Here is a 65952-nt window from a genome sequence, read left to right on the forward strand (position 1 = left end):
TGGAGCTTTTGAGTCATTTTGGACCATGTGTTAATATTAATTGGTTTGCCAGGTTTGCCAATACATGAACCTATGGAATTAGGTGTTGAGTCACAGACCTACTTTTAACCCAAATGCAGTAAAAAAAAAAAAAAAAGCATGATGCAGCGAAGAATTCCTGTCCATATGTGGGTTCCGCGGGTCTTTAATTAGGCAAGCTTGAAGAAACACTGTGACGAGATTCAAAATTCGATTTTAAATAAGATGAAAGCATTACAGTATGCCTTATACGAATTTCCAGTTTATGATGAGCAATGGCAACTATGTTTCAGTAATACCCCTGCTAATCCTTAGGTTTAATCCACTGTGGCTCTTTTAGCTTAACTAAGAAGTAAAACTGATTAAAATACAATATTCTGATATTTGTAAATGCATGTTGTACCATAAAAATAATCTCATACTTAACTTTCATGACCAGATTGCATTTTCCTACAGAATGCATCATAATTCAAAGCAGATGTACTCAGTCTGCACCCACATTTCTCATGTAAATGTCAGGTTTTTTTTTTTTTTTATTAAAGCTATTTTACAATTTTATTTACTTTGTTTATGCTTAGACAGTATATTAAGTGACTGTAAAAAACAAATTATCAGTTCACATTCTATACTCCCCAATTCCTCCTTGCTCAAGCCTGAACACTTTTGCGAAGGGAGGTTGCACTGTGGTGCCTGTGGGTCGCATCTCATGCACTTGGGCTGTACAAATGGTGTGCTGTTTGTCCCAATGAAGGCAGCAGCAGTATGGATTGGTTAAAATGATACCTCCCTTGTCTCTTTGAAGCAACAGGGAAGTAAAGATTCTTTCTAACCATGCTTCAAGCATGCCTATGTACTAACATCCTACTACTTGTTTAATTACCTAATGAGCTTTGAGGAGAACGATGGAGGTTGGAGGACTAGGAAACAGGAATGGGTAAAACATATATTATGGATTTAGAACTAAAGGAAAACATTACAGATCAAAGGACAAACATTCTCATATGTCATATGTCCTGAAAGAAGTGAACCTACCATGAATCTTAAGAGCCCCAAGTAAAATTGTAAAGCCAAACAAGGTCTTTCCCTGATCAATATGAAAGGTCTTGAAGGTACTCCAACTCCGTGAAATTGAGAATTAACAACAAGGGCAGGGTTGTTTCTCTGTTACATGTTATAGCAGTAGTCTATTCTCCGAATAAAGTAAGATGGTTTAGTGTTAGAAATACAAATTATAGCTGTACCTGCTTGGCATCACACCTAACGCTTATTGGTTGCATTTCATTTAATGTGCACATGCCGTAAAAGAATCCTACTCGAGGCAGGGAATGCAATCACATAAGTTTTGTTATGCTTTTGTTTTAGCGTGTGTAACACATTTCTGCTTTTATGCTTACTAATGGGTAATTAGGCTAATTTACATCTTATACCATACTATTGAAAGGTAAATGAAATCTTAGATTCATTCTATGGTGTGAAATCTTGGTAACACTTTCCTATTCGTATCTGCAGTGTAACAAACAAGAGAAAATGCCTTTATAATTATTAATGTTAAGGACAGTAAACGGAAAGGTGACTGAACCAGACTCCACGTAGCCCTTCTTGATTTTGTATAGGTGTGGGGAATGGATAACAACCATATGGCACAACTATTCTGCTTACTTTTTACCTGCTGTAAAAACACTTTATGGATCCTATCCCTTTCGTTCTTGAATTAACTAATTGTATTAATCTCTACTACTATTTTGGTTTGAAAGCAGTTCTACTTATATACCAGCTCTCTGACAAGAAATAATTTGTTTGATTTGGAGTTATGTATAAGAAATTACTCTTGTGCAAAGTTTCAAAGTGAGCGTCATACTATAGTGAATAATGGTATGATTTGTCATTAAAGGGGCATTGCAGAAGGAACTTGCCATATGATAAGTCTCTGGGAGAACCTCAAATATATTGTTTCATTACAGGGGAAAAATATATCCGATTATTCCAGCTCAGTCTAGAAAGGAAAAAAAACAGCTGCGTATATTTGTGTGTTCTTGGTCCTTGTCAGTAAAATGCAGCTGGTATCTCTATAGGCACCGTTGCAGGAGGTTCAACGTCCCTTCAGTTTTCCCATAGCAAGATAGATTTTAAAAAAAAAATGGAGCTTGGATAGCCATATTAGTCAAGTTAGTGTAAATGTAAAATAAATTGGTATTCCAGCCTGAAATAATAACTGGTCTGGCATTTTGTTTTAATGCCAAGCATTCGAAAATATCAACCAAATATCAAGTTAAAAGTAACGTTAACCACAAATCAAACTAACAGAAAACCCCCCACAGAAAGTGGAAAAGTAGTCGTGCAGTAAATAGGCAACATAAAACTAGTTTGGCTATTCCTTATTCAGAGAGTAGTAAACTGTCTCTTATAATGTATCTTTTTACATTTTAATATAGTTTTGGCCATGAAATGAATTTCATAATTCAATGAGAATTTGATGGATACAAGTCTCCATGTGCCCTCCCTCTCGGGACCGTCTTATATAAGTTTCAAAGGATGACACGGAGGTAGGTAAAGCGATGAGATGGGCCACAAAAGACATCATCACAACAGAAACATGGTTTGATAAGTAAGAATTTAAAAGTTAAGATGTTCAATTTACTTCCTACAGAAGTGTTGCTCTCGAGCAGAACAGTGACGTTCAAGAAAATTGGATGTATTTTTATTGAAGATGAAATTAGAAACCTATAAAAAGATTTATGCATGCATATCTCTGGTCCATGAAGAATTCCAAATGCCATCTTATTGCTTGCTGCAGGGGTATTGCCAAGGACCCAGCACCTGCCATAGATATACCTACTTTACAGTGTCTTCTTTTTATAAACCTTAAGTACTATGTAATTGTATGTTTGCAGGGTGACTGCCTAATCATGAGATGCTTGTCAAACATCAGTCGAAAGGCTGCTACCAATCCTTCACCTTCTTGTAGGACTTAACAGTTTTCATCGCAAGCATGACGTTTTAACAAAGACACCTTTTTATAGGTTTTGTAAATACAACTGTCATGTTAAGGGTGTGATTTCTCGCTTTCAAACTAACAATAGATTTTTTTTTTTTTTTTTAAATAGTGATATAACATTATGATATTAAGGCATCCTTCAAATCTCAATACAGTCATATCCCCATTTTGTTAAACCAGGGCTGGTCCTATACCAAATGGCACCTCCCTCCCAGCTTAAAAAAACCCCCACACGATCAGCCATAACATTATGACCACCTGCCTAATATTGTGTAGATCCCCCTTTTGCTGCCAAAACAGCCCTGACCCATCGAGACTCCACTAGACCTCTGAAGGTGTGCTGTGGTATCTGGAACCAAGACCAAGTTAGCAGCAGTCCTGTAAGTTGCGAGGTGGGTTCTCCATGGGTCGGACTTGTTTGTCCAGCACATCCCACAGATGCTTGATTGGATTGAGATCTGGGGAATTTGGAGGCCAAGTCAACACCTTGTTCCTCAAACCATTTCTGAACCATTTTTGCTTTATGGCAGGGCGCATTATTCTGCTGAAAGAGCCCAATGACATCAGGGAATACTGTGTCCATGAAAGGGTGAACATGGTCTACAACAATGCTTAAGTAGGTGGTACATGTCAGAGTAACAAACACATGAATAGCAGGACCCAAGGCTTCCCAGCAGAACATTGCCCAAAGCATCACACTGCCTCTGCCTCCTTCCATTGCTCAGTGGTTCAGTTATTATGCTCACATGTACATTGTAGGTTCTTTCAGCAGTGAACAGGGGTCAGCATTGGCACCCTGACTGGTCTGTGGCTGAGCAGCCCCATATGCAAAAAACTGTGATGCACTGTGTGTTCTGACACCTTTCCATCACAACCAGCATTAACTTTTTCAGCAATTTGAGCTACAGTAGCTCATCTGTGTAGATATATGTACATAAAGATAGATATAGATATATGTACATATAGATAGATATATATATACTGATCAGCCATAAGATTGAGGCAGACAATTAATAATTGAATATGTTCTACAGCAGGGCATATATAACTTTTAGTTGCCACTTTACAAACAGCCACATTTAGCAGCAGTAGTTTATTTTTACTGCCGAGGAATTTGTTGTTTGTAGCAACTAAAAGTTATATATGAGGACATCCTCAGAGCTGGATGGGGCAGTGAAATATGGCCCCTCCACAGATGGTTTCCTTGGTTGCTCTAACACCCATGCATTAGTAGGCAGCCACTGATTCTAATACCATACCTAAGAACCCCACATTCACTCTAATGCCATACCTAACACATACAAACTCTCTTTTCCCTCATACTCACTGATGCTAACGCCACACGCTAACACCCCAATACACAAAAAAACGCCAGTTACTCATGCAAACATCATACACTACATTTACGTACACACACTTACACTGACTTAAAAATATATTGATACTTAAATAGCACCAATGGTTATGTCCAAATGGTTAATTGAATTTTGAAAGCACTTAATCAAGAAAAATGCATCATCATTGTAATCGACTAACTAACTAAAAAACTCAGAAGACACATATCTATATTAGTTTGCTTTAATTCTGCAGCTGAAATTATTTATTGAGAATCATATGTGTCATATCTTTGGTTAAAAGCAAGAACTGAACAATTTTTCATTTAGCTGTTCTACTTGGATTAATCTTTTTAAGTGGTTTTCATTAATTTCAAAACCTTTATGGGTAAATACTCAAATATAATCTGGGACTGGAGCCAGATAACCCATCAAGGCCAAAAAAAACCGTTTGTCGTATATTTAAATTTTATTATTTTTATATATTTGTTGTAATTTTTGCTCTTTAGAGTAATTTATTTTTGTTAAAATGAGTGAAGTGAAAAAAACCAGCTGAATATCGAATATCTTCAAAGTAACATAGATAATAAAACTATTTTACATACATTTTACATATACCTTTTAAGGGCTCATACATGGCCAGTCTATAAATGAAGAAATAAGGTTTTCATGTAGTTTTTGTAAATTCTGTAATAAGGGCCAGGAAATGGTTAGAAATTGTATTTCACTAATTTAGTTTGTTGATTTAGTTTAGTAGTTTAGAGTTTCATTTACTTTTTTTTTTGTTTTAAAAATAGACATGGAAACGGGAATAGGAGAATAAAGAAAATGATAAAATAATAAGGGGCCATCTATAAAGATGTAAGAAGACAAAACACACACACTGTCCGAAACTTCATCAACCAGACGCAGCGTACAATATTTAAATAGCAAGTAGTGGCACTGTTGTAAATAAAGACAACAGTAGAGTGAAAGCTAAGGGCAGGGACCACTTTACTACAGGGCTGTCCATTGGCCTCCCTCAGCTATCTCATAGTCATAAGGTTGAAGTATGTGCACAGTGGTCTCCTAACATGTCTTCCCTTGAGTCTCACACACTACCTACTGTTGGAGAGTGCAAGTAAATCCCTAGAAATGATAAGGCAGAAATCTGTGCTGGTAGCTGCACTGACTTTTACCTCCATTCAGGGCCAATGCGATTGGGGTCTTGCCGTAAGCCCCTTTATATATAAAGATGGCCCTGGCTAAGATTGTAGGGTACGGGTAGAGGACATCACCGGAAGCACCTCCATTTGTGAATTCCACCAAAATGGCAGAGCTCCTGCTGATGTCCTCTTCCCCAATTGGAGTATCATAGGGGAGAGGATTTCACTGGAAGCTTCACCATTTTGGCGAAAGTTCCCCGGGAGGTTACGTCCGTGGAGAAGAATGAAAAAAAGAGAAGATAGAACAGAGGACAAAAAGGGAACAAGAGGATGTAAGAGATACAGAAGAAGAGCCGCGAGACACAGTAGCTGAAGTGGCAGAAAATATAGAAATGAAAATGAATGTGCGAGAAAGTAAATGTGGGCTTCAGACAACAAATTTTGTTTCTGATTTTCATCCAAAATGAATAGGTAGGAAACAGAATATGTTGTCTGAAGACGAATGGACCAAAATCAAACCTTTGTCACAATCGTTTTGCGGCCCATTTGCACATGTCTAATACACATGCATAATAACAAAATGCATATACGCATATATACACAGTACTTAATGCATCCTCTATTTCCCTCCTGTTTGTTTCTTGTGGCCTGCAGCTTCCTCACTGTTTTCAGAAATGAGCCATGGATGATTTTTGGGACTTGTAATAATAAAAAAGGGAGTTAATACTGCTTTACAAAAAACGGACAGCGTTTTTTTTGGAGAAAAATTAGTCTCATTGATCACTTTTTCTAAGCTAGTGCCATGGTAGTTCTAGCCTGCGAACCCAACAAGTGACATTTCACTTAAAAGAGTGGAATTCTACATATTGGTTCTCATATAAACATCTACTGCAGCTTTCACTTTGCTCTCTTGCCCAAATCAGCCAGGATAGACATGGTGTGCAAGCCATCCTCTCTGCTCACAACTGGGAAAGCATCCCTCATATCAGCAGCACAGCAGCAGCCTTGTACGAGAACGGTTTGTAATTCCTGGACAGCTTGCCCAACTTCCTTGTACACATGTGGTACTAGTCACAGGGAAAGATGGATGCTGTACAAAATGTAGTTATTACCTAGAAGTTAAACCATCCAAACATGGCATAAATAGCTGGATGCTACATCGCTTCATCCTTATTGGCTAATACCCCCGCACTACCCTAGAAGAGTTCATAGTGTATTCCTTGTGTCTTCCCACAGCGGCCTTGCTGTATGTATCATCACATTGCAAGTCCTCCGCAGTCTGGCACAGTTACCCTGTTAGTCATGCAGCAGGCAGTCCTTATCTCCAGAACTCAATTAACTTCCAAACAGTCATTTCCCTAAGCAAAATAGGCTTCTGTGGTAGCTTCATATTTTCAAACCACTGGTTTAATATTGTTATGTGTTGTCCCAAACCCGTTAACCCAATCATTGCTGGCATAACTCAATGGTAGTACATGCCTTTAATAGATTGTCAGATGTGCGAAAATGAATCTCTTTTTAACAAAGTTTGTTTTGCTGGTTCTACCTCCTTTACCCACTGGCAGACAACAAATTATGTTCTGCTAAATGAAGGATTAATGTATTCCCTTTCGCATGTCGTTATCTGATTTTCAGTCTTTGTCTCTAGCCTATCGCAACAACCTTAATTCACCATATTTTCATAATATTATGTGTGATACAATCATTTGAGATCTATTACAATATTATATTGTTCACATTGCTATGTGCTTCTATTTCTCCTGATATCAGAGCTTTAATTTCTGTTTAAAAACTGATGAATTACTTATTCCTTGACTGAAAATATAATAACATTGATAGTTTTTCACCCTCAACTTCCTCATAATAACAATTACACCAGAACCATTAATGGGAAAATCCCATGGGAAAAAAATAAAATATTTTTCTTTGAGCATAAAACACAGTGCGTTATATACAGTAACAAATATCTGTTAAAGTCCATTCCTCCATAGATTTTTTTTTTTTTTATACGTCCGGTTAGGTGAACGAGGCTGAGCCGTTGGATTGTTTGCCACAAGCAGCATGATAAGGTGTCGGGGTGTATGTCTAGTAGATTGTATTGTAACAATACAATATTTTTCATTTTAAGATAGTAATAAAAAGGGTAGGAGTTCTCCTTGCCTATTTTCTCTTAGGAACCCCCGATGAATAGCGCTGTGAAATAGTCAATAAACAGTCAAAATTGTCTAGGCTTGAAATTAATAACACCAACCCAAATTAGCTTTTTTTTCTCAAAGAAATTCTGCATGGCTCTCATCTGGTTCAAACATTTGTTCTATTAATAGTGACTATATCATAATATTTTAAACAGTTATTAATTCTACTTAATGTTGCAAATATACACATTTGGATTATTTGGTATTGAAGAAAATAAACTATTGGGACAATCCTTGTTTTTTTTTTGTTTTTTTTTCCCTTTCCTAGCAGTTTTGAGCGCCTATCGTAGTCTTGTGGAGAATACCCAATATAATTACTGTAATTATCAGAATGTTCCTTCTTCATATGCTATTAGAGTGCCTTTTTTGGATATCATTGTACTATATCTAAATTTATTTTCAGGGGATAATTATGTTTCTCTCCCCAGAGCTAGAACAATCCTACTTACAAACAGGAGCCCTGTCGATGTGTCTGCTGCTCACAGTCATTAGCCAAACCATATATTTACTTTGACAAACTACTTAGCATCTTGCTGTGCCTTTATAGAATAGCTCCTAAATGTTTGCTAATCCGTCTTTTAAGTTGGAACAGAAAAGAAAAGCCTTTAGTGCAGCACTCTGAGCATTTCCTTTGAAGGTGCCCTTTTGTTAGGTCATTTGTTAAACTCACTTCTGTAGAAATAAACTTTTCAATGTGCTAATATTTTGGAGAGAAAAAATTAAATTGGGACAGCCAAGTACAGCTTGAATTTGGTCTAAAATTATATTGAACACTATTAGGTGTGTATGTGTGTGTGTGTGTGTGACAGTTGGAGAAAGGCAGGGAAGAGGTGGAGAGTATAAGTGTATGGTGGTAGAGTGTTTTTGTAAGTGTGTGTTAGTGTACGCTTATGGTATTAGAGTGTGTACATTAGTGTAAGTGTGTAGTGTTGGCATGTGTGTGAGCATATAGTGTCACTATGTGTTTGTGGCAGAATATGTTGTTAGCACATGTGTGAGTGTATGCTATCACTATGTGTTAGTGTATAGTGTTAAGTGTGAGTATGTCAAAATATGATGTCAGGGGTAAGCCTAGGGTTAATGGCTCTTGGGAGAGGGAAAGTGTGTGTGAATGTATGTGTAAGTTTATGGTACTATTATGAGTGTGTGTTAAATGTAGTGTAAAGCAAGTTTGCGTGTTAGCATATGTTACTTATGGGGAGGGACACCCTGATTACCACTAACCTTAGGTTGACTCCTACACTTGGTATACTTTTAAACATCTTATGAACTTGATGCAATGATTACATTTCTTAAGTCATAACGGAAATGAAATGTATCTTCTTAATTTGCAGTAGTACATTTGTCCTATTAGACTGTTCTGTACATAGGCAAAATAATAGATTCCCACACAGCCAACTCTTTATTAGTTATTATTAATTATTCACCGTGTATGTGAATTTTTAGACAATTTTTCCTTGAGGATTATGAGGAACTTATTCTGATAGACCTTTAACACTTTTATGACTAATTCCATTATTACAAACATAATTCCTGGTCCTGTTGAGTGCTCAAACTTTTACCAGAAATAATTATTTAATCCTATAACATTTTGCTTTGCTGGAACCCTTGATTGCCATGTGACACAAATGCAGACAAAGGCACGTGCTTTATATGATATAACCTTCAGGAAAGACTAAAATGACAGATATGTCTGGCGGAATAAATAGTGTGATCAATGTTTTAACTACACTTTTACTAAGTTTAAATAATCATACAAATCTTGTGCCCCCATGAAGCCACTCCATAAGAGGGAGATCCAGTTAGCCTGTCCTTGGAAGTTCCCAGGTATGGAGATTACATTGATTTATTTAGTGTATTGAACCGCAAAAAAAGTATTATAAGTGGGAAAGTTTAAGATCCACTTTAACTAATGACTTGGTATCCCCCTGAATATTGACACAGCACCATGTCAATATAAAAAAATTTTTTTTTTACCATTTGGATCTGGAATCAGGCTATGTAAAGATAGACTCCTATCAAAGTCATGAGTGTGTGCTGATGGCCACCTTCATTGACTGTGGCTATGAACAAGGGATTGCCTACTAGAAATATAATAACTTTAAAAAAAAAAAAAGCAGGGTCAACACCAAACCGGCTTGCTTGAAAATCTCATTTTATTTGTACAGATATATGACATAATGAGTCTCCTGGCTGAACTCTGAGTTGCTGAATTTATTCACCCAAGTTCTTGTTTCATTCCACTCACCAGGGGTTTTGTTTCAAATTTGCTCAATTTATTCTGCAAAACATACTCTTCTGAAACCACATCTCTTCCTATCATTACATTTTCGGACGTGCAAAAAAATAAATGAGTTGGCACAATATGCTTTGGATCAATTTCCCAGTCTTGAAACTACTCACAATATAAAGTAGTTTATTATAATGCAAACTCACCAGCCACATATTAAATGCCTGATATCAGTAGTTACATATAAAAGTCAATATTTCATTTTTATAACATGTTGAGAAATATACGTAGTTATCTTGAGTCCTGTGTCCTTAGAAGTCACAAAAGTGAGACAGTGGGCCAAAAAATTTACTGTCCCATAAAAGCTGTGATGGAACTGATGGGATGTATGATTTAGGGGCTGATGGAGCTGCAGCTCCAGGCCCCTACCTTAAAATAGGCCCAGTCAGGACCAAACTGACTGGGCCTATGCGGCCTCTACGGCCGCATTAACGCAGGGCATAGGGGCACCTGCCCCTTAAGCCCGCCGCAACTGTGACTGGGTCCGCCACTCTAAGGGGTCGGGAAGCCCCCACCAGGGCCGGCCTTACGGGTGTGCAGGTGCCCCTTATGCCCTGCGTTAATGCGGCCGTAGAGGCCGCATAGGCCCAGTGAGTCCGGTCCTGCCGCGGCCCCGGCTGCAGTTGCTGCTTGCTCCGGCAACAAGGTAAGTAGGGTGAGGGAGGGGGGTGCAGTGAGAAGGGGCAGAGGGGGGTTAGATAGTGAGAAATGGGGAGAGGGGATAGATAGTGAGAGGGGGTACATAGTGAAAAGGGGGAACATAGTGAGAAGGGGCAGATAAGATGGGGAGAGGGGGTAGTGTGAATGCGTATGAGAATGAATGAATAAATGTGTGGATGAATTGTGTGAATGCGTATGACAATTAATGAATTCATGTGTGGATGAATTGCTTGAATGATTTGTGAGACTGCATTAATGAATTTGTTAATGATTTGTGTGAATGAGTAAATGCAAAGATGGTACATGAAGGGTGGGCTTTAACAATAAAGAAATAAATAAATATGGGCTGCTCGGGCTTAAATGCCCGGGCCTATTTTTTGTCCCAGTCCGGGCCTGGATGTATGAAATCATGACTTCAACTCCCCAGAGTGACAATGGGAGTCATAAAACTTTGTTTCAAAGTTTGATGATGGAAAACAAGAGAATAGTCCATTCAGTAAGAATGTTTCAAGTTCTTTTTTGTAGAATGGGTTAACACGGTAAGCACTACACAGCAGCTTTGGCTCCAGGATTTTAAATGTCTGTACGAGCAACTCTATTGGTCACCGGCAGGGGCCTCCTCTGCCATCAACCAATCAAGTGCATCTGTGCTTCATTGGTTGATGGCAGACGAGCCCCCTGAAGGCGACCAATAGAGTCGGTTGCATGGCCCTTTAACTCCTGACATGGGACTTGTCTGTACGAGCGACTCTATTGGTTGATGGCAGACGAGTCCCCTGCCGGCGACCAATAGAGTCGCTCGTACAGACTTTTAAAATCCTGGTGCCGCAACTTGGCCTGGGGGAGATCCAATTGCTTGTATAGACCTTTAACTCCCAAAGTTCTGCTGTCAGAAGTTAAAGGGCTGTGCGAGTGAGTCTATAGTAACCAATAGAGTCGTTCGCAATGCCCTTTAACTCCTGATGGCGAACCTACGGATTTCCGCTCCCGTTAACCCCTGCGATGCTGCGTATATGAGGTAGGCTAGATGGGGAAGGGACCTGGGAGATTAGTAAACAAACACGAAGATTATTCTTGTTGTGTGTCTTCGTCTTCGTATACGTTTTGCCACCGCCATGTTCGTATGTTTGGTATTCAGGCTGAACAACAAAATGCACCCTTCATGTTCGTTTTCATGTTCGCCCGAATACAAATGCACAAGTCTAGTTTCAAGTACTCTAAGAGCAAGCAAGATTTTTTTTACACGCTGAAATGCATTTTAAATGTATATCGTTCATCACATTAATTCCTCTATAATTTACTGTACAGAACACTCTGGTTTTCTGTTTTTTCCCCCACATAAATCTGGCAGGTGAAATGAAGCTACCCTTCTAAGAATGTATAGCTCAAGTGGATAAAGTGATTAACTACTGTGCAGGACCAAAATAATTATCCACAGCAATAAGCGCTTTTCTTTGCCATAATAATGTGTTGTTTTTTTTCTCTCTCTCCCGGCAAAACGCACTTAGGCAAAGCCGTAAAGACAGAGTAAAAGAACACAACAGCGGGTGTTGCATTACACAATGGTAGAATCTAAACTTGAAGGATACGGGCCTTAGTACTGTACATTGCATTGGATTGCCACAGGGACTGTGTGGGTTGCAACAAAATAACTATTTTTGAAAAAGATGGAAACATTGATCAATATAATAAACTTTATACTTAATTATATTTTTTACCACAACTTCAGTAACTCTAGAGTGGTTATGTTACTGGCACTATTCAAAGTTCAAATAGGGATTTCGTTGGTATTTATTTTTGCGTCTTCAGTTCAGGTATACTTTATTAAAGTATGAGCTATGCTGGAAAAGTTTTTCCTGCCAGGCTAACTGGTGAGATTTCTTCAATGCAGAGGAACGCATTATTATTAATATTACTATTACTACATTTTATTTATAAATCACAAGTAAATTACAGGGAATTTCACTGGGGTTGTTAGTTGATAACCTCAATATACATAATCATGAAAAAAAGAAGAGCATTGTTTGTGCCAGAAATCCTAAAAAAATACATAAAATAGTATGGATATATGTGCACATATAGAGCCACAGGATTGGAGGGAAATTTGGTATTTCAGCCATAATTCAATATTATATGTACTGAAAAGGACCAGCCAGTGAACAATGAGTTTGGCAGAGTGGATTTTGGATTACTATATTACGGGTGTGTGGACAAAGCCAGACCACAGACTCAAAAGACTGATTCAGTTTAAAGCTGTGTACTTGAATGTTCTGTTAGGGATATGAATGAGATAAAATAGGCAAAACCAGTATTCTATCACATACACAAAATGCTGATGCTATTAATTATTGTAGGACCACATCCACAATATTAATATAAAGAGAGACCCTATATTTTATCGCTGATCCTAAATCCTTTCAGATCGCGCCAAAAAATATAATTCAAAATTAGATATTATACAATCACGATAGTTAATCAAAATATTATTTATTGTAAAAACACAAAAATTATCTTAGCATGTCAAAATGAGTCAAGTCAAAAATACAGTGTATTGATTAGTTATCAGATATGAATCATTGTCTTATGAGTCTAACACATACAAAATGCAACAGGTGAACAAGCACATTGCATAAACATTTCAGCTTGATCAACTTATATCACTTTATATGAACGGCATTTGTTAACATCAAACCAATTCATTTCCAATCCACTCAGCAACCAAAAATAAAACCCCCCCAAAATAATAACAGAAAAAAAAGATCACTATATCCCTATTAGTGAAATTTCTAATAGATGCAAATATTGTCAAACTTCAGTTATAGGTAAAAATACCTTTTACATCATTGTCATTATTACGGGTTATGAACTGCAGTCTCATAATTGTGGATTTTACTCATTATAGTTTGGACTTCTTAGCATATTTGCACCATTGTATTTCCATCATTTACCTCTGAGGCGCTCTGGTCTAAGAAATAACTTTAAGACAATTACATATACATCTGGAATTTGTCTTTGATCACACATATCTCTAGGTAGTAAATCAGTTATGGTGGTCTTGCAATGTATCCACCATTACAATTCTCCTGAAATATCCCATAGAAAATACACTAATTAGTAAATATTTGCAGAAGCTATATTCATAAAAGCTTCTTTGTTCTCAATTATAGAGAGAACAAGCAAAGAAAAAAAATCATTCATATGGTTGTAAAAAAACAAAATGGCTCTGACTCAATTTTATGTTGATGTAAAATACTGAAATATAAAATATCTGATGGTTCATTTCCCTACAAAAAGGGAAAAGAGGCCTTACCTGACCTCCTGCAAAAAGCTGCCCTACTAACTCCAGCTGTTCGTGGCACTGATTGGCTGCTTGAAGCAGTGGCAGGAAAGTGCTCCTATTGAAATTAATTAATTAAAGGAACACTTTGCACCCTGGGTTCCCTGCAGGGAGATGTATTTGGTGAGCACATGCCCTTTATGATAACTCCTGGCTTGCCTTGGAGATACAGTAAATTGCATTGTGTTTTTTCCATTGCACAATTTTATTCATTTATAAATGATCCAGAAGTAAAGGTTAATGCAAGCGGAATGAGAAGAAACAGAAGAATGACTGACAGATTAAGGCATACTGCTGAGAATGCTGGCATGAACTTCTTTCTCAGATGACTGCACCCAAGCTGCTGCAGCTCAAACTGTATATTATGTATATAACAATATTAATCTAAGAATTTTCAATGATGTTCTATCCAGCAAGGAACACCCTGCTGGATCCTTGCAGTTGTCACCCTAAACAAACTATTTGTGGGCCACCTGTAGGACACTTCTTTACATTGCTGTTCTTCATGTAACCTTACACACATACATACCTCCCAACATTTCAAAATGTGAAAGAGGGACACTTTAAAAAAAAAAATTTTTTTAAATCTCACGGAACTCACCAATACAAGCAATTGCACTTTACAATGCCGCGCTTGCATCGCCACTTAAAACACGCTTCGTTTTTTTCAGCACAGTCATGCATATAAAAAAATAACCAACACGTTGAATTGAATTCTCATGAGGCTCAGCCAGACATACTACTTACATGATGCTGGCTGAGCGTCATGGGAAGTGCAGCAACAGTAAAGCTGCAGATGCTAGCTGTGAACTAAAATTCCTATGATTCTCAGCCAGCCAGGTGTCCACCATAATGCTGGCTGAGCATCATTGGAAGAGAAGTCCACAGCAGCAGAGATTTTTTTTAATTAAACAAAGGCTAATGTTAGCCTCCCTTCCAGGACCCCTACATACTGCCTTTACACACACCTGCCCATAGACACACATATATACACACACCTGCCCATAAACACACATATACACACACCTGCCCATAAACACACACACACTGCCTTTGCACACACATATACACATACACTGCCTTTACACACACATATACATGTACACTCCCCTTTCACACACACATATATTGTCAGAACTAGAGACGGAGCGTAGCGCAGGATCAGGTGAAAAAAGGATTTTAATGAACACAGTAATTTAAACACACAGTCCCAACAAATGGTTAAACAGTACAGCAGTCCAGTAAACAGTTCCAAGGTCAAAGGCCGGCAGCGTAGGTTCACAAACGAAGTCACAGTTCCAAAATAGGGGTGAAAGGCAAATAGAGGAATGCAAGAAAGGGTAGCCAAAGGTCAAATACCAGAAAGTCAATCACTTTGCCGGCACGTAGTGATTAGGGAGCAGTAAAGCGAGGTCTGAAGTGACAGACCTCATGCTCCCTAATGTTGAGCCAACTAGAGGGAGATTGTGATCTCCCAACTAGTCGGCAGGCTGCAGCTGCTGTTCGGCAGCACCCCCCGCAGCTGCCCCTGAGGTGAGTATCGCTCTCGCCTCACCCTTCCTCTGCCCCTGCAGACTTGGGAGTTCCCAGTTCTGGCTATAGATAACGTTACTATATTGTATAATCACACTTAGCCTTTCCTCCATTAAATGCTTGCGATTTTATCTTAGTCATTTATTTCCCTGTTTCCTCTGTTGAAAGTGTACTAGGTAGTATAGGCAGTATGTGGAAAGATGAGGGTTATGTAAGTTGCACAAATGAGATGCCTCTGTGCCTGGAGACCAGGTAATTATTTCTAATTACTGGAGTTTCCAGAGCGATTCTGGAGATTTCCCATGTATGTCTATCTCCTAATTATAGTTTATTTGCCTGTAATTTCCTCAGTAAACCACATCTGTGTTGCTGTGTTACAAATATACGCTGCCCGAAGCAACAGTGACAGCAACGCTGAGTTTAAGGCAGAATACTGTAATCATGACCTATGTGTTCAATGTACATTTTCTATATAGACCAATGCATTGACCCATAAGATGACATGGCACAACATACTTTTACCATTCTCTTTTGTCTTCCTCTGTCTCTCAGTCTTGCTCCCTGTCTTTCTTCCTCTTGCTCTCTCTTTGGTTCACGCTTACTACATTGATGCATGCACCACTGATTTACATCATGCAACCTTCTGGACTTCTGGACACACACTCACTCTAACACTGCACACTTACACATATATACATACCCTTACTCTCTTTCTCTCCCATCATCAAAGCATCCTGTACAGCATCCCCTCAGTCTTACCTTGCACAGAGTCCTGTCTTCACTGCAGCTCGCAGTCTCTGTGTGAGTTACAACCCTAGTCTCGCCTTAGCACACCCCAGGGGAGTTCAACAAGGAGTTTGACAAGGATGGACAAAGAGGAACTTGAAGGCACCCTTCAATCAATACGCCACTGAACCATCAAGTGCTGCCTACTGTGTTTGCTCCATCAACATTACACTCCCATCACCGTTATTGTCCAAGTACCATGTTCACAATCTTCTTGTTCCTTTTCTCAATTTCCTCTGTTGTCTATGGAGTACCTATCCTATCCCCATCTCGCTCTCGCTCTCTCTCCCTCTAGCTTGAATCATGTAACTAACTGCCTTTGATCTGCGTCTACCTGGTCTACTTGTTTCCTAAAACTTAATCTCTCCTAAACTCCTCATTTGCCCTCCCTTTAATGCTAACATCCCCCTCATCAGTTTCCTTTTATGTTAATGTTGCAATCATCTCCCTGTCCCCTCACCCTTACTGCCTTGTTGTCGCCCTTGACTCTGACTTCTCATTCACCCCCACATTGAGTCTGTCTCAAAAAACTGCCATCTCCATCTTAAAAATATTGCCTATATTTGTCACAAGATGCCACAAAGACTGTTGTCCATGCCCTCATTATCTCCTGCCTTGACTATTTCAATCCTGTTTAGCTGGTCTCCTCTTACCCACCTCGCCCCTCTAAAATCTACTATGAATGATGCTGCCAGACTTATCTTCATCTCTTTTAACTTTACTATCACCTGCCACTGGCTATCACAGACGCAGATGATAGTCAAAATTCTGACACTTTCAAAGCCCTTCATAGCAGTTCCCCTACTTACATCTCCTCGGTCATAACTGGTCCCTCTGCTCATCCAATGATCTCTGTCTGTTCTCATTCATGCTTCCAAGACTTCTTCTCAGCAATGCCTTTCCGCTGCCTATATTTCTCCCTGTCTTCGGTCTTTCAAAAAAGCCCTCAAGATCAACTTCTTTAAGCATGCCTACAACCTTAACCCATTTACTTTAGCTCACCTTTCCTAGTCCCTCTCCTGCAAAACTTATACTAATGTGGCTGGTCCATAGCATTTTATATTTTTGGTTTTCTAGTTAAAATCAAATCCTTTTCAGAATCACTGTTCCAACCGATATCATCCGTAGTCCTGGTCCTACTGCATTGATGTGTACTATGATTATGCAGCTGTGCATCCAGGCATAATACAGGGTTGCATGCTCATGTCACTGCGCTTGCTCTTCTGCTTGAACTTCAGAGAGTATGCGGAAAATTGTGTAATTCGCTCAAGCTCCCTCAAGAAGACATGCTGTTTGTGTTTCCGGAAGACGTAATATGTTGCTTCTTTTGTTTGGAGTCTTTTTGGCTATACCCTTTGTCAATAGACCAATATCTAATGTCTACATTGTAAGCTCGTTTGAGTAGGGTCTCCCTCACATGTTGTTTCTGTAAGTCTAAATGTTATGTTATATACTACGTGTTATGTCCTGTCTACCCATTCTACAGTGCTACCAAATATGATGGCGCTATATAACTATAAATAATAATGGAAAATACAAATGCTCGATGTTGCTTTCAAGCCGTAAAATATTATAATATATTTAGCTATACTTTTTGTTTTTCTGTCAAAAAGTTGTGTTTATTTGTTTCAGAGCATACAACTAAGAGACTAGCATATCTAATCAGTTTCATTTGAGTTTTTTACTCTCAATTAGTAACTCATTAATAGGGGAGACATATTATATTATATATGTAATTAACCTACTGGTGTACTACTACCTCCACAACCAAAATTAGGATATATATATTAATATATTAGTCAAATATTTTTGTTCCCCAAGGGACCTCTATGGGAACAGTGCAAAAATGGAAGAAAATAAGAATAATCATAGCATTCTATAGGTAGAAAAAAAAAAGGCATGACTGCTAGAAGTCAATCAAGCTGTAAACCTATTCTGTTATAAAATAGCTAAAGGGACACTCCAGGCATCATATGCACATTAATATGATAGCTTAGCAGTCCCTTTAAATTTACATGGTGCCCCCCTAGATTTAGGCTATGCCTTTGCAGGACAGATCTTCTTGACTTGAGTTTTCAGGCGATTGTATTATAAGTAGCCCTGATATGACAGCTCTGTACTCTTCAGCAGAGTAAATGGGGAAGGTGTTCTATTCATGCTTTGAAGAGGATGCATTCTATTATTATTTTATTTTACTGTCTTTATGGGTATATATTTAGCTATATCTGTGAAATTGTATATTTTTGTACTATTTTGAAATGTGAGTAATCCTTTTTGTATTTCTGCATGGATGAGTCAGTGCCTTGTATTTTGGCCAATCACTCCCTTATCTTTTGATGACTGCCGAGAGCTGCTGTAATTGTTGAACGAATGCCACTTTTATGAAGAATAATTTTCTTTTTCTTTCCAAATGTGGATTTTTTTCCATTCTCCTGGCAATTCAAGACAGTCATTCAGTTATTGTGGTATAAAGTGCAGACTACATGTCACTTAGGGATGCAGTAGAAATAAAGGACAGATCGGGTGACTTTCAATAAATTTCAAGGTCACACTGAGATTAACTTCTCATCTAAACTACTAAATCGCTTTCCAAAGCGTATTGGAATTTTTGAGGTGTAACAGTCCAGCATTTGACTATAAAATATGCAAAAGAGCTGTACACTGTTTAAAAAAAATAAATAAAACTATGCAAAAAGAAACAGATTTTGGGGGCCTGCGGAGATGACTACAATACAACAAAGTAAGGAATCGGTGCACCCAGTAGAAGTACACTGCAAGTGCTATATCTGAAGCATTAAGATTGGGCATTCTGTCACACTATATAGCCATATATTGCTTAGCCTCCCACTATGTCAAAGTACCACACTCCTGGCGAGTACATGGAGCTGTATTAGTGGTGCTACATCACTTTTAACCTGCTAAAACCTCATTGAAAGCCTCGTCTGGACACTATTATTGAGACAGATTGTCATGACCTTAAATATACACAAAACATTATGTATACTCTAACAAACATGGATACTGTATAAAAATTGTAGGCTGCTGATGAAATTACCAAAATGTGCATACAGCAATCCATAAACGTCCCACCATGCTGGCAACCATACATAAAGAAGATGTTTCTCATTATTTCCTAGAGTACCTGCTGGCTTCTGAATTCCCACGGTCGTCCCATATGTTAAAGCGCTTCTCATCCATCTGTCCCAACAAAGTAGTGCCGCTTACATTTGAAACGGTGCTTCTGTATTAAACTGCGTGACAAAGGAACAATCAAGGCTTATTTTTAGTATTTTTTAATAAACTATTGATGCCTTCTTACTCTTTCCGATTGAAAAGTATGGTGTTCCTTTAAGTTATGCCCAATTTTGATGTTGTTAACTCCTGTAATGAGTACCAAAATGACCCTTTTCTTTTCTTTTGTAGTACTTATTATAATTAGTTATTGCTTTTATTTTACAGACTCATTATAACAGGCCTTATAGTCTTAGTTTGCATCTAGTACAAACTGTTTTTTGTTTGTCATGTACATTGTGCTTTGAACGCTGCGTGCAATTTATTGTATTAAACCACCTCACCGTTGAGGTCTTTGTTTAAAAATAACTGCAGAACACAAAGTGAACAGAGTGTTTTTATTCTCCTGCCAATGGATCTGGAAGAACTTCTGTTGCTATTAATTTCATTTTTTATTTTGAAAGCATTAGTCTCATTAGTGTGAATTGTAGCTTTCAATTTATTATCTAGGCTACAGGATCTATGAGAGATTAACAATTAATATAACAATAATGAAGCTTCATGCTCTGCTAACCAAGGTTCTTATGCAACCCACATCAACTGGGAAAGTTTCCAGTGAGTAAAAGATTGTGTTTGTAGAAGACTTGATACATTTGCTCGTGTTTTGATAATTTTGCTTTTGGTTAAAATAGAGAATATCGGCGGAACTCCAATAATGGACCTTCTAATCTGTTGTGTTGTAATTATTATTCAAAGCTCCAGTAGTAATCGCCGAGACCTCAGAAGGATTTCTGCCACGATGATATGGAGGAAATGAGTAGAATAAGGAAACAATACTAGGATTAATATTTGTATATACTGGTCAAGCTGACTATTTTAATGATGGCTGAAGTCATTGAAGGTAGTTTCATTTAAACCACAATTGCCCTAAAAACACAGACTCTTCTCTTTTTAGGGTTCTTGGAGCTCTTCCAAAATTAATGTTTGACTTAATAACTCTCGGCTTCAGAGGTGTGGGAACCAGCTCAATGGTAGATGGTGTTAAACTTTAGTTTGTGTACCTGGGAACTTGTTCAGGGGCAGGGGTAGCTTCAGTAAGACTCTAGTGGATTGGAAGTTGGTAATGGTGGGCAGGGAGTGGGTGTGATCAAACACAGCCCCTCTGCCCGTAGATCAAAGAAACCGCACAGGAGTCAAGGGGAAGTAGAATTTTATCCAGAGATTCTGGGTCAAACCCAAAATGTTCCCAGGTATGCTAGTTTGCCCATTTTTTCCTTTTAAAAAAATCCTCTGTTAAATAAAAAAAAAATCTCGCTTGGCTACAACATTTCATGGTTTTGAAACAAATTCTAGCTCTTAACTAGGGTGTTTGGCCCTTAATACTTTGTAATACAATGTTTTCCAGAGGGATCTTTTCACTAAACAGGGAGTTTACAAGATATTTTTTTTAATTATTTCAATATATCTCTGATATCACTATGCTCTTGCTCCAAAGACTGAGTTGGTGCTTTTATAATGCATAGATACATACAAAAAGTGAGGAGCGAGGTGTTTTAAGGAATCTCGCATTACTTATTTATTGTGCAGGAACAACTCGTACCTTCTCACAGACGGAGCTCACTGGGGGTTGCCTTTCAAATTGTGTAAAAAGAAGAGGCAGTTCAACTGTTTAACCTCATTGCCAAATCTCTCTTTAGTGAATATACCATCTCTATAAAGGAATTTCCTGCATGGTGCATTAGCCATTAATGGAAGGACACTCCATCCCCCTGAGAGATTCTATATAGCATTATATGAAAACCTTATACTTTTCAACAATACACTTTTAATTACATTACACAAAATAAATTGTTGCAGTCTTTTCTAATACTGGATACATTTTATTTCTGCAGTGTACGCTCAGAATTTTATAGAAAGCATTAAAATAAAAATATACAAGGAAATGCCATTCATAGCTGTGGTAATCTGAACAATCACAAGAGAAAAACGTGTCATGCAGTTTATATTGTTATAGCCCTGTAAAATGTTGTTTACACATGGTGATGATTATAAGAAACAAGGGTGGCAAAGATGTAAAAAATAAAATACAACAAAGCGATTATGCAGGAATAGTAGGTAATGTGTATGTGGGTGGCAGTTGTGTATTCTTGTACTTTTGCATTTGCTCCTTTATTGTGAGCACCTGACTGCATTTACAGAATACATAGGAAGCTGGAGTGCCTGATGTGGCCCTCTTGGGCTTTTGAATGGACCACTGTTCTATAGTCCTTCTGCATTGCAATGTCCTACAAATGGCTGAACACTGCAGTGTATATTGTTTTCACATTCAAATGTGGCAAATAGTTGGAGAAGAAGCTATAAGCCCCCAAGCCTACCTTCAGAACAGCTTGCCAAAGAAGAATTTAAGATTCTAAAGAAGACTCTTAGTTGGTGCAGTTTGATTACCTTACAGCAGCTTCTTGTATTTTCTGTTGGAAGCTGACTGGAAACGCAATAAACCTTTTGAAAACTAAAGAGTATAAAAGTCAGAGAAATTATTTTACTTAAATTGTTTTGCATAATGCATTCATTTTATTATTTCTTTTGAGGAAAATGTGAGGCGGGTTGGTGAATTACTTGCCATATCCAATAGGTTTTGATTTTCTAAGTGCAAACTCCTTCATAAATGTAATTTTGTTCATTCATATTTTTATTTATTGTATAATTTTTCTGAAATTCATAACTGGAAGCAAGCAAGTAAGTTCTTGTATATTGTATTCTTTTACAGAGATCTGATGAGGAGGCTGTCGTAGACCAAGGTGGCACCAGTTCTGTGCTGAATATTCATTATGAGAAAGAGGAGCTTGAAGGTAAGAATAATATGTAAAGCAACGCATTTATTAGTATTTGTTCCCCAGCTGAGTTTGAGTGTAGGCATGGTGGAGTTCAACATCATGAAATCATGCTAGGCTTTGGACAGAATCATTTCCGAAGTATTTTGAAGCTCCAAACAATTAATCATTGATCAGAGCTTGGTAGAAAGAGCTTTGTAGTCCCGACATGTGACTGATATCCACTTTAATTAAAGGCTCCATCTTCTTATGGGGTAAAATTACTATTACTATTAATTTTCCTTTTTATGATTCCTGGAAGGCACAATGAGAGGAGAGAAACAAATGTAGATCGGGTTATTCATAGTAACATATATGAAGTGGTGAAACACAGATATTAATAACAGCTGCTATCATGGAGCAATATGTTTTATTTTTTACATGTTAATAGTACTTTCACATGATAATGGTTCACAAAGAGCAATAAAATATTTTCTATATAAAACTAACAACATTTAATAGTTTGTTGGTGATTCACATTGCAATTCCAAGACAGCTTCTGAATCTCTGTTTGGATATCAACATTTTAGACCAGCCTTCATACAGCTCAAGAAAAAAAAAAAAATTGTACTCAATTTCCAATATCTTAAATTGTGTTACAGAATCCAATAAAGCTGTCAGAATTTTTTGGAAAGAATATTTAACTATTTTCTTGTTTGCCATTTCCAGAGTTTTTTAACAAAAATTTGCTAAGGTCATGGTTTTTATCCTTGTGTCAATATTTTGCTTTTGGACCTATAAAACTAACTCTAGCACTATACATATACACACATACAAGCAGACTCTGACACGGCAGTATACACACAAACTACAATACAGTAGACACAGCAGCTCTGGCACTACACATTTAAAAACACACTGAATTATTTAAAGTCTTTGTATTTGTACCACAGAAACGACCGTTGTTCAGGAGACAATAGCCACCCCATGTCCAGTGTGTCTCTGAGATTCAGAGATCAACCAAATTAAACAACAAAAGTTGTATGTGAAATGCACGAATCTTCCTACTTTCACGCCGTTGGTGATCTCTTTATACATCTTGGATATGGCATGCCTTTTGATAATCGTGGAACTATTCTGAAGGGAGAGACACAAAGAACAACTAGTTAATGCAACATGTATATTCTCACATTGATTATCAATGAAAATGTAAGCAAAAATTGTAGCAAATTTTGAAACATACACTATAATTTTAGACATATGTATGTGCATGTGTGCAGATAAATCTGTAAAGCATTTTTATAATATTTTTCAAATTGAAAGTTCCATAAACTTACTTTAATAGGTGGCCTTTCATGTGTGTGGGTATACCTAATGGTACTTGGATGTTGAATATTGGTTTTAATGATGTAAAATGCATCAATGCACATACAAGTAGGATGTCCAATGCTCAAAAACTCTATACGTCTACAGTCATTGTAACTTGGTTGTTTATGGACTTTTATCAACAACGAACAACATTTTTGTAGCATTATTTTGTTTTAAATCTGAGAAGGCTAGATTATGGTTATCTACATTTCAGTCCCACCTGAAGCTTGATATAAACCAGTGAGCTTGGTCGGCGTCGTAATAAATTTATATAGCCTGTCTGGGAAAAGTCCATCTATTGGTATTGTTCTCCTTTATTGTAAGTGTGGGGATTGGTTGGTCGTTCCACCGGTTGTCCATGGTGAATATAGAGTATCATCAGCCACAGTTTGTTGCAATGTTTTCTTAAATACTTTCTTTGCACTTTTACATATCCTCACATGTTTTCTATGGTTTTTGATCCATGCGTGTTGATGCTATTTATAGTGAGGCTCTTTCAACGAAGAGTTGTATTCCGATGCAGCTGCATTCTTACTGGAAGCTTCATTGATTGCTTCCCTGTCTACCAAAAGTAAAGTCCATCTAGATTCTTCTTGTATAATAAATGTTCTGTGATTCATAGTTACTAAAATCTTTAATAGCCACAAATCCTTTTTTTATAGAACATGGGTTTTTTGAAAGCAGTTCCATATTTAGTCATTTTTCGATCATTTCTGATTTTGGAACTATTTGACATAACTCTCTATTTTATTTGAGTAATAACACTGTCCTAGGGAACATCCAGTTTCGATACATTTTAAAAATGAAAGATTTCCAAAATTACCGGATGAAAAGCAAAACTAACTTTCGTTATTTAACTTACTTAATGCATTATAATGCCCCTGACAACCCCACTATAGAGGAATGTAAATTAAAGTACCATGTGTATACTTTAATATGCATTCTTACAAAATGAAAAAATAAATAAAAATAAATCACTTACCTGACACAAGAAATGTCATCCCTGCAACAGCAGCATTCCTCTTCCATGGTCCGTCTGTTCCTGTCACTGATTGGCTGCTGGAAACAATCAATCAAAGTCAGGATATGCTCCTATACAAACAGCAGCACTTTCCGTACATGCGCACTAGGGTCCAAAGAGACCCCTGCACAGTCAGTGTTGGAGGCGACTGGATGTAAGTATATCTCATGTAGGAAGCTGTATTTGGCTGAACACATCTCCTGCAGGTCATTTTTATAGGGGGCGTGGAAAATGGGCAAATGCATTTGGGGGGGCATTCTGCAGAATCTCCTGATGCATGTGCAAAACAGACCTCATGAAAATTTAAAGGGACCACACAGCTATCAAATGCATTAAAATACATATGATGGCTGGGGTGTCCTAGTGCCAAAAATGCAAATGTTTTAGTTTAGTCAGAGGTAGGCTGGCACCTTCTATCACTGGGGCTCATAAGGCCAAGTTCCCCTATGTAACTAACACACGCCAACTCTAAAAGGCATACACACATACTAACCTTGCGTGGAGCATGCTCCTGTCCATGCTGTTTCTGAAGAACGTGAACTCCCCCTGACAAGAACATTCCTTTAAGAGCCGATTGTCAAACACTAATTAAGAGGTGCTATTGTCCCTTTACAAAACCAAAAAATTAAGACTGGGTAGTGATTTTTCTTGTGATAATTTAAAGGATACAGCTTTGATACAGACGGGCAGCCTTATGAAAATGCTACATTACTGTACATAACACTGAACAATTTTATGTAATTATGGCGAGACAACCTCTCTATTTGAGCTTTCTAATTGCCTGCTGAATGAGCTTGGCACATATCTGGTTAAATGTGAATGATTAAGTTGCCTACATCGCTTTAAGTTATTAAATGACAGATCTGCAAGTGGTTGTGTTAGTTTGAACTGTCAGATTTAGTTATAAATATTATTCACATGTCCCCGCTTGACTCTAATTTGCATAACATAAGCAGCATTTTTTAATTTGAGGCAATTTGCATATTGTTTTGAATGTACCAAAACTCATTTTTGCTTATAGCCTACAATACATTCAGGCAATATGTAATAATCAATCAGGCAGGTGATAAATTATGCGGCTGTTATCCAAGCAATCTAGTGCACCGTATATATATAGCCTTGTAACAAAAAAATGATTGCTTACTACCGGGACCTTTCAGCAAAGTAATTGAAGAAACCATGACTGCCTGAGCACAGATATATAAATAGACTACCCTAGATCTTTATTGTGATGTTTTTTTATTCCTTTACTACCGACAGGTCATTGTTCACCAGAACTATCTATATATTTAATGTCCAGAATAGATAAAATGCAGTAGAAAAATGAACACTTAGTCATTTCCCTTTCCCGCAGCCTTCGCATTGCCAAAAGATATTGCTTTTTTATTTTATGATCTTATCTTTTTTTTTTCTTTTAGCGCTCACATACTTGCATTAATAGAGTCCGATACATTATACATGGAAAGTATAGCTGCTATTGACTTCGATGGGAGTGAGCAACATGCCAGGCTGATATGTGTACATTGTGCGAATTTAGGAATTCAGGTAGAGGAGGAGGGAAAGGAGACTAAATTTGGAAGATTACATTTTAAAAGCAGCCCCAAATGAATGTGTAGATATTTACTGCAAAATTCACTGGAGGCAGGACTTTCAATAAAGTCATAAGTTACTGTTGTGGATGGCTTGGCATGTGCTGAATTGCTAGAGGGGGGAAAGCAAGCTGGAGACATCGAGCCAAGCCTTACTAACTACTGAATATCCACATATCTAGGGTAAGGGCATTTTGGCTGTCTTTGCTTCGCTTTTGAAATCTGGACCAAGCCAAGTGTTGAGCTGGAGCCCATGCTGGCTCATTCATCCATAGAGAAGGCCCAAAACTGGGTGACTTGGTACCTGCAGCAGAATTTCACGATTAATTAAAAGGAATAAGTATTTGATGCTCTAATTAAATGCTCTGGAGTCTAAGTCTGGTTCTTCACATATTTATTTTAGTTTTATTTTATCTGTATCAATATAGTTTCTACATGTTGTGGCAAACTCTCTTTTAAGCGTGGCCCTCAAACTGTGTTATTTATTTGGAAGTGCACAAATCAAAGACCCCAAAACAAAATCATAAAAGAAAATCCTTGCTCTATTTGGAACCCTCTCTAGCTATACATCTTTACCTGAGAACTCTCCGGTTTTGATCTGGAGATCTCCAGGTGAAGCACCACTTCTCCGGGTCAACACCTGAATCCTTCAGGTCGTGGGGTCTTGATACGCCCCGCTCCCCGCCCATTTGCCCTTTAAGTGGAGGTGTTTCCCGCTGACATCAGCAGGAACTCCCACTGACATCATGGGACCGCCCGCAGTCCTGGCCGCGTCCCGCAAGGGAAAGCTCCGGGTAGCCGTAGTGAAGAAGTTCCCAGGTATGTATACTTCGCTGGTCCAGACTAACCAGCCTAAAGACCCACTTACTAGATCTCCCTGCCAGGCATAGCTAACCCAGGCTCTGGAAACCTCCCCCAGATAGAGCACATGAGTCCAGGCAGGTAATGCCACAGTTGGCTCGGGTATCTTCTTCACGGCCTCTCTTTGCCCTTAAGGGGGTTTTAACACCCAGCGTCTGGTGCAGGCTTTATCAAAGTCCTGGACTGGATCCTGTAAACCCAGCTTGGGCATCCAGCCTGCTACAATACTGGAGTTAGCGCATTGACCCACCTTGGTCTCCAAATACTCCACCCCAGGGGCCCTTTATACGTGTACAATATACACACAGGAAATCCCCCTGGGACTGTACTGTGTCACAATGTATATGTCAAGTGAAATCCCCCCCAACACTGTCCTGGATCATAGATCCCTATTTTGTCAAATCTAATATTAAAAAAAGGATTGTTGTTTTTTCTTAAAATTAAGCTATGCTGTAATCAATACAAATGGATTGCAGGAACAGCAGAAGTTGCTATGAAACAATATTTGTTAAAACATCTGTTAAGGAAGGTTAAAGCTAGTAAATTTCAATCACTGACAAGTTCAAGTAGCAACTGACCGAACCAAACACCCGTGCCAAAGCAGGCAGCCGCTTTTTGCTTTTACAGAAATGAGCAATTTTAGCTCTACGTGTTAATGATTGTCTAGTAGGAAAATTAAATCATGTGAAATAGTCTGTGTTTGAAAAAAGACTTGAGACTCTGCTTTCTAGAAATCTTTCCCTGTGCAATTTTTGCCATTATTCTGTAAATCCCAAATTATGATACTTACAGAGACAATCTAATTTGCTTTTTTATCATCAGAGTATTCTTCGAAGCGTGAAGTTCAGTCTGTAGATTTCCACTAAGCAGATGGTTATCATGAAGCAGCAGTTATTGCTTTGGTATCTCAGCCTCAAAGTCATGCCCTTATCTTGTTTCAGCTTCCTACTGAGTGGCTGTATCCTTAAATGCTCTCCTCCTCGCTAAGCTTTATCAAATGGTGAATTCTTTTTGAAAAAGTTGACAGTTCCCAACGTCCTTCATAAAAGGGTGGAATTCTAATGGCCCGTGGTAATCAAAGTACCCTCCTGACAGTAATTACTGTGCTCCTCACAAGCATTGTTGATTATTGTAGTTCAGGACAGTTATAGGTCAAAACTATTTTTCCTAATAAAGCCTGGGAATTTTCTTTAACATTTTCACTGCCATTGTGCCAAATTTTCTTTTTTTTGCTTACACCTCTTGCTTACTATATATTCTTGGCAATGTCCACAGAAATACATGGGAATATTGTATGCTTTTGTCTTGAAAATGTGAAAAATTGCTATAAAATTATTATTTCTGCAGAATCCGGAATTCCTTGTTCTTTCAATAAGTATATGTGAATATATTATGGTTTATATGTGAAGTGTGTTCCCATGACATTAAATTACTTTCTGGTACCCCAATGTGAATGAACAATTCTAGACAGCTTGGGCTGACTAGGATGATGTTAAAGCTTCTTTCTTATACCAGCAAACACAACCTAGATAAATAAAGAGGTGTTACCCAGAAGAGGGGAAATCACATAAAGTGCTTTTAATTATTACACCGTGAGACTGGACACTGTAGGAGGTAAAGTTAATGGTCTGCACACAGCTAGGAATATGAAGTGCCAAGTTGCAAACTCTGTCTGGGCTCCATCACATAGGAACACAGGAGAGTAAATCTCTCAACATCAATCTCAGTTAGGGTTTTGACCCTTTAATGTGCCATTAAGTTCCGCCAACCAGAGGCATATTTACCTCGGGCGCTGCCCTAGGCTGGACTGAGGTCAGAGCCCCCATCCACCCTGCAGCCACGGTCCTCACTGCAGTGTGTCCGGGATATGAAATAATATCATAAAGGCGGACAGATTCTTTTAACTTAGTCTATGGAGGCAGCATTTATCCCAGGGGCGATGTTTATCCAATGCTATCCAAAACACATTTACAGAAAGCAATCCATTGGAAAACCAGTAAAGAAAGCAGATAAATGGTAAAGTCATTTTTGTAAATGCTTCCCAAGGTCCTGCCTATAAAGCCGCTACCTATGGAATTGGAAATATAACATGAAAGGTTACAGGTAGTGCCCCCCCCAGGTATGGACTACTATTGTAGTTTGGATCTGACTATACATTGTGTTTTACAGTCTACAAAAATATTACAAAGTAATATGGTGTTTCATATTGATAAAAAGGTCATCTCTGTTTTGAGCTCCATGTAGCATAATATTATATTAGTAGGTGATTAACATGTTTTAATGTGACTTGATGGTTTCTGCCATAAATTACTTGGAATTATGTAATTCGTTTTTAAAGTGCTTTGGTAGTATGCCACATAAACTCATTGCTTGGATAGACTAAAATAAATTAGAACAGACGTTGACTTAAAAATATATTGAGAAAAAAATAGTGCCGCAGCAGCTTTCTTTTATGTGTAGTGTGTATTATAATAGTGCAATTCAATTGTAACGAACGTTTCTATATGGGTTTTTAGGACACAGAACTTTGTATGTGGGTGTTCGAATGCCGTTAGGACGGCAGAGCCACAGACATCACCGAACTCATGGACAGAAACACAGAAAGAGGGATCGAATGAAGGGCGTCATACAGGAAGAAGGCCACGATGAATCCTTAGCCCATGGTAAATATTTTGTGAAACGTTTTCACATGCATACCATGCTACCCGCTCCCTAGGCCAACCATGCCAACTTCTGGGGACTGGGCCCTCACTTCCCATCTCTGGTTGCCTGATTCGCACACCTGAAATGTTAATATGTGTGCAAATGGATGTAATGAGGATATTTGTAGCAAAACATATTTTAGGAAGTAAGGAAAAGATGCGATCAATCTTATTTTAGACATTAGGAATTATTGAAAGTTTGTGTGAAATTGGTTCACCAGTGCCGTGAAAGGTGCTATTTTGGTTCATACCCCGCACCCACAGATACCACATACTCAATCAGCAAAGATTGTGTACTCCTCAGGGCATCATCGGATTTACAGATTAGCATCTGCAGAGTTACTAATTGCTGAGATAACCATAGTAGTGCAGGAAAAAACATTTTATAGTATGGTCTACAGCAGGGGTGGGCAATTAATTTTCCCATGGGGCCACATGAGAAATTGGAATGGTTTTAGAGGGCCAGACCTCTAAAAACTACAAACTCCGAAGCCTTGTCCATTTTGTTAACTTATGTGCTGTTTAATAAAGTTATTCAAGCCTACGTCATTGGTAGAGGTGCTTGAATAAGTAAGGCCTGAATAACTATTAGCACAGCACAGAAGTGAACAAAATGAACAAGGCTTCGGAGTGCATACCGTATTTTTCGCTCTATAAGACGCACCTGCTGATAAGACGCACCTAGATTTTAGAGGAGAAAAAAAAGGAAAAAATATTTTGAGCTAAAAAATGGGCTAAAATATTTATTACAATAACTGAATAAGCTATGAACACAGTAAGACACACGCAGTAAGACACACACAGACACAGTAAGACACACGCAGTAAGACACACACAGACACAGTAAGACACACACAGACACAGTGAGACACACACAGACACAGTAAGACACACACAGACACAGTAAGACACACACAGACACAGTGAGACACACACAGACACAGTAAGATACACACAGACACAGTGAGACACACACAGACACAGTAAGACACACACAGACACAGTAAGACACACACAGACACAGTGAGACACACACAGACACAGTGAGACACACACAGACACAGTAAGATACACACAGACACAGTGAGACACACAGACACAGTAAGATACACACAGACACAGTGAGACACACACAGACACAGTAAGACACACACAGACACAGTAAGACACACACAAACACACACAGACACAGTAAGACACACACAGACACAGTAAGACACACACAGACACAGTGAGACACACACAGACACAGTGAGACACACACAGACACAGTGAGACACACACAGACACAGTAAGACACACACAGACACAGTGAGACACACAGACACAGTAAGACACACACAGACACAGTGAGACACACACAGACACAGTGAGACACACACAGACACAGTAAGACACACACAGACACAGTGAGACACACACAGACACAGTAAGATACACACACACACAGTAAGACACACACACACAAACACAGTAAGACACACACACACAGTAAGACCTCCCTCCCTAACCCCCCTTCTCAGTATCTCCCCTCTAACTCCCTAACCCCCCCTTCTCAGTATCTCCCCTCTAACTCCCTAACCCCCCCTTCTCAGGATCTCCCCCCCCCGCCCCGGTCACTTACCTTAAACTCCTGTGTTGGAAGCGTGAGGCGTTTGTCTCGGGTGCCGGCGCTTCACTGCTGATCGCCGGCGTCTGACGTCATATGCCGGCGCCCAGCGTAAAGCGCCGGCACCCGAGACAAACGCTTCCAACACAGGAGTTTAAGGTAAGTGACCGGGGCGGGGGGGGACACCGGACTCATTGGTGAGTCACCAGGACACTCTTTGCGGGCCGGTCCGAGCTATTCAGCGGGCCGGATGTGGCCCGCGGGCCGTGCTTTGCCCAGGTCTGGTCTACAGGGAACAGAGACATAGGAAGGCCCACAAATGCACAGTATATGCTCGTCAATACATCAGTAGAACCCGAGTTTGGTTTTGTGTGACAGGAAAAGTGGGAACAACCTCCTAATTATTTTATAATCCAGCACCTTTTCAACAGGCTTCAGATACCTCTGACTTTATTGTGTCTGGTTATTTAGATACTCCTTCCCAGCGAGTGCAGTTCATACTTGGGACTGAGGATGATGAAGAACATGTCCCTCATGAACTGTTCACAGAGCTGGATGAGATTTGTGTTAAGGAGGGTGAGGATGCGGAGTGGAAAGAAACAGCAAGGTAACGCATGTGTTCAGTGTTAACTCAGTAATAAATATATTGCCCGCTCATTGTAATATGCTTCGTAAAGATTGTAAACTAATACTAAACATGTAGTACAGGCTAGTCCTTGCACAAATGTAGAAACTGCCACATAGTAGATCTCGGTACAATCATTTCTGATGTCAATAAAATTTAGATAAACCTCCGGGACTGTCCTGCTCCAAACTGATCTATACATTGTTCTGATTTGCACACATATAAAATAAGTAGGTAATAATGGTGTGGCCTCCTCTCCTTCCCAAATAAAGAAAGCTTTATCAGCAGGTAGTGCTGAGAGAATTGCTTTTCTGTTCAACCTTTGTCAGGGTCGATTTTGTCAAATGTTTTTCAGACAAGTTTTCTTTTCATCTACAAAATCAGATTAACATGTATCATTTTAAAATGTATTATTCGTATAGAGGGACACCATTGAATGGCTTTAAGTATAGATGTTTCCACAGGCTTTTATTATAGTAATTTTTAGCGATCATGGTTACAATGATAATGCAATTTGTATCTTCTTTGCTCAAAAAAGCCCAAATTGTTCCTGTAAATTACAGACCTCGGCATTCTGAGATTTACGTATGATACATATCTCTACATTGTAAAGAACCTTCTTTGGGCACAATAATGGACTACGGCAAAAACTCTGAATGGTTACAAATAGAATTATTGGCTTAGATGTTTATATTTTTTTAAATGCTTATAAATATTTGTTAAATATCAACTTAAAGGTACATACAGAGATACACTGATAATCCAGTAATTTAATTATTCAGTAATGTTATTTTTCATGTTTTAATTTTATAAGTATTTTTAAACTATTTTTAATCTGTCCAGGTGGTTAAAGTTTGAGGAAGATGTTGAAGATGGAGGGGAACGTTGGAGTAAACCCTATGTAGCAACTCTTTCCTTGCACAGCCTATTTGAACTAAGAAGTTGTATCATCAATGGGACTGTTCAACTTGATATGCGTGCAAACACTATAGAAGAGATAGCAGGTATATGATCACTAGCGATAGTTGATGCATATTGGTGCAAATTGAAGAATGGATTTAAGATCTGTTTGGATTTTTAGGATTCTTGTGTATTTTCCTTATATCCATGAATTATTTTCTAATTGCAGTAGTGTAAGATACGCCGTGCATCACCTGTGGTGTAGAGGGCACTTCTGCAGTTATTCACTGCCAGACACAACAAGATTTATCTCTGACTCGTATCTGTGCACCTTGTGTTTGCACCATAGTACAACTGCACTTAGCGGAGTACAAATTTAATGCAAGCCCAGCAATCTGTTGTAAAATTGAGAATGTCTTAGAGGTTTGAGAACATTAGGTCTTACATGTTTTTTCTATTGTTTTCCTGTCCTTGCATTAAGTTAAATAGAAGCCATCTGAATTTTGGGGCAATCCAACATCATGTATAGTGTCTGAAACTTCACACCATATTCTGCCTTCACTTTAATCAAACCTTAATCAAACCTTTCTGTAACATTAGATATTTGTTGTTTTTTATAGCCTAAGATATGGGAGCTTTGATAGACTTGGATGAAAGATGTGTTTCACCCCATACTAGTTTCAGGAACTCTGATACTCTGGCCGTTTACGACTCTGAGAGTTAGCTCTTTATAATATGAAAGGCAAATAAGAACGTCAGAACAGTTCTATGTGTAATTTAAAAAAAGATGCAATTAGTGAAGAAAACAGATGCATGCAAAGAAATAACAGATCAGAGACGCTATATACCGCAGCAAGAGATAAAATAACTTCGATATTGCGAGGAAAGTCGGAGTACATAGAACATTAAATGCTGCGGACAGAACAAGTGCAAAAAATAGAACCACATTTATCAAAGGAAAACAAAACACAGCCGATTTCACAGCTTGGACACTTTAATAAGTAGCCCCGGGGAGATTATTTATAGTGTCCCTGCATCTTGTTTGAAGACTCCCTTGGGTATTGATTTGCAACCGAGTCAACAGACAAACACGGCTACAGCGTATTACTAAAAACAGCTTGAAAACTAATGAAAAGGGCAGTTGTACTTTAAATTCAGTATACATTTATACAAAACATAATTATCAAAAAATAATTAAACAGTGTGACATTGCATATTGGATCCAGCGGAGTATGTTGATTGCAGAATTTGCATAGCGAGAGAAGAGATATCGCAAAACATAAATTATGCTCTCCAGACTATTTTGGGTTTATCCACTAAAGCAAAGTGAATTGTGTTTGTTCAGGTGAATGGATTCACAAAAAATGTCACAGGTGGTATTGCATAGTGCAATGAATGAAGTGACTTTCAAGAAATCTCCCAGATTTAAATATGCTTTACACAGAGTCATCCAAAGTATTGATGGAGTAGCATGTTTTTGGTCTATAACGGCTATAATATTACTCAATGTTTGGATGACTGGCAGGCAAATATGGAAGGCGGACAACAAAGCTAGAATGAATGTTCAAAATAAAGAAATAGTTTTGCTTTGCACTATATTATATATTAATGACACTGACATTTAGACCAGTTACTTTGTTGTAGATTATTATTGAAAACTGTAGGGTCCCATGACTTATTTTCCTTTAGGGGCAGTCGAGCACAAGACGCAACTACCAGAGAATGGCACGTTGCATCTAATTGTATTGCAAGACTTAATCAAATAGAACCGCACAAGACAATTGCATTGCACAGGAGCCTTTAATCATTATGTGTACTGATACGGTTAAACTCATTGCAATCAAATTCTTGTTTCTCTTTGAATGAAATTTTGAAATGGAAAACATGTTTGTATGCACACCATAAACAAATATGGTAATTGTAAACACACAAATGCAAACTAGGAATTATTCCTATCTTGTTTCATCTGGATCCATTATATTTTTAGTCTTTATGAAACACCTTTAATGGCAAATATGTCAGAGAAAAGCCATCAAAAAGATTCAGTGTTCAGATAAAGGGGCGGTAAATTATTTTTTTGCCATCAAAATTTTGTCCCATATGAATATAGCTGTTAATTTACATAGCCCTAGAGATGTTTTTAAACGGACTTGTTCAAATGTAACTACATGCTAAAAAAATTATTTTCTTAGTGACCAGAAACCGTAAAACAGTGATTTTGTAAATGACACATGCCTAGTAATAATTTATGTCTTTAAGAAATTGTATGTAAAGTCAAATAATTTGCATCTGCATTTTATTAAAAAAAAAATTTGAATACCTATCTATTATAGATATGATCTTGGATCATCAAGAGACATCTGGTGAACTAGGAGATAATATCCGAGTAAAGGTGAAGGAAGCGCTTTTGAAGAAGCATCATCATCAAATTGAGAAGAAGCGCAACAATCTTATCCCAATGGTGCGTTCCTTTGCTGAGGTTGGGAAGAAGCAGTCAGAGCCCCATTTGCTAGACAAAAATAGTAAGTTCCTTTTGATACAGTTTATGTCCTTAATCCAATGCAGTAATAAAGACTAAGATGTGACTATATTGTTTTTTGAGATGCAAACTAACAAGCAGCATTGCACACAGGAATAGTCCTATTATGGTGCCATTATGGCCTTGGTACATGGCAACAATGTAATTATCACCAACCAGCCAAAGGCCAGGCCAGGCCAGTGTGCAAAACAAGAAGGTTGCATAGACAGGGTCTGAATGCTTAGGGTGCGCTTACAAATCCAATCATTGTGTGTGCTAGGGTGTACCCCTCACCCAAAAACAACACAAGTGATGAGCACCCAGGGGATCAACTCTCTCCCCTCTCCAAGGTACTGACTTGATCTTAGCGAAAAGGCAGGGAGATGACCTGTAAAGGGAGGGAGAGGTCAGAGATATCAGGTGTATCATTATACCAACATTGAAACTTGCCAGATAACTCTTATATAGATAGGACATACTTTTGTTTGATCATTTTGTGAAAAGGGTGAAATTTAGGGAGTATGTTCATAATACCACATTTACTTATTTTTTGCAAAATCTGATATGTTTGCTTTGTTATATAGTCTCCAACCAAAGCAACATAGTTTTCATAAATTCACAACGGCACTTGTCTAGTTATAAGGTAATATCAGAGAAAAGAACGACATATAATATTCTCCATAAACATGTAGACCCTTCCTTAATCAGAAAAGCCCACAACCAGCCCTCCTCCACGATGGACGCGTAGGGTCACGCATACTTACTGATACTGCAGATTGGGTCCTGCACTTGCCGGGGCCCCTAGTTATTCCCAGTTCGGCCCTGCCCGCAATGGAGTAATACATTCAAGGAGACATAGCATGACGACAAAGCATAATAGCTAGGATGTTTGAAGATTTATGAAAACAAAAAAACAAGAGATATAGATTTCTTTGTAGAAGAGAAAATGTATTCCTTAGTGTCCACAGAGTGGGAAGCTAATACTAGCACATCACCTTGGCAACAAGGCTAATTCACCTTAAAGCGAATGTGAAAACATCATCCCCATCTTGTGTTGGACACAGAAAAATACATCTGATGAATGCATCATGGATAAGGTGGATTTATACAAGTATAAAATAGCTTTCTGTGAACAAAATTACTAAAAACAGATTGATGTTAAGAATAGTTGTATGTAAGAGAGGAACAAAAAACTGACCTTGGAGTCTTCTGATATCCTTTATATCAGGGGATCCAGGGGAGGGTTTGTTACTTGTTACTAATGGAAACATTCTACTATGGAAATGTGTTTTTAGTGATAACTGGACGGTTTTTAGTTTTATTTTTTTCAGTAGGTTAGTTTTGTTAGATACATAGACCTCTCGTCACATGGAGTGTGCCTGTCTCTACCAGGTTAGATTATCAGTCCCTGGCCCCTTTAATATGGAGCACCAATATTTGCCCAATGATATCCTTCATGGTGACCCTAGAAAAATAAACTGAGGACCTGCATATTATGTCTTATGGGAAATGGTTCACTGGATGCTATACTTATAAACAGAATTGTTCCCTTCGGCAAGAGACTGTTGTACCCAGGAGATGGGCGCAGAGATTTAAAGAGCCTATCCGTATTCTGTACGCTTTCTAGAAGGCAAAAAGAAGAAGCAGTCGGCACATACAAAATAATTGTCCTCAGATGGGTTTACTACAATGATTTGATTTTGATTTGATTTTGATTTTGGATTCTATTATTTTTTCTGCAAAGCAAGCTGGTGCACAGCTTACAATCAAGAGACTGCAAACCAGCCAGGACATTATGATAATATTTCGTGCATGTTTTTCAATAAATAATTCAAAGTCTGCAGCCCTGAATTGTGTTTTTCCATTTAGCAAGAAAAAAAAGCCTTGGTTTTTTTTTTCACATAACTTATATACCGTATTATTTTAACCCATGCTTACCTGTTCTTACCTGTAAATTTTATGAGTGTACCTAAAAGATTAGATTCTACGCATAATTCATTTTATAACAAGCAGATGTAGGAGTTTAAAAATGTGTTATATTTAATAGAAAACTTCCCTATGATGCTGACAAATTAACTACAACAGAACATGTAAAAAAAAAAAAAAGGATATAAATAAAACAAATTTTAAGAAACGTGAAAAATAATTTCTACCCAGATTTGGAGTCTTCACATCAGGAGTAATGGGCCATTTTTAATAGTTTCTTTGTTTGCATATACCTTACCTAAACTTTGGTGATCTATTGAAAAAGAGACCTATGATGACCCAACAGTTTAGGTGTTTTTATACATTTTAATATGTTGGCGTAGTAAAATATCAACTTGGACTTAAAAACTCCATCTTCTGTTTGAATTAAATGAACTGCAAACATTGTTAGCATTATCCATTACATTAAAAATAATTTGGTATATATTTTTTTTTATTTCTCAGGTCTGGCTGTTTCTCCACAACCTACTCCCTCTACACTTGATGTTAAGAATGGTGGGAATCATGACAACAGTAGTGCAGTGGACCTAAGCAAGGTGGGGTTGCTTGTGACATTACACCCTTTTGGACAAATTATGTAACATAGTAACATAGTTCATAAGGTTGAAAAAAGACCAAAGTCCATCAAGTTCAACCTATATACATATTGTGTCCCTACTGTGTTGATCCAGAGGAAGGCAAAAAACCCTTATGAAGCAGATGCCAATTGCCCCATACCAGGGGGAAAATTCCTTCCCGACTCCAAATATGGCAATCAGAATAAATCCCTGGATCAACGTTCTGTCCCTATTAATCTAATATCCATAACTTGTAATATTATTGCTTTCAAGAAACACGTCCAGGCTCCTTTTGAACTCTTTTATTGAGTTTACCATCACCACTTCCTCTGGCAGAGAGTTCCATAATCTCACCGCTCTTACTGTAAAGAACCCCCGTCTGTGCTGGTGTAGAAACCTTCTTTCCTCCAGCCGTAGAGGATGTCCCCTTGTTATAGATACAGTCCTGGGTATAAATAGGTCCTGGGAGTGATCTCTGTACTGTCCCCTTATATATTTATACATAGTTATTAAGTCCCCCCTAAGCCGTCTTTTTTCCAAACTAAATAACCCCAATTCTGATAATCTTTCTGGGTACTGTAGTCCTCCCATTCCCCTTATTACTCTGGTTGCCCGTCTTTGAACCCTCTCCAGCTCCACTATATCTTTCTTGTACGCTGGTGCCCAGTACTGTACACAGTATTCCATGTGTGGTCTGACTAGTGACTTGTACAGTGGTAGAATTATTTCCTTGTCGTGGGCATCTATGCCCCTTTTGATGCACCCCATGATTTTATTTGCCTTAGCAGCAGCTGCCTGACACTGGTCGCTACAGGTAAATTTACTGTTAACTAAAACTCCTAAGTCCTTTTCCATGTCAGTCGTCCCCAGTGTTTTCCCATTTAATACATATTCCCAGCCTGGATTTTTCTTCCCCATGTGCATAACCTTACATTTATCTGTGTTGAACCTCATCTGCCACATCCCAGCCCAAGCCTCCAACCTATGCAGATCCATTTGTAATCGTGCGCTGTCCTCTATTGTGTTAACCACGTTACAGAGCTTAGTATCGTCTGCAAAGATTGATACTTTACTATGCAATCCCTCTACAAGGTCATTAATAAATATATTAAAAAGAATAGGACCCAAAACTGACCCCTGTGGTACCCCACTAGCAACAGTCACCCACTCAGAGTATGTACCATTAATAACCACCCTCTGTTTCCTATCACTGAGCCAGTTACTTACCCACATACACACATTCTCCCCCAGCCCAAGCATTCTCATTTTATGTACGAGCCTTTTATGTGGCACCGTATCAAATGCTTTGGAAAAATCAAGATATACGACATCCAGCGATTCACCCCGATCCAGTCTTGAGCTCACCTCCTCATAAAAGCTGATCAGGTTAGTTTGACAGGACCGATCCCTTGTAAACCCATGCTGATATGGAGTCATACACTTATTTTCATTGAGATACTCCAAAATAGCATCTCTTAGGAAACCCTCAAACAGTTTACACACAACAGAAGTTAAACTAACAGGCCTATAATTCCCCGGGTAGTTAAAATGTTTTATTCAAAAATAGCTAAAATATGTATTTTGGCTACACAGGGCAACCTTCTATGTGTCCCATTATTCTGGAATAATGCAATTTATTTAATTCTTAATCTAATGGTGCTGTTTACTTAAATTTAAATATTTGTAATTTTATTGTTTTCTATAAAGGTCCCATTGCCTTTTTGAAGTTTTTTTCTGTTTCTATAACCACAACCTATCAATGTCTTGTTTTATGTTCCATGACAATTAACAATTTAATGAAAAGAAATGTTCATAATTAAAAAATTCACTCTGGAAACAGTGTGGACGTCAAACAGTACTAAGAATTGTGTTTCCAATTCATAAGGGCAATGGCACCATAAAATGGTGATACTGCAGAATTAGGGCTTGTTGGGTAACCTAAGGCAGGTAACCTAAGGCCCTCTTATACATACCTGCAGCAACAGTCAATCGGTCTGCTTTTTATGCATTTTGGAATCGAATAACCATAAACCTAATATATTTTAGATAATTGAGAGACCTCATTGAGACTACGTTTATTAAAAATAAGTATGTAAAAGGACGCATAAATTGGTTTGATTCCTAAAGCTCTATATGTGTTATATTTGGGAGCATATTCTAGGAAAAGCAGCGACTGGCTGGTAAGAGTGAAGACAGTGAGAATCTAAGGTTCTCCCTCTTAAGACAACACAAAGTAATATAAATAAACTAAATAGGGAGCACTGCAAGTAAAACAAATATATTAAAAAAAAACCTTCACTGTAACAAACCCTTTAAGCCAGTAGTATCTATAGGGTAATATATAAAGGATGTATGTGGCCCTCTAGAACATAAAAACATGTGTATGGGGTATTACTGTTATCAGGAGATGTTGCCGAATATAAATTGAGTTTATCCAAGTGTAATTGCAAAAAAAAACCCTGACGACATTACCCAAAGCCAATGTTTAGCTCAAATAATGTATGTGGACAATTGACCATCTTTACAAACCCTGAAGGAAGAAAGGTTCAGGTATTTTGAGAGATCTTGATCATCCTATGATATTACCTCTAGTAGTCCTGTGCAGTTTAATTTGATAAGCAGTCTGTTTTTTTAGGTGGACCTTCATTTCATGAAAAAAATCCCTACTGGCGCTGAAGCCTCCAATGTCCTTGTGGGAGAGCTTGACTTTCTAGAACGTCCAATTGTAGCTTTTGTGCGTCTGTCTCCAGCAGTTCTTCTCACTGGGCTGACTGAAGTCCCCATCCCAACAAGGTACGGGTGTTTCTTAATTCGTATATTTATGATCCAATTAATAAGTTGATCTCAAAAGGCCATTTTCCAAAGTTCTGCTGTGTAATGAAATGTAGCACATTTTAGAGTAGAGTAGAATGAATGTTCAAATATATCAAGGAATGGGGCGCATGAACATGTAAAGAGAAAAGAACAAAACACAATAGTGTAATATGTCCAAATAATAAATATGAGTGATAACAACGTGATGCACTCACAAAGGTAGTAAGTAAAGGAGGCCCATCAAATTAGAAAAATTCTTCTGGGTGTCTGGAAAGCAAATGAAGAAAACCACAAATGGTGCAGTATAATGAAACTATATTTAATAGAAAGAGAGCTTATATAACTCACAAAAGGGTTGGCATAACCGAAATGTTATGCAAAATAGCAGATTAAAAACGTCCAGCAGATCAAAGGAAGTCCAAATACGATAAAGGCTCAGTCTCAACGCGTTTCGCCAAACTCCGTTGGCTTCTTCAGGAGAAAAAAAAAAAATAAGTGTATTCCAACAAGGTAAATGATCTGTCACAGATCATTTACCTTGTTGGAATACACTTATAAGCTCTCTTTCTATTAAATATAGTTTCATTATACTGCACCATTTGTGGTTTTCTTCATTTGCTTTCCAGACACCCAGAAGAATTTTTCTAATTTGATGGGCCTCCTTTACTTACTACCTTTGTGAGTGCATCACGTTGTTATCACTCATATTTATTATTTGGACATATTACACTATTGTGTTTTGTTCTTTTCTCTTTACATGTTCATGCGCCCCATTCCTTGATATATTTGCTGTTGTACACTTTATGAGGAGTGTTGTTTTTGGGAGCTGCTAACCTTATTAGGGTATTTACATTTTTATATTTATCACGTGGAGGTGTTTCGCTTTTGTTTAGAATGAATGTTCAGACTGCTCCATATAACATCTGCTTATGTTTGGCAAATTCTTAATAATGTGTAACATTAGATGTTATTGTTTTCAAATCTCATATCCACCAGAGACACAGGAATATTTTTAGACTATAAACCTTTAAAAACAGCGGTCCCAGTGAATTAAAATGTAACTTAATTTTTAAAACGCCAATTAAACAGATGCATTATCCACATTTTTTCAAGAAACCAGGCTCAAAAGATATTTTAAAGCTTGAAGCTAATATGGGGATATGTTAGTTTGGCTTGATGTTTTGCTCATTTGTTTCTGTTTTATTTTGTTGGTCAGATTCCTATTTATTTTACTTGGACCAGTGGGAAAAGCCCAGCAATACCATGAAATTGGAAGATCAATGGCAACTATCATGACAGACGAGGTAAACAAAAAAAAATGATATAATATATGATACAGTCATATGGTTTGTTACATAGTTTTTACTTGGATTATGGTACTTTTAGTGTGGTTACTGTGACAAGATGTGTTTTAATGATTCACAGACTCCATACATGTGTATTATGTGACCCTAACTAGGAAGAAGTGCCAAGAAAAATGAGCCCTGTTATATAGTTTTGCTATTCTTTTCAATAACGCAATCTGTAAATTAAGTAAGCATAAATATACAGTGGGGCAAAAAAGTATTTAGTCAGCCACCAATTGTGCAAGTTCTCCCACTTAAAAAGATGAGAGAGGCCTGTAATTTTCGCCATAGGTACACTTCAACTATGAGAGACAGAATGGGGGGAAAGAATACAGGAAATCACATTGTAGGATTTCTAATGAATTCATTGGTAAATTCCTCGGTAAAATAAGTATTTGGTCACCTACAAACAAACAAGATATCTGTCTCTCTCTCATGTTCGAAAATGGAAGACATACAGGACCACTGATAATCACAAGAACGGTGAGCAAAAATCCCAGAACCACACGGGGACCAAAGTAACAAAGGCTACCATCAGTAACACACTACGCCGCCAGGGACTCAAATCATGCAATGCCAGACGTGTCTCCCTGCTTAAGCCAGTACATGTCCGGGCCCGTCTGAAGTTTGCTAGAGAGCATTTGGATGATCCAGAAGAGGATTGGGCGAATGTCATATGGTCAGATGAAACCAAGGTAGAACTTTCTGGTAGAAACTCAACTCGTCGTGTTTGTAGGAGAAAGAATGCTGAGTTGCATCCAAAGAACACCATACCTACGGTGAAGCATGGGGGTGGAAACATCATGCTTTGGGGCTGTTTTTATGCAAAGGGACCAGGACGACTGATCTGTGTAAAGGAAAGAATGAATGGGGCCATGTATCGTGAGATTTTGAGTGAAAACCTCCTTCCATCAGCAAGGGCATTGAAGATGAAACCTGGCTGGGTCTTTCAGCATGACAATGATCCCAAACACACCGCCCGGGCAACGAAGGAGTGGCTTCGTAAGAAGCATTTCAAGGTCCTGGAGTGGAGTCTCCAGATCTCAACCCCATAGAAAACCTTTGGAGGGAGTTGAAAGTCCGTGTTGCCCAGCGACAGCCACAAAACATCACTGCTCTAGAGGAGATCTGCATGGAGGAATGGTCCAAAATACCAGCAACAGTGTGTGAAAACCTTGTGAAGACTTACAGAAAACGTTTAACCTCTGTCATTGCCAACAAAGGGTATATAACAAAGTATTGATATGAACTTTTGTTATTGACCAAATACTTATTTTCCACCATAATTTGCAAATAAATTCTTTAAAAATCAGACAATGTGATTTATGGACTTATGTTGTCTCATTCTGTCTCTCATAGTTGAAGTGTACCTATGGTGAAAATTACAGGCCTCTCTCATCTTTTTAAGCGGGAGAACTTGCACAATTGGTGGCTGACTAAATACTTTTTTGCCCCACTGTACATCATTTTACACAACAAAATATTTTTGGCACAGACAAAAAGTGTGAATATAGTAGCCTGACTTTTGTAGTTTTTCTGCAATGTGACATATTATATTTTGCTTAGGTCAACCACATGTCCTGGCATTATATTGTAACATGTATACGATTCTAATAGAAAATGATACAGGGCTAGCCAAGCTGTTGCTGCAGTTAAAAAAGCTCACTTCATGAAGTTTAGCGAAGTCAGTGAACCTAAGCACAGCTGTCCTTCAAGCTGCCCTGTCAACTTTCCCTTTAGTGATTAAACCTCAAATGGGTGCAAGGACCCAGAACTATGATGAGAGGCATTAATGTGAAAGTAGCAGAATTCTATATTGTCCACCACCTCTGTATGGTCAAATAATTTTCCTGGTTTTGATTATTGACCTTAGAAGGATGGTACAGTTACAGTGCCACTCAAAGTACGGTGCCACAGCTTGCCTGCACCAAATGCCTCTTACTATCCAACTCTCCTATAAATACAAAAGTAATAGAATAATGCACAGGAAGATAGGTCGAAATATTCCTTCTCCCTCATATTGGGGCATAATGCACTCATAGGGTATATGCAATAGATTATCAAAATTGTCATTAAGAGAAAGAAAAATATTGAACGTTAAAGTATTACTAAAGTATAATTCCTTTCTGTTCTAACCTCCATGAACGCTTACTGCTTCTATTTGATTGTTGTGGATTATCTTGTATTTTTCCATTTTTGTGAGATTGGAATTGAAAAAATGAATCAAGCTAGAGTAATAACATTAACAGTAATGGAAACACTGTGCACTATAAAGCAATATGCTTACTTAATGATCTGCTCACTTAATTTTATTTACCTAACAACATTGTAACAATGTGCATGAATTAATAGTATCATTTTGTCTTTTAATACATTTAAATTGTAATTATATTATACACAATTCATAATGTTATTGCCTCGGTTATTTTTAGATTTTTCATGATGTTGCTTACAAGGCGAAGGACAGGGGGGACTTGCTTGCTGGTATAGATGAGTTTCTTGATCAAGTAACTGTACTTCCTCCAGGAGAATGGGACCCCTCTATTAGAATTGAACCACCAAAGAATGTCCCTTCTCAGGTAGGTGCAAAAAAAGTAGTAGTAACTATTAGAATGAGAAATAAAAGATTTGTGTAGTTTTGGGGTTGATGCTGAAAGGGGAAGACACCAGTATAGGGAACCAGATAGCACTCCAACTGTTGCTAAATAATTATGATCCGTGATACTCCAGTAAACATCGGCTTACAGTAGATGACACCACCCTGCTTGAAGACAAATTTGAGCATCAGCAAAAGATATAGATTATTATTCTTTGTCACAACCTCTGTAGATATTGGTGGGCTCATCTTGACAAATTGATGAACCTTGCCAAGTCCAGTCCCATTGATTTTAGCGATTGTCTGCTGAACATTGATGGGGTCCGACAACAAAGTTCCTAACATCTTGCACTAAAACTCTGAAGCCTTCAATAGACTTAATAGTGAACTCTGCACAGTCAGTGCCACAGAGGGCTCCCGTTGAGTACAGGATGTGGGCAGGTATATACATTTGGTTGTGCTTATACATAGTTATTAAGTCTTATATATTCCATGTATTTCAGGAAAAGAGGAAAATGCCTGGAGTTCCTAATGGCAATGTCTGTCATGTGGACCCAGAACCAGAACCTGAGCATAGTGGACCAGAACTTCAGCGCACAGGAAGGTGGGTAGGAGTGTTTCTGATTTTTGATAGTACTACAAGCAAAATAAAATACTTGCCAATAGGGACATTGTCTAAGACATGGACACAAGGTTAATCAATCTTTGATTACTGTGATTCCTTGTTGAATCGGTTCTTCTTGTATGCTGTTTTAGATATGGTTTTTAAGCACAGCATACTGTTGGAAATGCTGAATTGTTTTATACTTTATACTCTACAGATACATATAGTCTACTGGGGCATTGTGATTCATAGATAAGGTATAATAAAGGTTTTTTTTGCACATTTGTGAAAAACAAGATACTATGTGGGAAGTTTTATAGCTGATTAACGTAGTCTGTTGGTTTGCTGATGCAATAAACTTTGTTTGCTCCCTGGTCACTTCGTATTTTTTTATTGCAGGCTATTTGGAGGTCTTATAGTAGACATAAAGAGGAAGGCTCCATTCTATTGGAGTGACTATAAGGATGCACTTAGCTTACAGTGCGTGGCCTCCTTCCTCTTCCTGTACTGCGCATGCATGTCCCCAGTGATTACATTTGGAGGTTTACTTGGAGAAGCAACTGAAGGTCGCATAGTAAGATATTAAAGTTTTTGAAAAATACAGATATATAATTTTTTTATCGTTTCATTCAATGCAAACCGCAGTATCAATTCATCAGCTGCAGTCTTAAACATTTTGTATAACGTCATATTTGACATTTACAAAATCATTTTCCTATTTAAGAGTTGTGTATCTGGTGCGCTCTCCGGGTTTGACCCACTCACTTCTCTCCCATTAAAGTCTGTCGGGGGCTAGTTCCGCCCCACATGCAGCTAACCCTTTCATAAGCCTATTCCTCCTAAGGGAAGTTCCCACGGGTGCCGATGCCTTCGGCTTTACAATTCATTCCATTTTCACAATACTCAGTACTTGTGCAGGAGTAATTTTCCCTTTATAAATCATGCCAAAACAAGAATACATCTGTTTATTTCAGCTACAATCATATTTTAATCTGAATAATCATTTGAGCGTTCGATCTGTTTTCTATAAGTTTGGGTTCACACAAAATTCATTAAGGCCTACTTGGGCATTACAAAAAATCTTTTTCAAAAGCTAAAACAGTTTTTTATAATAAATTTCCATTTTTGTATAATTTATGAAAGCATCTCGGGGGGCATCTTGGGGTCTTACTTGCAGTCATATACACACATATACGCTTAAATATCAGAATTTCATGGAGCAGGCTTGTTATTATTAGAAAAATAAATCTGTAGATTGAGTAAATCTATTTATATTTCCCTACAGAGTGCAATCGAATCCCTCTTTGGTGCTTCAATGACAGGAATTGCTTACTCGTTATTTGCTGGACAACCCCTCACAATTCTAGGAAGTACGGGACCTGTGCTGGTGTTCGAGAAGATTTTGTTCAAATTTTGCAAGTATGTGATTCATATTACTTAAAATTGTATCATAACTGACTCAATGCCACAAAGCAATTGATAGAATAGATGCCTTAAGCAGTTTTAATTATCACGCTCCAGTAAATTACTAATTCTAATTAAATGTAATCTTCAGTTCTCTGCAGCAGCTCCTTAAAGGGCCAAATGATGCCAATCTGTAGATATGTATTTGGAGTCAAAGCCTTGCATTTCCTGCATCGTTTCCTTATTTCCTGTCCCTACTGCTGTAACCACCGATATTTCTTGTCAGCTCGGATATAGGCATACCACCACTAAGTGCCATTAAGCAAACCTCTCCAAATGAATATGTTCTTCTTTATTAATAAAGTTGACCCGTTGCTTTTTCCTGAAACTTACATTTTATGGTTTACACGCATAATAAACCTTTGTAATGGCATTTAAATATTAGACTAAGCAACATGCACTTATAAAAAAAACCCTCTTTAAGTGTATATCATGGGGAATGGTATCTTAATGTTCTTTTTTCAATGACTGATTGGTTATTCACCTCCATTATCTTATATGAGCCCTGTTTGTGATCTTAGCTTTTATTTTAAATTATTTATTATTATTATTATTATTATTATTATTATATTTTACACTAAACCTCTGAAACAACTGCAATAGTTTGGCAAACAGAAAGCCCAAGGTCTAGGCTGTTCCAATATATATATTTACTTATAGTACCAGCTGTGATGGTTCCCCTTTAACTTTGTCTTTAAAGTTTGAATGCTTTGTGATAATAACAGTGCCTCTTGGTTGTCCGTTCTCTTTTAATTTTCTGCAGAGAACATGACTTTTCCTATCTCTCACTGAGAGCGTGTATTGGACTGTGGACTGCCTTCCTCTGTATTGTTCTGGTGGCAACCGATGCCAGCTCCCTGGTCTGCTATATCACACGTTTTACGGAAGAAGCGTTTGCGTCCCTGATCTGCATTATTTTTATCTACGAAGCCATAGAGAAGCTGATTCATCTGGGAGAAACATACCCTGTTCACATGCACAGTCAACTGGACAAACTTACACTTTACTAGTGAGTGCTCCTGTATGTGTTAAGGCTTAAAAATGTTTCCTGTTTGTATAGGTATAGATGCAGAGAATCTGATCTGTCAGGTACAAATTAGTGTGGTTTTGGTACATGGAAATTGGATAACTAGAAAAAGAAAAGTGCAGGCAGCTGTCATTGTGGGAATTTTAACATGCATGGGGTAGACATAAGGACATCCCGGATTTAAGACAAGACCAAGGACAGACTAAGGTTTCAGATCTTTACAGCAGGAAACATTGGCAGATTAGGTGGGTTGAATGGTTCTGATCTGTCTTAACAGTCTATGTTTCTGTGTATTATTATTGTCCTAGCTGTAAATGTACTGCTCCGGAAACACCATCCAACAAAACATTGGATTACTGGAGAGACAACAACATCACCCTCTCTGAAACGGATTGGGCCAACTTCACAGTTAGCGTAAGTAAATAAATATGGTGGGATCTACACATGGGTGATGGCAAGTACGATGCAAATTGTGTTCCCAGAGTTCTTAAAGCAGCTCTATCTGTAACAACAGGGTACATTATGATTCCCAAAAGTAGCAGGATCCTTAGTCTGTATAAATAATTAGTTAGACTTAGTTTGCAACAGGTAACTTATTCTGTTGTATACCTAGAATGAGTTACTTGCTACGAAATAGCTCTCATTAGTACAAACCAGTTCTGCGGGGGTCTCAGATCCTCTGGTATGACTAATGGAGTAGTTCACACTGATTTGAATCATACCTTCTCTTTTTAAGGAATGTAGAAAAATGCATGGAGAGTTTATGGGACCCGCCTGTGGACACCATGGACCGTATACTCCAGATGTTCTTTTCTGGTGCTGCATCCTGTTTTTCACAACATTCGCATTATCTGGCACCCTGAAAACCTTTAAAACGAGTCGGTACTTTCCTACTAAGGCAAGTGTACAGTTCAGTCTTTTTTATGTTGTTGAAGTGAATGAAGGTTCTATTTAAATGTCAGAAAATAGTACAAAATATATTTGGTATAATGGACTTGGAATTCAAGAGTCCATCAAAAACATTATGCTTATTTTCTTTAATATTTGAGTATGCTAGTCCATGTCTAAATTTTATGTCATAACCCAAGGTCTACGTGAAACATCATTCAGCGTGATGGCCCATTGGTCTGCTCAGTGGGCTAGCGTGAAATAGTTGTGCTAGGAATTCAACTTGGAATTCTGTTTCTAAATAATAATGCATTTGGTCATTGTGAACATGCTACAGATGTCTAAACATTTCCTTTTTTACCTAGTAGTTTTCCTGGCCCCTCAACAAACCAAACTTGCTTGCAGAGTTTTCTGTCTGACTCAATTAATACATTAATTTCCCAGAAAAATAGATACTTGTACCTTTTTAATATATACACTATGAATTATTATTTAATATATACATTTATTATATACATTATTGTAAGATGTTCACTTTTCTTTTTGGTAAATGAATGTGTTCCATGTTTAACCCTTTCACTGCTGTTATTCCCTTTATAGGATTTACTAATATTATGGTCTCTTCACTAAGTAAGGACTTTGCAGGAGTTTCTATTCCTTGATTATTACTTTTGCATTATCAAGGGCAAATCACAGTGAAGTTTTCCTGCATGGTCTGAGTTGACCCTGCATGATGAATAAGCGTTATGGGAAATTCTTAAAACCCTCCTATTTGATTTGTCTATGCAATATTATTAATTATGTTTATTATTTATAGCGATATCAACAAGTTCAAATGATCCCTCTTTAGTGAATGGAGCTCATTACAAACTATTTGTGTTCTTCACTATAGGTACGTTCAATGGTGAGTGACTTTGCTGTGTTTCTCACTATCTTTTCAATGGTAGTCCTGGACTATTTAATCGGCGTGCCCTCTCCAAAGCTTCAAGTTCCAAATGAATTTAAGGTAAAAAAAAAATGTGGGCACTATCGTGCTTGCCTATAATATGGCTATATAGTTTTGAAAGTTTGCAATCCATTGTACATCAGTTAGCCAATGAAGGTATCTTATCTCTTTCAATGAATAAAACTGTACAACTGTATTAATTTACCTGTGTTTGCTTTATAAATCATTTACATATTATAACATTATATAAGAAATTACCAGGCCAAATGTATTTTTGATTAATGAAGTTTTGAGCCCAATAGTTAAGTTAAATGTGCACATTGCGCTAGTATTTAGTTTAGCTTCAGGCATATCTAATTGCCAATATTTACCGTTTTTATGCACTGCTGTAGGTTTTATTATAAAGGAGTTCTCTCTAATGAACTGAACTACTTTATTACAGCCGACAAGAGACGACAGAGGGTGGTTTGTCAATCCAATTGGAAGAAACCCTTGGTGGACGGTTTTCCCCACAATAATTCCTGCTCTGTTGTGCACTATCCTCATATTCATGGATCAGCAGATCACTGCCGTGATCATCAACAGGAAGGAACATAAACTGAAGGTTTGACAAAATTGCAGGCAATTGTTTTTTAAAAAGTGCCTGTACTCACCTAGCACACCTCAAACACTCTGATTTGGACTAGGAAATGTATACTCTTATGACAGGATGACCCACATTTTAGTAGCAGCTGATTTTTCTTTATGCTTCATAACAAACTCTTTTACATCTTTAAAACTGACTGGACCAAAAAAGACACAAGAAGTGTTTTGCTTACCGGGTAACCTGCATCCCAAGCCTTGCAGATTATTTAAAGTGGGTGAAAATTGCGGAAAATCTCCTGAGTTACTGCAAGAACCTCACATGTTCACGTCCTTTCATGGTCACTCTTGCAGGAGCACTGATGAGTGAAAGTTTTGCTTGCTCACCAAGCGAAACACACGAGGTTGACTGTGATGGAAATATGTGCTTCTGACCCAAACGGTCATTGAAACTGAGCACATTTTTTTCTATGGATATATCAAAGATATGTATATATATATATATATATATATATTATATCCATCCAGCAATACCTCCTCCACAGACAACAATTGTGACTTTGTTCATTCAAGGCTCGGCAAAGCCCCCCTCCTTATCCCTGACAACTATTGTTATTATTTATTATTTGAAATAGCACCAACATATTTTGCAGCTCTGTACAATGGATAAACAGGACAATTTGGAGTAACAGACACAAAAGAGAAGGGTCCTGGTCAAATGTGCTTACAATGCTATTAAAATGGCACTACAGCGCCCCACACTTAGGGGTGGCACATTATTATTATTATTATACTTTATTTATAAAGCGCCGACGGACTCCGCAGCGCTGTACAAGATGAAAATGTTACAGATAACTACAAGTACAATACAGCAATTGACATACAGATACAAGAGGAATGAAGGGCCCTGTTCCCGCAGGAACTTACAATCTAGGCACATCTCCACCATTGCAAAATAACTAAAGGCAATGCACAAACCTTTACATTTAAGCGGTGTTTATTTGTTTATTTTAAATTAACTTGTTTTTTAACCCCTTAATGACAATTGCCGGTTCTGGCACGGCACGGAAAAACAAGTCGTTTACGACAAATGACGTGCCAGGACCGGCATGTCTTTAAACGGGTGCGGAAAGCGATCTACGTTCGCTTTCTGTACCCAAACGGCGTTGCTGTAATGCCTCGACCTCGAGGCATTCAGCAACGCTACAATCGGCACCAGGGGCCATGTCTGGCCCCTCCCCAGGGCGTCAACATCCGCCATACATTGTATGGCGGCGGACGCCCGTTTTAAACGTTTCCAATTAGAAAAATGCACACGTACCAAATGTGGCCTTTTAGTTCCCCCAAAAAATGACAAACCCATGCATGTGGGATATCACTGTACTCAGGAGATGTTGCTGAACACATATTGGGGTGTCGTGTGACAGCGGCATATACCAGGAGCTGTAAATTCATACATAACATAGGTGTGTGGGGGAAAAATACACACAAAAGAATACTACTGCAAACTTTGAAAAAATTCTGGTGGTAAAATGTGTGCATGCAAAGAGTTAAAATACCAGCATTTAAAATACCCTGGGGTGTCTAGTTTTCAAAAATATATGGTTTTGTTGAGCACACTGAAATGGCCCGGCTCAAAAGATGTACCAAATAGGGCATGGGCAGTGGATCCCCAAATGCCAAAGTTCAACATTGAAAAATGCGCATGCCCCAAATGTGGCCCTTTTGCCCCCAAACAGCCAGGCAAAATCATTCATGTGAGGTATCGCTGTACTCGGGAGATGTTGCTGAACACATATTGGGGTGTTTTATGATAGTGACATATACCAGAACCTTTTAATTCATACCTGAAGTAAAATGTGTGTGAAAAAACAAATGCAAAAAAAATTACTACCATAAAGTTTGACAAAGGCTGATGGTAGAATTAGTGCTTGGAAAGGGTTAAAATACTAGCATTTGGAATACCCTGGGGTGTCTAGTTTTCAAAAATATATGACTTGATGGGGTAAATTGCATTGGCCGGCTTCAAAGATACCCGAAATGGCACATGGGGGAAGAATTACCAGATTTGGAAAAAATTGCTTTGAAATAGCAAAACGCTACCTCTACTTATTGTCCCATAATGTGTAGAAAAAAGCAAAAAAACATAAAAACATTGGGTATTTCTAAACTCAGGACAAATAGTAGAATCTATTTAGCAGGTTTTTTCATTACCTTTTAGAGATGAGTCATTTTTGTCTAAATTTTTCACCATATTTTATACTTTTTTTAATAGTAAATAATATGATACAATCAAAACAATGTCATTTAAAGAAAGCCCTTCTTGTCCTAAAAAAAACAATATCTAATGTGTGTAGGTTCAGTAAACGGGAAAGAAGAAAATTACAGCTAAACACGAGCAGCGCAGAAAAGTAAAATCAGCCTTTGTCACGAAGGGGTTAAATGTGCCTTTATTAAATATTGGAAACCCTACATTATTGATGTCCTCTGGACAAGTATTATGCCATAATACTGTCAAATTATGTTAACGCAGTTAATCCCCTACATAGAAAAACAAATTAAAAGAGCAATTAAAGATATTACGAATCGTTCTCTAGAATTATTTCTAAACATCTTCCAGTTAATATCAATACAAATTATTAAATTATAATTGAAAATTCAGATGAATTGAACATTATCCAAAATGGGCTCTTCTTCTGAGGTATTTCTCAGTATAATCCTAAAATAAATTAATAAAATAAAAGCTCTTATATGCACAGAGCAACATATAATTAAAATCATAAAAGTACCGCAGATACCCCAGGTTTTCCTCTGTCACTCCTTCTAAATATACAACAGAAATTGATTTTAAATTAAATTGTGTAATAAACCTTTTTTTACTAACTATACTTTTTTCTTCTCCTAAATGGTTGTAAAAACAGCAGTACTTAGTGCACTAACAGTCATTTCCCTCCAACATACAGAAAGGATGCGGTTACCACTTGGACCTTCTGGTGGTGGGACTGATGTTGGGAATCTGCTCAATTATGGGACTTCCGTGGTTTGTGGCAGCCACGGTCCTCTCTATTACCCATGTTAATAGTCTTAAACTAGAGTCCGAATGTTCAGCCCCTGGAGAGCAACCTAAATTTCTTGGCATCAGGGAACAGCGGGTTACTGGGCTGATGATCTTTGTGCTGATGGGATGCTCTGTGTTTATGACCACGGTGCTCAAGGTATGTTAGTGTTTTTACATAAATAAAATATTTATCGAGACTGGTTATTTATCGAAACCATTCTTGTTAGCTGTTATTGTTTACCATGAAAAACATGTTTTCAACAATTTATTTAGAAAAAAATAATTGATACTGACAAAATACCCAAAGCCTGCAAAATATCCTGCTTTACAACAAAAAAAAAATAATGGAGTAAAAACACAAAGAAATGTGTATTATACAGACCAAAAATGTCCTAACCTTTTTAGTGGGTTTTTTTTCTAGTCTGATGTATTCAAAGCGTTTAAATGAAAAGTCTCTGTAAGTGTCTACTTTCTATGATGTGTCTTAAGTGCTTTGAGGTTTTTGCTACCGGTACCAGTAATAGGTGCTGAAGTACAAGTGTTAATGGAATTGCGCTTTCTTAACACGATCTTAGAGTAGCTTGAAAGGCAATGAATGACTATAAAAGCTCGGGCTTCCTTTTTAAAATAAAGAAAACCTCAAAAGGTCATCTTTACTATTATTATTAAAATGATCATTTATTTATATGTTACCAGCCTCAAACATGAGTGGATAAGAGGTAGTAACTGTAGAATAATGAGAAGCAGAAGCCTTTATCATTCAGTGTCATTCCAGCTCTTTGGTCTTCCGCTTTTGACAAGCATAAGACATTAACAACATATTTTCTTTAGATTCACCAATAAATTGCTATTAGTGCTCTTATTTACAATTTCAGATACTCAATCTGCATACTCCGTTACAATATATACCAAATTCACATCACTGTGCCTAAAGCATATGGTCTGCTGATAATTAAAGAACTGACTGTCTTTCACTGGACCATTTTAATAAACCTGTTCCAACCAAGTGTCCTGTTTACACCAGCTCACCACACCTATGATACCTGGCTGCTGACCACCATTTTACAGTACATGTCTGTATACCGCATGGCACAATACATCAATATAACACAAAATGGGGGTTAACATAGTCCAGTAAAGATACACTTCAAATGTATACCCATCTTTTTAAGCTTGGTTAACTTTTTCACCTTGCATTGCTCTATACGTTTAACAGATACCATGGATGGCCCATTATACATCTTTTGCATATCAGTCTTAGTTAACCTTGTATTATTTAAACAGTGTTGCATATCTGTAGAATCATGAGAAGCAGAAGCCTTTATCATTCCGGTTCATTCTAGCTCTTTGGTCAGAATTTAATTCCCCTCCCCATTATAGCCTCATATGCCACCTACAGGCTGCATACAGAATACCTGTTACAGTCTTCCCAGAACTTGAAAAGTTTAGGGATATTTTTTTCCTAGTAATTTCCACGTTCCACTTCCAGACCATCAGATATATAACATCAACAATTCATGCAGCACTTTTTACAATACGTATATCGAAGAGGTATGACAAGCTGTCTGCCTCTGGATCCTAACTGTGTAAATGAAAGAAAACGTGTAAAAGAAATGTCCGATGGCTCCGAAGCTTGAATTCAGAAAAGTCCAGTAGGCAATTTCCTGTTCCCCTGCGTATGCCTTTTCTATTGGCATTTATTATCTCTTATTTCATTCTGTATCATTGTTGCAGTTTATCCCAATGCCTGTTCTGTACGGAGTGTTTCTGTATATGGGAGTTTCTTCACTGCGGGGAATCCAGGTACGTGGGGTTCATCTGTCTCTCTGCATCTAACCGTACATGACCTCTGACCTTATGCGAGTTCAGCCTTTATTTTATTCTATCATAACAGATATCCTGTTAGTCTTCCCTTCTCATCTCTTTACTTATCATCGTGTTTATGTTTTGTTTAAGTACTTTTAATATAAAGCTTTTGTAACTATATTACCTACTGTCTAATTATCACCTACCTCTCTGTCTCAGCACAATGACGACAGACACAGCTGTATTAAATATTCATTTGAATGTGTCACTGGCCAGGTGTGCCATCCTAACATTGCCATATACAAATTATACATCCACATCATTTATGTATTCTCTCTTATCTACTGCAAACATTCAGGTATTATCGCCCGCTGTGGTAATGTTTGTTTTTCAGTTCCAATGTTTTGTTAGAATATATAGAATATACAGTGGAGCATGGTACAGACTCTGTACCGGTCCTTCGGAGAGAAGGGAAAATATAACATTAGTGTTGTTAAGTGTAGCAGATCATTATTCCCTACTTTATTCCCTGCTTGCTTGTAAAAGTTCCCTGGTGCATTCGGTAATTTTCTAAACGGAGCCTCCTGTGAGGCATATTGGAGGTTGCTTGTCTGTGACAGCTTAAGTTTTGAGCCTCTAGGACAGATGTGGAAACGCCGTGTCTGATTAGAACTGAAGTCAGCTAGATGCTTAGGAGAAAGAACAGAGAAGAAATGAAAAGTCCCAGAAAATGATGGATAGGACAAACCAACCACCCAATCTAATGATTATAAAAACCTTCCAATGGTAAAAGTCCTTTTTAACTAAACACTTATTCATTTACACGACTAACATACGCTTACATTTTATATTGTAGTTCTTTGATCGCCTCCTGCTTTTTGCAATGCCAGCCAAACATCAGCCAGATTTTATCTACCTGCGACACGTCCCTTTACGAAAAGTTCATCTCTTCACCATCATCCAGCTGACCTGTCTTGTTTTACTTTGGGTCATCAAAGCTTCTAGAGCTGCTATTGTATTCCCAATGATGGTAAGGAAACATACTCCTTATATCTGCACATATTGTTATACATTTCTAATCTGCTGGCATACTGACTGGCTTCCACCTATCGTGGTGTCACCGTAATTCCACTGCATATGGGATAGCAGAATCACAGCTGTATGTAAAAAGGATATGTTTAATTTTATGATTATTTATAGCCCTTTAAATATTACAGAATTCTCAGGTGTCTTTATATACAAAATGCATGCATTGGGGGCCAGGTTTAATCCATTGGTAATTGTATGCATGGTGCAATGCCCTCAAATTGCCCTTTCTTCCTCTGCAGTGGATTCTCTAGTAGTGACATTACTACCCTATGAGTATGTGTCACTACAATTCTAACATCAGTGATGTTTATAGACGTTTGTACACAATGCATGTAATTAAAACGTAATAGCTGCTGAGAGTTTATTGTATTGCACTTTTTTTTGCACTGTTTTTTTTAAAGACCTTTTTTTATAACATGATCTATGGATGGGGCAATGAGCAAATATCATCATATAAAGATAAATTGTGCCCATTTCCTCCCAGCTTTTTATAGAAACCATAGTTTACGGTACATTTCTGTACACTAGCAGTTTCATATTGTTTTGTTAATTTTGTCTGTGAAGGTGTACTTTTGATATTTATTTTAACCTGTGCTGCTTGCCCAGTTTCCCAAACTGAGCAGTTTATAATAGACCAAAGATCACTTTGCACATTTGACAGTTTCTCGGTTGTTTTGGTACATTTAGTACCGTATAAATCATAAATCAATGCTGTGTCTTTTGCTATGTTTCTTATATTTTCTTTTGATCTATGACCTATAGTTTTTTAGTATTTATTATTAACAAATCAGCCATAATTGTGGTGTGTCCTTGACAACAATCCCTTACACATCTCTATTTTCATATTTCACTGATGCAGTTGATAGTTCTAATTTAAACAGGAAACTTCCTTTTTGTTTTGGGTTTTTTTGTTTTTAATTTAGTTTTTTATATGGTTACAGGTTCTTGCCCTAGTCTTTGTCCGCAAACTGATGGACTTTGGTTTTTCTAACCGGGAGTTGAGCTGGCTTGATGACTTGATGCCAGAGAGCAAGAAGAAAATACTGGAAGATGCCAAAAATAAAGCTAAAGAATTAGAGGTAATATGTCACCACTTAATAACTCTGAGTCTTGGAGCACTTCATATAACACTGGGGGGTCTGGAAACCAAGATGGTGGGTCCAGGGTAGATGAGTTAAAAACTATTATTTTCTGGAACAACCCAACTCTTCGTGAGGTGTATGTTACCGCTCCCGTCGTGTTGCCGGCAGGGACGCCGAGACGCAGCCCGCGTGGTCGGCTCCCTGCTCGCGCCGTCGCGGTGAGCTGCCGCCGGGTCCGTTCTCCTTGGAGACACGCGTCCCCGGCGAGTGCGAGGGATCGTGACGGGGCGCGCGCCTCTACGTCGTGAGAGCCGTTCGCTTAACTAATGAATATTCATGTCACTCTTAAAGTGACATATATCGTTTTTCCTCCTCCCCCTAATTAGGAGGGTAGGAGGATCTGTATTGTTGGAGGGATATTTAAACCCTCATTTGGCGCTACACCCTTGCCTGTGTTAGTGCCTTTTTGCCTACACTAGCGTTCTGAATCCTGATTTATCTCTCTGGTATTGACTCCTGCTTGAACCTGACCTCCGTTGTTTTGCTGCCTGCCCTGACCTTTGCTTGTGACCCCGACTACTCTATTGCCTGACCCCTTGGATACCGTTATTATTTTTTATTTTACTGTTCCTGTGTTACACCTACTCATTACTCTCGGTGGTGAACGGCCTGTATCTCCTGTGCCCTGGTGGTAGTGGGTCCTCTCTCCACCTGGAGGCGCCGATTCTGCAGCGCGGTTCCAGAACCCGTACCTCGGTCGTGACAGTGTATCAGGATACTTATTCAGCCTTCCAGCATATTGCTCTGCATCTGCAATAAATAATTTTTATTATAGGAATCCGAGAAGATGCTTCAGGCCAGTGAGGAAAAGGGTGTGCAACTTCCCATGGAGACCAGAAAATTATTGAGCAGCCCTGGGAAAAATAATAATTCAAGGTAACTTGGCATATGCTATAATGATTTAATTACATCATGCTTCTGGTAGTCCTGGTTGATATAGTAAGTACATCTGGAAGCTGTATTAAACCAAGATCTGTTTAATATTGTGACTTCCAAGGATAAGATGATTTATTATATCCATTGGGTTTCTTTCCTTGCTGTGTCTATATCTGTTTACTGTAGCATTTCTACTGTTTCTAAACGTGTTGGTTATTCTGAGACACATCTATTTCTCTGTGCTTCAATTGGACAGCTCTGAGGTGTGATATCTTTATTGGGTGTGAAAGAGGAGGTTATAACTAAGAGATCCAGTTCAATTCACCATGCTTACCAAGGTTATCCAGTGGCTAAGAAAGCACATGCCACGGTTGTCATCACCTTGCCTATCTATACACAAAATACAACTTTGTTATGTTGAAATTACTAAATTGGTTCTTTAGAGATTAATTGGAAATGTGCATAATTTGCTATATGTTTATTTATTTTTTTAATATATTTGAGTTTTTTGTACACATAAATATAATAGACACAAATACATAAAAAACATAAAAAAGAAAAAAACGCATACAGTAACAGTATAGTTAAAAAGCTATTTTCAGTCTATAGCGTAGACAGAGTGGCATTATCGTCCTATATAACTAGGTCTAATAAGGCTAATAGGATTAAGCATCATAATGCTGACATAATTATGTACATAAATACATAATTTGATGGAGATCGTATTCTATATTTTTCTTTTTTTATTTTATTGTCTGTTTCTACTGTTACATCTTCTTTTTCCAGTCTTGTTCACGCCATTCTTTTTGTAGAGGAACTCACTAGTCATTCAATGCGTTTAATGCAGTTTACATTGTGTGTTCATCTAAGTAGCCCACACAGAAATGAAAGTGACTTTCACTGTTATTGTCTCATTCTAGATGTGATCCATCAGACATAAATATTTCTGATGAAATGCCCAAAACTACAGTGTGGAAAGCTTTGAGTATGAACAATGAAAGTTCAAAAGCAAAGGAAAGAAGGTAAATTAGGGTGTGTTTCTTAGAGAGAACAGTTGGAATTCTCAGAAATGATCAAGCGCCATATCTCACCATGATGTATTTTGTTAAAAACTGGTTGATATGACACTTTACATACTATCTTTGTACTATCTGCTATCAGTGCATCGCATGTAAACAATTATTAGGTGAAAATATGATAATATTGTATTCATAGCTTTGAAAAAGTTTACCAAAAAATAAAAATATAATAAACACATTCCTGCTCCACCCTCACCTTACCTAAATGTGTAATAATACACTTCACCTACATGTTTCATATGTCCCCTACTTGCTCTGCAGCTTTTTCAAATAGGTGTCTTGGCATAAGAAGGGCAGCGTGAAATGACAGATGACTCAGGGAAGCGCCAAGACCCAAAACGTGGCATACAGCTTTGAAGAACTGTCCCTCATCCTTTTCTTCAGAAGAAGGATTCATGTTAAAGCCATTGGAATTTTTTTATTATATGAATATATATATATTATATATTTTTGTTTTATTTTCAGTGTGTGCTTTGAAAAGCTATAAATCTGTGCGTACCATTGATTCTCTGGTACTCGCGCTGTAAGGGAGTGGCACATGTGCCAATGTAATGTCTGTCTGCGAAGGATTCACGGAAATCTGGCATAGCTCTTACCTATGTGTTGTGTACGTTTAATGTTCGTAAACAGCATATTAGCAGTTGTAGCTTCAATGACATCACTAAGTCAAAGGGAGGGATTCCTCTGCTTAATAAGCTTCTCGTTAAGAGATTTGTATCGGGGAGACCACATGGTTCTACTTTGGGTTTTGTAAGTCTTAAAATGTGTTTATATATATAAATATGTTTGTACCTATGATAAGCACCTGGAGAGCAATTCAAAGTGTTGATAGAAATAAAATGCAGGATAATAAGTATATAGACAAATTTAACTTTACCCTGGCATGTCCAACCAGCGGCTAAAAACCATCAGGAAAAGATAGTTCTAGGTCAGTTGATGCAGTGTAGCAGTGATGTAGAGCACTGTTTGATATAAAAGAAGCAGCCTTTTGGGCAAATTCTGAGCTAATTATTTTGTGTTTTTTAACATCTTGTTTTGTTTGGTTTTTATTAACTAGTGATTTTCACTACTCTTATTAATGTTCTCTGTACATTTCATGTACTTTACTTTCCCAAAAGCATTTAGCTATGTTGCAATAAGAGCAGATAGCAACATATTATTATTATAATATTATTATTATTATTATTATTGTTCATAGTCTAATTTCTAGAGATTTGAAATGGGGATCCTGTAAATGCAACTCTTACCAGCATCATCCACTGCAAAGCTAGTATGAATTTAGTGAATAACGATTAATAATTGTACTCTTGTGGGTTGTTTGTGTGTTCTGTAGCATACGATTTTGGAATCACTCTGTACCACAATTATACTTATTCTATGTCAGCAAGTAGAAAACTACTGACTAATGCAGCTGATACGTGAATCATTCAAATAAGATTCTTTGTGATGTACCATGAACTACCATTTTTTCCTCCGTAGGCAATAAAGGATTCATGATTTCGACAGATTGATAATACATTAACTTGGTAGATCTTACAGTCAAAAGGGTTGAACAGCACATTACTTTCCAACGCATTGCTGACCCGTGAAACAACTTAAAAATACATGCCTAGTGTGACAACATACGCCATGTAGCCTCATGGCCAAGCGTTTATGGAACATAAAGTGCCAAAATGCTTTAAGTAACTCCCATTCATATTATTATTTGGTTCAAGTAAAGTTTTCTTGATTTAATGAATGATTCTTGTAGACAAGGAGTTAGTATTAATGTTAGGTTTGGAAGAAAAGTAGCTAACCCTCTTTCTTGATTTTGTATTAATTTTCACAAAAATGTGTCTTAAATGTTGATAGTTTATGCTTAGTCTTTTCTTTTTTCCCTTTTATAACTCAATTTATATTTATTTAAATAATTTTCCTAATTTAATATTTGGCAGGATTTTCACCAAAATTAGCCACTTACTATTATTGTTAATGTTAATAGTATTTTATTTAATACTGTTTACCATTGTGAGTCTGTGTATATGTATATATATACACACAGTGCACTTGATGATTTGAATTTCAGATTTGTTATTTTGACTTTTGTGAGGAGCGAAGGGCCTCTGATATTCCCATTCTGTAATAATATAAAATTTTTATAGTTTTTGTATTTTTTATTTTCATTTTGCCTTGCAAATCCATTATTTAATAACTATGTTAAAAATACCTAAATGGCATTAAACCTTAAGAGTTCATCTTTATTTCAAAGATATTCACTACATGTTATCATGTATTATGGTGTGATTAAATTGGAGTAAGCATGATATATATATATATATATATATTAGTGGCAAAAACATTACTTATTTGTTAGCACATCGCCGTAGAGTTTGTCTAATCACGCCAGGTTCTCCATATGGAGTAGGGAATATTTCATATCATACTTCCATGAATACCCCTTGGAAAAGCTGTTAGAGAGGTAAGCGTTTGTGCTGTTAATTATTAGACTAGGCATTTATTCCCAGCAGATCTCACCCTTTGCTGACCCAATCAAGGAAGCTGTGTCGGTCCTATAATTAAACGCCACCAAGCCAGTCTGATCGTTTGAGAGAACCGTCCACCATGTTTGCGACATGCAGGGATATAAAATCAGCCATGTTATGTGTCAAAAGTGGAAGGCTGTCTTCCTGCCTGCGCTGTGTACACAAGTGATCTAAATTATAAGTAAACATACGAACAATAGCTCTAAAATGAGTTATAGTAATTCCTATCTATATTACAAACACTGCACATTAACAAAAGAGGTTTAATCTATCGCATTTCTCTTGGCTCTTGTTACGAACACTTAAAATACTAAATTGTGATGTGCAAAACTAATTTAATCCAGAAGTTAATTTCTTGTTATATGCACATAAAACATGGCCGGAAGCTACCAACGCACACACCTTAACTGTTTCATGCTAACAACATGCCTAGGACTAGGCATTCTGCATGCGAAGCATGTAAGATGTTTGTTGGGCTCTGTCTCCCCATATGTTACATGCATTTAACACTGACTTTATAATGCTGTGGATTCCATGAAAATTATACATGGTCATTTGGTATTTTTAATGAGAGCAGGGTATGGGTTCTCCTGCAAGTTGACCAAAAATATCCATTCTTCAAGAATCAGAGCAACCTCTCTGAAGAGTGCATCTAGGAACTTGCTTGGCTGTGATTAAGGAGTAAATTATATAGGAAATGTACATACGTTTCCCAGCATTTGCTTGAGAAAATTCCTTTCCAGGAAAAGGAAACCAATCAATAGTACCTGCTTTAGTCACCTATTTATACTAGCTGTCTATGTAATAGCTATTTAGTCTTATTACATTACGTACACTAGTACATTAAGACAGCAAGTATGTTTTCGCTGAATTATTAATAGTTACACCACAAGAACCCCTGTAGCGGCACTGGAAATTTTTGATGGCATGGCATATGCTTCTTGCTCTCAAAAGCTGCTAATTAGGGAGCCAGGCTTTAATTATTATGAATCTGTTCTTTGAGTTGTGGAACCTTTAAAAACATTGATGATGCTGGAGGGATCCAAGTAGGTCATAGAGACTACTTATTACCATAATTTTAATATTGCTTGTACCTAATTTGTTCATTTGGATCATTGAGGTTCTGAATAGCACACTGCTTAAAGCTTAATGCTATTTACACAAATTGCTGGTCCAGCCACTAGTGTTTTGTTTATAGTTATTGTGCTCAATAGAATTGATGACACCAGGGTTTCCTAGCACCCTATGCAAACTATGTCTCCAGCACCCCCTCCTGCATGGACTTCTTTCCCAACCAGCTCAACACTGTATGTAGCCTTCTAATTTGGCTCAATACTACAGCTGGTCCTTGGTGGCACTAAATTCACCTTACTGCTACTATACAGCAAACATCATGAAGCCATAAAGAAGCCATTACCCACAGAGTTCTAGTGTGATATTGTATTATTATTATTTATGGTTTTATATAGCACCATCATATTCCGTAACGCTGTACAATGGGTAGGCAGGACATAAAAAGTAGTATATAACATAACAAATTGACAGAAACAGGGAACCATTACACCCTCTCTAAAATACATGAATTTGGGGGGGTCCATTGTTAAATGCTAAATCACATATGTTGATTAAAGTTTTATTTTGCATGTATGATCGCTCCCCTTTAATAAAATTGTTACATTTAACGTATGCTCTTGAGAATCCCTATAGAAGGCTAACGTAAACAGTCAAGTATTGTATACCAGCAGGAAGACTTGATTATATAACCTGCAACAGTCCAGACCTCTATTGATTTTACAGCTCCCTGGGCTGGTCAGATGACCCATGCTCGTTCCTGGGAAATCTCCGGGTTAAGCGCCGCTTCTCCGAGTCACAGCCCAAATCATCTCTAGACATGCCCTACTCCCCGCCCATGACCATTTCCCCCTCCCACCCCCATTCAAAAATTATGAGGTTGGGGCTATCCCCGCCTGCAACATTGCAGACCATGGAACGCCCTTATCTCGTCTACCAGAACCTGGAGTTCCCAGGTATGCCCATGATCATCACTGCCCACAAAAATGGGACAGTGTGATGGCCAAAAATCATGAAAACTAGGAACCTTGGGAAGTATGTGATTATTATCTAGAATATGGAACTATGGCAATAGATAATACAGTAAGAGCTCATCTCTCAGAGGACGTTTACTATGTTAACAGCAATGAGCGACTAAGCTATATTTCATTCATTCTTAACAGGTTTTTTTTGTAATTAAACTGCCAACTTTTTAGTCCATGAAATTGAGCTGCGCTCTATAAACATAGAACCAAATGATATGCACATTGCCCATTTTGGAGACCTACCAAAGTCATACATGACTAATAAACATAAAAATCCACAGGTATGTGTTTCAAGGCAGGTCTTTGACCCACCAGATGACCTCTTCAATTGAATAGGTTGGTGGACCCTTACAAAGGAAGGAATAATAGGTGCTGGCACAATTACATTTTCTTCCTTAAGCACGTAGAAATAGAGATAGATTATTTTGTTTTAGAAATATTGAAATATATTTATTTTGTTTTAATGAATGTAGAGTTCATGTTGTGAGTGGAATAAAGTTGCTGTGATTTTCTTTTTTTCTCTCTTCCTCCATCCATCAATCTGATGCTTATCTGTGTTATTTTATTCTCTATCCTAACCACTGTGTCTTACAGTGGAGAAACCAGGCTTTAGAAGAGGTTTAAGAAACCAACCTGGTTTTTAAAACCTAATAAAACTGGTTTCTAAAATGGAGCATATGTGTTGCAATAACTGTCTCCCATGAAGGGCCATTAAAATGAACCAAGATCAAAACCATTCATAGGTAATAATTATTTTTGAAGTAAGCATTTTTTACTAAAACAAGGAAAGCTTATAGAATTATCATCAAGTTTGGTTTCTCCACTGTGGAGTTAGTCTTTGAAAGTGATTGTAATTTTGTGTGTTTCGCTGTCTGAATTTTGTCTGTCTTATGTATATCTGCTGTTTACCTTAATCAACAAGGAATAAATATTATGTGTGTAATGTAACATCTGTTGGTGTAATGTAAAGAGACAAAATCCTTACTTTTTTTTGCTTTTATTTTCAAATCCTCATTTTATCATACTAAAATACTTATTATTGCCGGGAATCATCGTTATAGAACAATTCATTTTTTATTTACATTTTAAGTTAGGGGTGAGAGTTTTTAAATTGAATATTGTTGTTACAAAACTTTTAACTCGGGAGCCACAAATTGTAATGTAGCCCATTCCAGAATGTACACATTTTGATTTTTACGAGAAATCTTTCTGATGTTAAAATTACATTGGATGCTATAAGGCTCTCCACCATGTTGTATGGGTAATGAGAATGACATAGACAGACATGGGCATGCTCAATAGACTGGTGCAAGTGATTTCGTTCCCCCACTTTTATTCCTGTCTATTTAAGATGGAATTCATATTATGAGCCCTTTCCAAAAAATGCATAGATCAGAATAAACTAATGCTGATAAAACATGGATCAATACAATTAATAGTGCCCAAAGGCCATTAACGTAAATCTGAAGCACCTGATGAAATGATTTGGGTTATGCTTGATTAAATGTTGGTAAATGGATTTGTCTCTTAACACTACTTACCCACACTGTGTATTTTAGTTGGGGGTAGATATTATGAAATTATTGACAATGTTTAATAAACATAGAAACTTGCAGCTTTTGTGTGGTTATTGTGTGCATGTTTTTTATTCAGCGGCTAATAAGTATATTCTGCTCAGTACTATATTTACAATACGGTCAATAGAAGGCAAAGTATGGGCGAAGATATTATTATTCCCCTACTTTGCTCCACTTGGCATCAACAAAAATTGGTGCTTTGTGGAAAATCCAGACCTGTCTAGATATATACAAAATTATATATCGTGCCATGTGCACTTCAAAATCCATTAAGATGTGCTTTGATGTCATTGCTAAAAATCAAACCAAAGGAAGTTGACTACTTGTTTACTTGATAACACGCTCTATGTCCAGCATGTATCCGCTAAAA

The 65952-nt window shown here is 37.7% G+C and overlaps 1 protein-coding gene across 1 annotated transcript; it reads left to right on the forward strand.

Moving 5' to 3' along the window:
- The first annotated feature begins 22276 nt into the window (after positions 1-22276).
- On the forward strand, positions 22277-59334 carry LOC149285254 (electroneutral sodium bicarbonate exchanger 1). Its single transcript, XM_089495609.1, has 23 exons — positions 22277-22373; positions 29690-29836; positions 31956-32091; positions 32953-33113; positions 35343-35531; positions 37958-38049; positions 40706-40863; positions 42101-42188; positions 44663-44809; positions 45330-45430; positions 45830-46004; positions 46716-46849; positions 47658-47903; positions 48230-48335; positions 48658-48819; positions 49702-49815; positions 50198-50359; positions 53301-53552; positions 55130-55198; positions 56058-56231; positions 57232-57369; positions 58208-58308; positions 59229-59334. The coding sequence occupies exons 2-23, from the start codon at positions 29719-29721 to the stop codon at positions 59332-59334; spliced, it is 3129 nt and encodes a 1042-aa protein (XP_089351735.1). The 5' UTR covers positions 22277-22373; positions 29690-29718.
- Positions 59335-65952: the final 6618 nt, after the last annotated feature.

Source organism: Sceloporus occidentalis, unplaced genomic scaffold, assembly GCF_023333645.1.
Source record: "Sceloporus occidentalis isolate IW3139 unplaced genomic scaffold, rSceOcc1.0.p SCAF_82, whole genome shotgun sequence".
Taxonomy (NCBI): Eukaryota; Metazoa; Chordata; class Lepidosauria; order Squamata; family Phrynosomatidae; genus Sceloporus; species Sceloporus occidentalis.

Excerpts from the sequence above, each read along its gene's own strand:
- LOC149285254 (XM_089495609.1), top strand. The coding sequence starts at position 29,719 with ATGCCGTTAGGACGGCAGAGCCACAGACATCACCGAACTCATGGACAG. Across the intron at positions 29,837-31,955 it reads CGATGAATCCTTAGCCCATG|ATACTCCTTCCCAGCGAGTG; the intron begins GTAAATATTTTG and ends CTGGTTATTTAG. Across the intron at positions 46,005-46,715 it reads AAGCAACTGAAGGTCGCATA|AGTGCAATCGAATCCCTCTT; the intron begins GTAAGATATTAA and ends ATTTCCCTACAG.